This window comes from Biomphalaria glabrata, chromosome 9 (assembly GCF_947242115.1).
Source record: "Biomphalaria glabrata chromosome 9, xgBioGlab47.1, whole genome shotgun sequence".
Classification (NCBI taxonomy): domain Eukaryota; kingdom Metazoa; phylum Mollusca; class Gastropoda; family Planorbidae; genus Biomphalaria; species Biomphalaria glabrata.
In genome coordinates this window covers 23338553-23392361 of record NC_074719.1, presented here as the reverse complement: position 1 = coordinate 23392361, position 53809 = coordinate 23338553, and the positions used below count along the sequence as shown (strand labels likewise).

The window sequence follows — 53809 nt, the reverse complement described above, 5'->3', positions numbered from 1 at the left end:
GGGGAAGAAGGAGGGGGATATTCTACACTTTGTGCAGACGTTTGAGCGGGCCGGTTCTAGCCCGCGGGCCGTATTTTGGGCATCACTGGTATATATTATTAACAAAAGTAATAAATTCGTATACAATATGTGTGAATTCTATAGTAAAATTCGTCCGCCGAGGGTCGGCCGAGTTGTGGTGGGGTGATCCCCTGGATACGCCAGTGTGTGATAAACACATTTATAAAGTTCAATCTTCGTTTCCTACCTAGGATCGCAATAGACCGCTGATATTCATTGTAATCAGAGTGGATTGTTTAGGATAAAAGGGTGAAACGATTATGGGGGCGGGGGAGGAATGTTCACAATAACATTTGTTATACACTCGCACTTCGATGTTGCCAACCCACAGTCAAATAAAGAGGAGATGCAAACGTAAGACCTCTATAATCCTTCCCGTCATGCTCTAAAGTGCACACAAGTTTATCTTATAAGCAAAAATACATACCTTATAAACACTTTATTCACTCTGTACACCGGAGACACCAAAAGTCTAGCTATTTATAGCTTGTCTGCCATATAGGAGCATCTCTTATAAATGTTGAAGGGAAAAAAAGATATAATGAAAAGGAAGGGTCACTACCATTTTCTTTTGAGACTATGAGATAAATATTTCAAGTTACAAGTAGTGCTCGCTATGATAAATGAATGTGAACCAGTGGCGTAACTAAGAAGGGGGGAGGGGGGGCCCTAATGGGAGTCCGAAATTTATTTGTAAATACATAAATTAATATATTTGATTGACAAATAGTGTCAACGGGTGTCTTTTTTTTTCAACATTTATGGATTAAATTTATCACAGACTAAACCTAGATCTAGGTCTATCAGTACGTTGACTTTGTTGACATTTTAAAAATATTTTTTCCCACAGAGATCAAAGTTTTTTTTTTAAGTTAGTTTTACATTTTAAACTTTGTTGCCACGAATAAAACTGCATGATATACAGCGAATTCCAGGTATTATGTTACCTTTACTAATAATAGATCTAAATGGCGAGTATTTTATGGCTACACTAATTAACCTTGAAGCAAAATTTACAGAATCGAGTATAACAGATCCAAAAGTTATTCTTAATAATGCTAGAATAGTCCATTGTTCGGGTTTGACGTCTATAATTTCAGAATTAAACTTCACACTCGAGTTATTACCCCTCTATTAATCTTTCCTCAATCCAATGGAAACTCTATTTTTATTTCCATCTAATCCTTTTGCTTTCGCACAAAACTTAAACAACAAACAATGACGTAATATCATATAATATTAGCACATCCTTCCTTTTGAAGTTATTATCACACCCTTCCTTTTAAAGTTCTTAAGAGTGATATCTACTAGCAGGGCCGGCCCTAGCATTTGCGGGGCCCTATGCGAAACGGATCGCGCTGGGCCTAGTCTGGGTAGGGATGAGCATAATGTCAAAATTATTTTTTTTGAATTAGAAAATAGGCCTACTTTCGTCTTTGCAATACATTTTTATCAAATGAAAGCGCGCAATGCCACTTTTTATTTATAGGCACCCCAAAATGTCAATTTCGTCTATTCTTCAGGAGATTTGAATAAATTCAAAAAAAGTTCAGGACTTTATCGTATATTTTGCCTTTTCATGAGATTTCCTGGAGGCCCTGGAAAATCAGGAGGTCGCGAAAACCCTGTTATTTTATATATGTTATAATGGTTTAATTTAATAATGTACACTTAGAATTAGCGCGGGTCTTATGAAAGCGCGGGGCCCACTGCGACCGCATAGGCTGCAGTGGCCTAAGGCCGGCCGTGTCTACTAGGAACTTTAACAATTCGTCCACTTCTGGTTGTCTTGACTGGCACAACAAGTTCTCTAGAAGTTGGTCTAGAACTGTCTGTTTCGTTTGTTCCAACAATTTGCAGTTCATTGTCTCCATCGGTATCATAGTACCCAGAGATGTCTTCATCGAAACTCTTATTTAAAAAGCGTTGATTTCTTCTGTATGTTTTTCCGTTTGTCTTTATGATGTAAGATCTTGGTGCTGAATATTTTTTTATGACAACTGCTTTCTGCCATGTTTGACCTAGACGAACTCTCCGACAGAATAATCTTTAGGTAGTCTTGCTTTTGCATTGTATTTCACTTTGCTTTTCATCTGTCGTTCGTTGAGTAATGTCTCTGCATTTTCAGTTTGGGATCAGTTGGAATGATTCCCTGAGATGAACTCCTATTGAAAAATCAGAGCAGGAAGGACTAGTCCTCCCGTAGTGCTCTGGCAAGAAACTTAGCCGTCCGGCGTAGTGCCTCATAGCTACCATACAAGTCGAGTGACTGCACAGGCAAGTCCCCCCTTAGCTCGCGGAGCTGGGGACACTCGTACAAGACATGCGACAGTTTCGACGCTCTCTCCACAGTGACGGCATCGGGAGTCAAAGTTAGTGCGGAACCGGGCAAAGTATGCCCCAATAGGACAGTGTTCCGTCCTGCACTGCGCAACTATTGTCTGCTCTGACCTCTTCAGTCGCCACCATGGATCGTCGCGATCTGGGTGACGCATGTGCTGCCAGACACCACGTGCTCTGTCGGATTCCTCCCAGGACTTTAACCACTTCTCATGAATGAGTGCTAGGATTTGTGCCGTTACTTGTAAGTACGTGCTTGGTGCTTCGAGGTGTGTGGCTGCCATTGCACCCTCCCTTGCGAAGGCGTCTGCCGTTTCATTGCCCCTCACGCCGCAATGTGAAGGCGCCCACTGCATGAAAACGACAGCTCCAATAGCTCGGCGGATGTTATCTGCGGCGCCGATTGCCTCTTCTATTACGGGCGACCCTCCCGTAGCTTGGAGACTGGAGCGAGAGTCAGTGACCAGCACCACCGTAGTGGCGCTAGTCTCGGGTTGGAGCATTCGGGCCCTAATGGCCTCGAACGCCCGAGTTATCCCTGTAAGCTTAGCGTCCATGGAGCATGCGGCGTAGAGAGCCGATCTGGTTCAATCCGGTCGGGGTAGTCTATAAGGGCCCCATACCCCGATCTGTCGGGGTCCCTCATTACCGACCCATCGGTATAACAGAAAATGGCATCTGATGGGAAGGTTTTTAATGTTATGGATGCCAAATTTTGTAGTATGGCAGGTGTTAATCGCCTCTTGGTGGCTCCCTCTTGTCCTACCAGGGACAAATTTATGTGTGGGGCCGGCGTTCTCCTCCACGGAGGGCACGTACTAATTCTACGGATAGGTACTCTGTCAGTGGAGAGCCCAGCTGTTTTTGACAAATTGACCGCTATGTGGAGGAATGATTCCCTGAGTCTTCTACTCGTCAGCAGTTGTGATGGTGAATACGGCAGTCCATTTATCGGAGTATTTCTATACTTGAGCATAACGAGATATGGATCTATCCCACTTTTGTATGCTCTGAATCCTTTTGCTTGCGCACAAAACATAAACAACCAACAATGACGTAATACCATATAATATTAGCACAGAATCTTCTTCATACAGCGGAAAATTAAGAATTTTTTGCCTATCTTGAATTCTGGTCAAAGCTCTTGCGCCCAATTAATATAGTTCAGAAGAAACTACAAAAGTCTGGACTGCATATACGGGAAGCTGCTAAAGAAATTAGTACCCTTTCATGCTTTCTGCAAAATGATGAGAAACTGACAAAAACCCAATAGGGTACATCGAAAAAGCAAAAGAAGGTAGTGAATACTATGGATTCCCTGTAATCAAAATAACCAGAAGAAAGAAAAGACTTGATGGGAAGTTGAGTTCTAATGTAGGACTGTCAATAGAACTGCAATTCAAACGTGTTTCGACAGAAGTGCTGGACAGATTTCATATGGAGATGAATAGCAGATTTCAAAGGCTGGAAAGAAAATGTATACCTTTGGGTTTCTTCTTGAACCAAGACACCTGTTAGATGAAGACCCGCTTATGACAAACTGTGCTACTTTTCCTGTTTGTATGATGAAACAAATGGCAAATCGCTTTTTCAATGATGTCACTGATGCACCAGCACTTTTCATCAACAAACCAGTAATACAATCACAAATAGAGATATATAATCGTTATTTAATTAGAGCCATTTATTTGGGGGGGGGGGGGGGAGGAGCTTAAGGGAAATCTAGAAAAAAAAATCTTAAAACTAACCTCTCCAAAAAAAATAAGAAAAAAAATAGAAATAACCCAAATTATTTATAAAATTATGTTTAAACATTATCCTTTTTTTTTTCGCCACTCAGCTTTAAAGATTCAAATAACCGACAAATGCGAGTTAGATAGCAAGGGAGGCAATGTTATAATAGAGAGGCAAAGTACAAGTAAAAGTGAGTTATTCTCCTTTGATATTGGTATCACTATCTTTAGTATTTGATCAATCAATATCAATCAACCAATCTATCTACCTAAATAACTTCTTACATGCATTTCTGCCTGCCAGACTGTTTGTCTGCCTGTCTGCCTGCCTGCTTTCTATCTATCTATCTATCCATCTATCTATCTATCTATCTATCTATCTATCTATCTATCTATCTATCTATCTATCTATCTATCTATCTATTTCAGCGGTTCTCAACCTTTTTAGCTCCGCGACCCCCTCCCTAATAAAATTTCCACTAAGTGGCGACCCCAAACCATTAAAAGAAATTCGTTTCTTTTGGTAAGGTAAATGTTATTTAGCTACTATTAAAAATATTGTTTCTCAAAGATATGTTGTTGGAAATGGAAGAGGAAATCGTGAAAAAAAAATCTCAAATAGAACAGAATGACTGCAAACATTTGGTCCAGAATTGTGTAACTGACATTGAAGAGAAATCAAATAAGAGCACGATCTGTGCAGACATCACAAACTTATTTCCAAGAGGTTTTTTACTTGTCCGAAAATTAATCAACTTTGTCAATTTCAGGATGAATACGAAAGTTCTTTAAGAGGTTAGCACATAGAATGGTTTTTATCTTTAAACTCGCCATTATGTAATGTAACTCAAGTAGACCAGTAATTGCGAACAAATTACTACGTCTGTGGACTCATCAAGGTGGATGCTAAATATTGGATAAGGAGCAGACATCATTTCCTGAATTACCTCCTGTAAACAGTGTCATTAGATACGAAAATCGCAATAAATTTATAAGCAAAATCAGCTCCAATCATAACTTGTGCAATGTACTTAACTGCTGACAGTGACAGAAGCTCTTGGGCTGCTATGTTTTGGTTTAGTCCAATTTCTTGACTCCATCAGCCTTCAAAACTAAAATACTGAATGTTCTTATCGGCAAAGCTCTGACAATTTTTCGGCCTCATACATTCGGCAGAGAGCAATGCTTTATAAGTGAAAATAAAGAGTTTATATTAGAAAATACATTCGTCTTTGCTTTTTATTATTCATTCTTTACTACGTACAGAATTACTTTACGAGCCTTGCGTGTAGCGAAGTCATACAGTATATCATAAAAATTCCATTTCCTACATAGATCACGATCAATAGCAAGAATTACCAAATGCTTCAATCTATCTACGAGAATTGTTGACCTCAAGTAATTCTTCATTAGTTTGAGGCGCGAGAAGCTTCTTTCACCAGATTCCAAAATTAGGGGATAATGCGTTTTTTTTTTATCGCGCATAGGATTGTCGATTTCCATATTGAATGACACCCCAAAATGACAATTTGTGTCTATATATATATATATATATATATATATATATATATTTATGCATTTTCAAAAGATTTTAATAATTTCCGGATATTTCCAGGATTTTTTCGTATATTTTGCAATTTCAGGAGATTTCCTGGAGCTCCTGGTAAATCGACAAGAGGCCGCGGGAAATCTGTTTAATTTAATAATGTAGACACCTAGAATTAGCGCGGGTCCTATGAAAGTGCGGGGCCCTCTGCTGTGGCATAGCTTGCAGTGGCCTAAGGCGTCCCTGCAAAATAGCGGTGTATGCTACGTCGCCGATCCACTAGTAATAATTTAATCTAAATAGTTTATCTGTCTTGCAGAACTATTAATATTAATGTATTTCGACTATAGTAGAAATTTAATATGCTTTTTACAGCACGTTAGAAAAAAAAATTCCGATGGAAAATAGAAAAAAAAATTCCGATAGTCTTAGGCGACCCCTGGCAAATGGTCATTCAACCCCAAAAGTCGCGATCCGTAGGTTGAGAGCCCCTGATATATAACTATATAATCTTGAAAATCTTCTATTACAAATGTAATTACATGACTGAACCAGACTAATTGATTACACTTCGTATAAGCTTTTTTTTTTTAAAAAAAAAATAAAGCTCAGCTTAAGAATGTCTTAGGGAATTATTCCATCTGACATGCTTGAGACAGTTCTGAGCCAATGTAGGCTAAATATATCTTTGCGTATTGGCCACTTTCAAGACTTCCTGATAGAAAATACAATCTCCGGCAAGCAGCGCATGTGAAACGTTGTTCAAGTCTATATTCTTGATACATGTAGATGTTGACCAACTTCAGTTCCGTTCCATAGCATTGTTGCTGCCGTGGTCAATTGTACATTTATATCAGACTCGCTTAGAAAGTTTTAATTCCAAGGCTGCAAAATTCTTTCTTATCTTATCGTATATAATACAGACGTTACTTAAAAAAAAAAAAGAAGATTACGTCCTACGCGTCATGCATTTAGTCATGCATATTAACCAATGACCTAAATTCTGCCAAGTCACTGGTTTTCCTGGCTAGCTCAGGCAACCCATTCCATGCTCTAATAGCACTAGGGAAGAAGGAGCATTTCTACAAATGTGTCCTAGCATATGGAACGAGGAATAGCCTTTATCTTTGTGTCTTTCTTACTCTTTTTGTCACCTCAATTTATAAATAGCTCTAGGCTATTGTTTGTCGACGATAGTCGATCCCAGGTAAGTAAATACTCAAACCACCGTAAGGCTGTGATTTCCGATTTTTATGTCGGGTATTTCTGTGACACATTGTGCCAGATTGTCAGTCTGTCTGAGACTATTGTAAGACTGAGGACGAACACTTGACATGCAGCTCCCAATTCATTCACCTGTCTCTGCTTGTGAGTGGATTACACTGGCGGATCCAGGGGGGGGGGGGCGGTAGGGGCGATCGCCCACCCCTCGGCCCAATCCCCCCCCTCTCCGAAGGGGGTGTGAGAGCAAATTTTAGTAAAGAAATCACACAATTTGTATACGAATTTATTAGTTATAGTTATGTTAATAATATATACTAATTATTTATATTTCAACCTATTTTTAGATTATTTCGCCCCCCCCCCTCTAGTAGGCTATGTTGGCCGATTTGGTGAGATAAGGAGGTGGCGATAGCATATATCCCGCCCCCCCCCCCCCCCCCACCATAAACTATTGAGTGGGGGGGGGGGTCGGTCCAATTTATTTGTAGAAATCACAGCTTGTTAAACAGAATCAATTAAATATCGATATAATTAAAACTTGTTATTAATATTTTAACCGATCTTTATGTTATGTCGTTTCCCTGTTAGCTGAATGGGTGGGGTGGAGCGGGGGGCGAATACATCTACTGGCTTTCCCACCTAAACCCTTTGAGTGGGGGGGCGGTCTTACTTTTATTTTTTTCCTTTTACTGCTCTCCCCATTCTAGCCCTCTGAGTTGGGGGGTGGTCCTATTTTTATGAAGAAATCATAGTTTGTATAACAAATTTTATTGAATATCTATATAAGGTACATATTGATGTATTGACCCATTGGCATATTATGTCGCACTCAGACTCTGATCTCAAATTTTGTCATTAGTAAATATAAATGAAAAATGGTTGTACCGGGTGGGAGGGGCGATACATGCAATTGCCTTCGGCCCATCGGACAAACCAATACTTTTTTCTTTTTTCTTTATTTTAAGAAATTACATTTTTTTTTAAATGTGTCATTAATATAATGTATATAGGCTATAAATTAAATTCTTATATCGAGTCGCCTCATCCCCTATTCTTTAATGCCAAATGCAATCATTGGCAAAATTATAACAAAGGATGAGGATTAATGTTTTCACTCTACCGCCCTCTCCCCTTCCCAGACGAAAACATGACGTTTTAAATCAGAATAGTCAAATATGGCGACCATAGACATAAATACATATAGACTGGAAGTAGGAAGTTATTTTTATTTGGGGGAAGTCAAATATGTTTTATGTACTCTATCTATGTGAAAAAAAAATGGCGGCAATTGAGCTATAAATTCTAGGACTAACATTTCAGCCAATATATAATTATGATCTTTAGTTTTGAAAAGTACAAAACTGCCATATTCCCAATATTTTGCCTTTGTTTCATAATCATAGACATAGGCAAATATATATAGGTTTGTGATGTGGATCTATGTTTTGTATGGCGGTCGTCTTATCGATTCAAATTGTTAGAATTAGTTTTTAGTCAAAAAAGTCAAAGAAAATGAGCAGAACGTGCTCTAATGTTCGTAGTACGATAGGCCAAGGATAAATTCTAAAGGTTGAAAAAAAAATTGAATATTATACACATTAACTTTTAGTTTCAGTAAGTCAGAATAATTCAGTATCACTGTGACTGTGACTAATTTAATATTGATAGATCTAAATCTAATAAATATGACTAATATTTGTAATAACTAGGTCTAATACTTTTCATACTTTTTACTACTAACTATTAAACTATAATAGTCAGTCTATATATATCATCTATGCATATAATAATACAGAAGGGGTTCTATCAATTATATAGGTTATGACTGAAAAAAAAACAAACTATAAATACTTTTAATTTTACACTGTTCATAACTGCTGTATAACTCATACAAACTTATCTTTTCCCAAATGTTTCCCATAATAATTTTTACTTTATCGTCCAGTCTATATATATATGTCTATGATGGCGACAGAGTTTATGTAATTGCACACCAATTTATCTTAGTTATTTTAAGAAAGACTTTGGTTTGGAAAATTTAGAATTCATACGGAATTGTTCATTATAAGAGTAACAATTGAGATGAGTTCTGAACCCAAATATTGTTTTCCTAGTCACCTTTTTCCATCCTTTACTCAAACTCTCATACTGATATTATTCTATTGCATAAAAAAATTTAGAGACTATATATGCTAGATTCCTAAAAATGCAAAAAAAAATTAGAGTAGAATATCTAATTTGTCCACTTAATTTTTCCTCCCTCTTCCGAAATTTTTAGTTTAGAGCTTTGAATTATAGTTGTGTAACAAAACAAAGTTACAAACATGCCTTTTGAACAAAATCTATCACTTAAAAATGAGCTTTTTTTTTTTTATTATTTTTCGAATATTTTTTTTTTCGGCGGCGATCCGCAAAGTCTTAATCTTTTCAAGGAACAAATTGGCTGTATTTACAATGTAGTAAGGGACTCTAAATTTAAATTAGAATATTTTTCAAGTAAAACATTTTCAAAGGGTCCTCTTTGAATAGGATAAATAATGAGCTGCAAATGTCAAGATAAAGCGTTTCTGCTGTGAAGAAAACGCTTTTGGCGTCGGGGCTTCACCTTTTTAAAAAAAAAAAAAAATCTAATATATATATATATATATATATATATATATATATATATATATATATATATATATATATTGTTGTAAACCTGGTGGTGGCACAGATTGGGGTAGTGGTATCATGGGCGTAGCCAGGATTTATTTCGGGGGGGGGGGTGTTGGGGGGGATTTTTTTTCTCTCCGCGAAAAAAAAATATTTATATGTATTTGTGTGTGTGTACATAATCTTCATTACATTCTGACCCTTCATTCTTTCGGAAGACGTATATTGTGCCCTAGAATTGGTTCTTCCTGGAGTTAGTGGAAAAATTGTAGATTCCCCGCTTTTGCCAGCAAGGCGGTCTGGGGGAGCACTAGGAGCTCCCCCAGCACGGGGCTAAGCCCCGCCGCCAAGCACTATTTCTGGTATTGAAAGCCAACAAAATGCATATTTTGAGGTATCTACAATGCATTTTCCTGCTATTAAAAAGTTTTATTTCAAAAACCTAATTTGCTATTCTTACTGATTTAGACCCTGCCGCGCCGTTTGCCGTCAAGCTGTGTCCACAAAAATTTGTCACAGGTAATGTATGAAGCCTCTTCCCACCTGCTCTTAGGACCTCCATGAATGTGTGGCGCCAAGTTGTACTAGGATGTCATCGCAACTCTTCTTTTGCGTAATTCATTTTGTCGGAGAACATGTCCCGCAAACCTCATGCGACGCTCTGTCACAATCTTACTAAGGGGTCGACTCCAAGTTCGGCATAGGATTTTCTTGATTTAGACCCGATCTCTATAACTGACTCCTAAAATCTGTCTTAGCCATCTTTGTTGAGCCACATTTAGTGTTTTTCAATTTCGGCAGATGACTATTCACTGCAGTTTATTAAGGGAGCCCTGCCACTGGTAAAAATGTGTAACCACTCTTGAATACGCTCTTGGAATTAAGTGACTGTAGTTTGCTTTAGATTTTATATCGAAAAGAGAAGTTTTATCGTCAAAATCATCTGTTGGGGGTTTTCCACCTCAAAATGCTCTTTAGGGGGATCTTAAACTCAAAACCATCTGGAGGGGTTTTAAACTTTAAAAAAAAGCCATCTGTAGGAGAGGGGTTTAAACTCAAAACCCCCAATCGGATTGGCTAAGCTCAAATAATTTTAGTGTAAAATTGGCTTTTTTTTAGCAACGCTCATAGCATTTTGAGTGTATAATTTGCTTTTTTTCTTACACTGAAGATGTATTTTTTAGCTTTAAACCCCGCTGGCGGGGGGTTTAAACTCAAATCCCATTTGGCTACGCTCATAAATTTTAGAGTGAGTAATTTGCTTTTTTTTTATATTGAAGAGGTATTTTTTAGCTTCAAACTCCACTGGAGGGGAGTTTAAACTCAAAACCTTTTTGACTACACTCATAACATTTTGAGTGTATAATTTGCTTTGCTTTTATTATTAAAGAGATATTTTTTACCTTTAAACCCCGCTGAAGGGAAGTTTAAACTCAAAACTGAGTCAAAACCCATTTAGCTACGCTCATAACATTTTGAGTACGTAATTTGCTTTTTTTTTATATTGAGGAGGTATTTTTTTAGCTTCAAACCCTACTGAAGAGGGGGGGGGGTTAACTCAAAACCCCTTTGGCTACGCTCATAGAATTTTGAGTGTATAATTTGCCTTTTTTTATATTGAAGAGGGGGTTTATCGTAAATTTTGGAGGGGGGTTTTAAAATCAAAATCTTCCTTAACTGTGCTCTTGGAATTTGGGGATTGTCGTTTGCATTTTTTTTGTTTTATTTTATAGAAGAGTTGGATTTAACTTCAAAAACCCCTGGTAAGGGGTTATAAACTCACCCCCCCCCCCAGTAAGGGGTTTTAAATTCGAACCCCCCTGGTAGGGAGTCTTAAACTCAAACCCCCTGGTAGGGGTTTTTAAAATCGAACCCCCCTTGGTTGTGCTGGGGCAAGTGATGGTTCAGTATTAAAATCTCACCTAAAATAAACAAAACCAAAGCAAAAAATCAGTCACTAAATTCCGATTCCCCCCCCCCCCGCAGGGGTTGGGATTTCATTTCGGGAAGGGTTGAACCCCAACCCCCCCCCCCTGGCTACGCCCATGAGTGGTATATCATATATGTGTAGACAGCCGACGCAAAATCGCCCCAGGCCAGCGCTAGACGAGCGGTCAACCGTGACGAGTTACGACGGTCAGCCAAGACAGATCAGGAAGGATCTGTTGTGAGTAGAGCTCAGAAGCGTCACGAGGGATGTAGTCATTTGACAACTAAGATGGTCGACTGATCTTCCGTCCGGTTCTAGAAGGCCAGCAGGGACCCTATATAAAGAGCGAAGGTATCAGAGTCGAGTGAGTGATAACTTCCCGATCTACTTCGTTACGGCGGCTCAGTACAAGTCCGAGACGAGACGGAGAGACCAGTGCAAGAGCTTGATACGGCGGTACGGCTATTTACGGAGAGATATTTGTACAATCTTGTGTTACGTGCTACCAATTGTACAGCATTGGTTGTTATTTATTGACATTAAACTATTACGTTACTTGTAGCCCTGAGTTGTCAATTTCTTTCAGTTGGTGGAGTCGTGTGGTGCAGTTTACAGAGAGCCTGGATAGTGAGATTCGTTACAATATATATATATATATATATATATATATATATATATATATATATATATATATATATATGCTGTACGCGCGTTCATGCTTAGGGTTAGGGTTTAATTATGGGCGTTAGGGTTAGGGTTTGGAAAAAAATCGCCCCCCCCCCCCCTCCAAAGTTCTGGATCCGCTAGTGGAAGTAGGTGAGTGCAGATCGAGTCAACGGCAAACAGCAGATTCAGATCCATTTATTAGTCACACCGTCTCTTCGTTTTAGCTTTAATTAAGACAACTCAGGTTTTAAAGCTTTCCATCGGATCTTCTGTGGATATTGACCTACTCTAGTGATATAAAGAACATACAATATAATTCTATAGGTCTGTGTATGAAAATATTTAAAACTGCTAATAGTTGGCCTACAACTATGAAGGTCGTCGTGCAGCATTTAGAATCGAACCAGGTATGCTTATAGATCTAATTTCGGTTTAACCATGGGTTAACAATAATACATGTTGAAATTTACGAATCACTTTATTTAATATTTGAAACCACGTTCGACTTGTATGGTCTAAAGAATAAAGTGTATCCAATGGAGTGTCCGAATTTATTTTTAAAAGTCTATTTTTTTTAATATCTCGAATAACTCATTTATTAAGTAATTTATTAGGCGACACTAGATCTGTTACATAAAAATCTGGCTTTTGTGTACATACAATATGGCCGACATAAACTAAAACCATGATCATGGAAAAATACTTTGATAAAAAGTAGACTTAAATGAACAAAGGTATAAAACCTGCTATCTAAAATATGAAATAATTTTAGTGCAAATCAAATTTTGATTAATATTATTCAAGTGACAATCATAAGATTATAATATAATGAAAATACTTTTGATAGCAAGTGAAGTTTGAAGTTCAAGTTGCAGCTTGCTGAGGGCCCGAGGAGCAGCATTTAAATTAATAGATGATTACAGATTTAATTTAGATCTAATCATCATTCATCCGATGTCAATGTGAACATTAAAAAAATTTAAACTGAGAATTGAAAAACAATCAAATTAGTAGTGGTTGCAGATATAGATTAGACTAGATCTATACTCTATTACTCTATACTAGAAGACGGCTATAGTTCACTCACTCGGGCTATACTAATACTAATTACTAGATCTATAGTAGATTCTTATACCTGAACACCGACTTACGGGAACTAGGTCAAATTTTTATTTTATTTTTTTATTTGGTGACGGTTTAACTTACAAAAAAACTGAAAGCAGATTCTTATTCTGCAACTAAAGGACTATAAAAATAGCTGTATTCCTTTGTATTACCACTCATAGTCAAGATTTTATTTTAAAATAAAGTGGGTCACTTCATGCTCCTATATTGAACGCAGTTTTTGGGCTTTCTCCTCAATTGGACAGTGAGCACCGTCATTGTACACCACTATGTAATTGCTAATAAATTATATCTGTGTTACTTAATTTTTTTTAGATTGTATTAAAAGAAGTAGATTCACTTTTGCAATATGTATTTATAGTCTATTTCCTCATATACTCTCTCTCTGTCTCTCTCTCTCTAACTCTATAATATTATAGAATATAGATCTATATAGAATATATATATATATATATATATATATATATATATATATATATATATATATCGTTTATAGTTTATTATTTATATACCTATGTAATCTATGTGTAGAAACAGACAGAAATAAATCTATATAGATTATATATCGATAAATTAATTATTATTATTTAATAAATAAGATATTTTCAACTAGGCTACATTGGCTACATGTATTTCCTCTGTCTTTCTTTTAATTGCCATCCAAGGACCCTCTTCTTGTTTTCATAAGTTGGATGTTCGTTTTGTGACACATTAACACCCCCCTCCCTCCCATAGATGCTTATAATTCTTTTCATGACTCTCTCCCCCTTCCCTCCACTGCCTGTTGGATAGTTTGTGACACTACAAGCTGAGTGTATACTTCTCCTCACTGCCAGCTCATCTGGAGTGATCACCTGCAGTGGGCATGGTCTCTGGCTTCAAATTAGCAGCCCGCACTTTTTCTTTCATTCATAAATTATATATTATAGACATCTCGATCTAGGTCAAGCTTATTCATTGAAAAAATCATAGATTTATTAATCCCAATAATATTTCTTATTACGATTTTGCTGTGTCCAATGAAGGAGAATGAGCTGAATTCATTATTATTCGTTGTACACCCCCTTATTAAATTTTATTTAACAGCTAACGGTATAAATGTGATTGGAATGTCTTTCTAAAGATGTTTGGAAGCTTATTTTGATATGCCCATCAGCCTACAATCAAACAGGCTCATAATATAGCCTTCATCCCTTATATGGGTATGAATTGCCGGGGGAGGTTAAAACAACAGCTTTACATACATGGTTACCGAGAATCTAAAAAACTGCCATCTGCTTTGGAAAAACGGAACAAAATTACCGGAACTTATCTAAAATTGGACATGCGCAGTCCCGAAACGTTGATTTTTGCTCCAAACATAAAAACAAATGAATTACAAACAAAAAAAGCGACCCGTTCATTGAAGGAGAATTTGATGGGGTGTCCAAAATATAAGAAGCTACTATACTATAGACAGTCTAAATGATAAATGTCGGTATAACTAGTATTAGTTTACGTGACTAGAAACGCTAAATCAGGTTTCTCTTATATTTTAAGAATAGAATATGCAGAAAAAAAATGCAGATTACAAATATGTAATTTGATTTCCTTGGAGATAAATAGTTTTTAAAATATATATTTTTAAGTTTTATTTCTTATTACCATTATATATTGTCATTGGAAATACACCATTTTGGTTTTAAGGCTTAATACTAGACTATCTCCCTTGAATTACTTGCCAACTTTTTTTCTTACTATTTTGTCTTTCTTTCTAGCAGCTATTAGATCTAATATTAAAATTCATTTAAAATGATAGCATAAGAATAAAAAACTCTCTTTTAAAAAGTAATTGAAAAAAAGAAGAAACAACTTCCTCAATTTATTATTAACATTTTTTTAGACCTTCATTTCAGTAAATACACTTAAAAATTCATAAGTTGACAGCATAAGAACAAAAATCTCTTTTTAAAAAGTTATTTAAAGTTTAATATAGATTAGGGAGATAAATATGCTTAAAAACAACATGGTGGTCAGTAAACTGAGTAAAGGTATCTGGGCATCTAAACTATTACCATTGCATGTTGTGTTATTTTTTTCCCTTACCCTTAAGTTTAAGCCTTAGGCCTTAAATTTAAATTCTAGATCTAGATATGAATTAGAATTGAAATAATTTGTTCATGAAAAGTGATTTCAGTACAATAAGAACAAAAATAATGTAGAATTATCCGTTGTAGGCCCTTTTAAACTAAAAAAAAAAAAATAAATATTTGTATACGAAGTGTAATTCACTAATTGTATCAATTAGTTTTGATCAGTCATGACAGTCATGTAATTAAATTATTTAATAGAAGGTTATATAGTTATAAATTGTTTGTTTCAATTTAGTGTGGTCATCTATAAAGGGAACTAATTGAGATTATATCATCACTTCAATTTTAAAAAAAAATTTTTTTTAAGTTTGTTCATGTTTTTCTTGTTTTGTATATACCCAGTTTTTTTTATAGGTCAAACCGTTATGAAAATGGCTGCCAGTGGGCTTAATTTGCTAGAACTTAACACTTTACTCTATGTTTGCTTGACATTCATTTTCCCACAGAATTCCTAATGAAATATATATATATATATATATATATATATATATAAAGTGATGGATTGCCTAACTTTCAAATTAAAAAAAGTCATTATTTTTTCCACACATTGAAAAAGGTGCCGGTACAACGTACTGGTGCGTACAATTACAAAAAAACACTGTATATCTAGATGTCTGGATGTAGTTTTTAAAATTACTTTTGTATCTAATAGTGTAACTTTCATGCTATAAGCAGTCTCTTTTTGATCTGGTCCAATCCCAACTACTTTTGGGGCATTGATTCTTAATAGCTTTCATGATGATGTAGGCCATTGTAATAATATCATATAAAAACTTACATTTATTATATTTATATATAAATAAATATATATATATATTGTTGTAACTCTAAGGTAGGCACTCAATGAAAGGCAGGAGATAACAATAAACTAGATATTTATTTACAGTACAAACAGGCATGGACTCCAGCCATCAAGTCCCAAAATGTCCTATCTCAAGTAACACCAGTCCTTTCCTACCTAAATACCAATACAGACCACTGACACACTTCCCAGCACCGCCCCAGGTCCTCAACACAGTTGATAGATAGCATAAAGGATGTTCTCTCGAGCCAAGACAGCTTAGAATTCCATCACAACAGTCCTTCTTCCTGTCTAAACATGTCTTCCACTACTTGTGTTGAATGGCGCTTTGATGCGCACCATCAGTGTGGCTCTGGAGCGGAGTTACAACATTGCCCCCTTCTCAGCTCTGTTCGTCCTGAACAGATTCAGGTACCCTACAGAGTAGTGGAAGTTAGTCAATGCAGGTGGCGGTCAGTCTGTGGGAGCCACAAAGGGCTAGGAGCGTGTTCCCCACAACGTCATCCATACTGCTATCTGCGGGTGCCGCTTTCTCCTTTGCCCATTGACCAAGTTTCTCTCAAGATGATGTCGCAATCGCTGTCTCTCCATCCTGACAGTTGTTGCTGGCGTTAGTCACCTGACACGTAGAGCAAAGGTGGCATCTCTTGTTGTTAATGCAGTTGATCCAGAACGTTGCTTCAGCAGTATCTCAGTGCGGGAATAGAGTTACAACAAAATATATATATATATATATATTTTATTATTTAAAGCTCTTTTTACTTAATGTAATCAAATTCTCTTTTTTTTTCTTTTTTTTTTTTTGGAGTATATTTTAATTGAAAATAATGAATTTTTCAAATTTAGAAGTAGAAGATTTTCATTTAACCAGTCCCAATTTTGTATTCACTAGCCTAGATAGTAATACAATTTTGCTAGAAAAAAGTATAAATTTTCATTGCTCTTTCTTTGAATTCATCAAGTGTACTATGAAAAAAACAACATATTTTTCCATTATAGGAGAAGTCTCTAAAATGACTAAAGAAAAGGGACTTCATCCAACTTCACCTATCCATGTTCATGCAGATGATACCCATGTACATGTTAAAAAAGGAAAAAAGAAGGTACTCACCACTAACATTGCCTTGTCTTTTAATATCTTTTAATGCTCATGACTTTTCCCTTGTATCTATTTCAACTTATTCTTATGAGAGGAAGAAAGGGGGGGGGCAGTTTTAAATGTATCCTAAGCTTCTTCAATGTACTTACCATGTAGCTGGCAGTACATACATAAGGGATTAACTTTTGAAGTGAATAGACTACAATTGGTACTCATTTACTGCATTAACTTAATTTGTGAAATTGTAAACAGAGTTGCCTACAAGTACGCATCTTGCGTATTTTATACGCAAATGGACGTGAAAATACATGAGTATGGTTTATCATCTGAAAATATGCATTTCCCCCTCTATCCCTCTAAAGAAAAAAAAATTTTTTTAAATTAAATAAAAAAAAAAAATAGTAGTTCCTGCTAATCATATGTAGATTCTATAGATCAGGGAGTCAATGGGCAAAATTGGCCGTTCTAACCTTCTATAGGTCTAGATCTAGATTCTAGTATTTCACATTCACAAAAAAGCCTACCATTATTCCGTTGTATTGTTAAAATATCTTTCAATAGCACTATGCACATTAAAAACTAATCAACTGTTAATGAAGCTGCCTACAGGGTTAGGATTTTTTGTAAACCACCAATTTCAGAAGATATTTCTGTTTAGATGAAAGTAAGAAGGACAGAGGTTTTTAATAGAAGAAATGTTGGTTGAGCTTAATCTCTCTCTTAGCATGATAAAGGAAATCAAACTGATGTGCCCTGACTTGCAGAATGTATCTTCTGTGGCATATTGAAAACTACTGTTATAATCACTAGCGACTAGCTAGGTTCCATTATGAAGGCCTACATTCAAAGAATGAAATCAGGGGCATTCAAGGCTGAATGTGTTTGCAAAAGAAAAGCTTTAATTATGATGATAAAAATTATAAAATTCTGGATTCCTTGCGCCCTCCTTCAACACATCTGTTTGTTTTATAAAACTTCAAGCATCAGAAACCAGAATAAATAGCTTTATCTTTCAGCAGCCCAGATTGAATTTTAGAAACAAGTTCAATGAGAAATTAGGATTATCTGCCTGAAACAAAAAATAAGTTTATTTTAAGGATTCTAAAGCTTTCATTGCTAACTCTGCAAAGAATGGTCTGAAAGAAAAAAATCTATAATAAATTCTTTCAAAATGTGATAAAATATTTCCAGTGTCTGGATACCTTGTAAAGAAATTACATATAAACAAAACTACTTTTATAGAATTAGATGTCACTGATCCAGCTAAGGGAACCATTACATCTGGTTTAAGTCTAATTTCACTTGTAACAAAAATTCCCATACTTTTGAATGAATTTTCTGTTTCCGCTATTATGGAATGTGAAATAGACTAGAGGCATTATGATAATAAAATCATTGCCAAGTGATAAGAACGGCATCATTCTAACATTTTCTAGAAAAGTTTATGACAAAGACTAAAAGTGTAAATATTTTGACAAATGCACAAAATGTCTTTATGCTGTGTTAACTTTTAATTGCTGCATTTCGTGTATGTTACATGCTTGAATGATTTTTAGTCTTTCCTGAGTAATTTCTTTATATTGAGGAAAATACACATTTGCCCCTTAAAATACACATTCCAGGTCTGGGAATAAACATTTCCATTTTTTTAAATTTTCTGAAAATAGGTTAACAGTATGAAAGCTGAAATAAAAAACATCCAATAGTCATCTCAGTGATGAATGGAAGAAAGAACTCTTGCATATGTGTTAATTCATATGATACAGCTCAGTAGGCTAACTTTTCTTCTTAGCAGTTTTAGTCCCTAGTGTAGTGAAGAATATCTTTCGGTATTGTTTCTTGTTTTGATGTTTCTCCAAGAAAACAAAATGAAAGCTTGAGAAACATAAGACATCATTATATAATGCTTTAAATATGTTTATGTTGTTAGACTACATTAGCTAAGTCATCCAGTAATTCAAGGCTCCAGAAAGCAACAGCTTCCTCTCGAGCAAGAGCCCGCAGTGTGAGCCCACCTTCTAAATCAGGTCCTTGGGTGCCTGCACCTGGTAAAGCAACAAGGGGAGGTCGAATCAGCTGGCAGGTAGAGGAATTTAATTTAATTTATTATCTATTATTATCTTGCATTGCTCATAATAAGATAAATTTTATTAGACTATATTTTATAATTGAACAAAATGCCAAAATATATTGCACATTATTTATCAAGTCTATTCTATAAATGAACCCCTTTCATTGAAGCCATTTTTTTTTTACTTTTACTGTATTGTAGAAGCAAAATGTCTACTAATTTGATATTATTCTAAATATCTTTGTATCAACAAATAATTAACTAATTCTAATAATTTTATAGGGTGCAAATCAAAAACTTGAGGTTGGTCATTTGCGAAGTAGTGACTTGTCAACAGATGAAGAAGAGCGAGTTGGTGGAGAGGTCAGATGTTATGAAAAGAAGATCAACACCTTATTAAATGAAGTAGGCTCTTTGAAGAATGAGGTAGATCAGATTTTTAAAATTCATTTCACTTTTCTTGTAATTCAACATATTTACTGTTACAGTTACATTGCACTTGGTTATTCTTACATTTCAATTTTCATTTTAAAATTACTCTGTTTGTAATGCACTCTATTACATTCACCTTCAGGTATCCCTATTTAATGCCACTATAACATTACTAGTGTGATAACTCTAATACACTTATTACATTACATATTGTGATACTTGCTTTAAATGATGTCCTTCTTAGGGTAAGACATTGAACACTTGCAGGTTACACTGTGTTGCCCATGAACTCAAACTTGTGAGAAACAAATTGTTATGGCATTACTTTTACAGCTCTATTTCATTGATTCAGTTATAATTGGTGTTCTGTATAGTTCCTGTTTTCTGTTGTTTTATTGAAATCATTTAATAAATTGGTGCTATCAGATATTTTAGAGAATACAAACATATCACGTTTTGCTTCATTAGAGTTTGATAGATGATATTATATTTATTATAAAGGAAGTAGCATTTAAAAAGACTTGTATTCTTTTCATTATATCTACTAATATTGCATGTAGAAAAAAATAAAAATCTTTTTCATTAATTAATTACAGAGGCCAACAAAACAAAAGATGCTAACATTAATAACATGCTACAGTGAAGATGCATTGTAATGAAATTAACCCAATAATTTGTACAAATACTGATTTTAAAGGTTGTTTTGCAAAAAGCCCTGAAAGAAATTGAGCATAAAGATGATCTGCTCAACTCCTCCACACGCATGCTGGAAAGACAGGAGGCAGAGCTAGAGAATGTGGAGGAGGAATTGGCCGTCACAGAAACAGAGAACAAAATACTCAGGCAAAACATGCAGTTGATAGCAGAGGAGGCAGAAATAACAAAGTGAGTATAATTCTAGCTATACCTATGTAGTATATGAAATATTCTATCAATGGTTTATACTAATAATGCCTGATGTTTCAGAAATATGAACTGTCCTTCTCCAGGTGGAAGTGTGACAGTTTATCAATCAAACACTTTATGTACAACCCTACAAGATTTTTTTTTTCTCTTTCTGTTTGAAAACTGCTCAATTATAATTGTTTAGCAAAGGATTTTGGTAAGGTGCTTCCGCGATGTGTCTTATAAGTGTCAGATAAGTCAAACAGAGTTAACACTCAAATTATGAACAAAAATGTAAGTTAATTAACGCTGATAGTGAATGTCAAATATGAAGTTTAATAATAATGAAGGGAACTTTCAAATGTCCTCAAGCTAAATCTCTACTTTAGTTACTACCAAAAGTCTTCTGTGTTTACTTCCTAAATCCTAGTCCTGGTTTTTAATTCGTCATGTCATTGTCCCTAAGTCAAAAGTTTCCCTTTTTATGAAGCAAGTAATTTTTCCCGCAAAATTCCTAATCCTGCCATAACATTTTCCATTAAGAAGGTAACTTTTTAGAGTGTGAAAATCCTATTCGATGTTTCTAGTTATGAATAGGCTAGAGACCAAAATATTGTAAATATAAATACATTTCAAAGCCCGGTATGTTCTTACAATATCTTATTCCCACTAGTAGCATTTAAATAGTTTTAAAAAAAAATGTTTCTTGAATTCAGCAATAAAAATTTTTTGAAAAATTATGACCATAGATGTATATGTTTTCTAAACAGTAAAGAACTGTGTACCAATAAGAAACAAAATGATCATGAGACCAGCTCATGGAGTTCCAGGTTTGACAAATGTCTGAACAGTTTTATGTCTTAATTGTATGGTTGAAGTAAATTCTTTATACATATTTTTCTGCAACACTTATTTTTATTTAATGTAAAATTTGTAGAGAATTTTAAATATATAATTTTTTGAAACATAGTAAATTCCTGCAAAATAGTTTCTCTACAATTTGTATATTATCAAGCCAGTAAAAAAACTTTGACCAATATAGAAACATCTTATCTGTTTTTAACATAAAAAAAGTATTACATTGTTTGGAATATTTATCATAAATGTCTCTGAGATACAATGACCTAATAGAAATCACTGATTTTCAGTTGCTCCCATCATACAAGTAAATGTAGCTCACTAAATCTGTATAACACTGGCTCCAGGTGAGGGATGACTAACAAAACTCTTGAGTTTGATTAAATAAACACTTAGTTTTGCATGTGCTTCAGTATTCTACAAAGATATTTGAAGCTATAACTCTTGCACATATTTCTTATAGTTCTGATGTGAAGAGCTCAGTCCATCTGTCTGATCAAAGGTGCATCGTTGACATTTTGTGTATGCATTTGCTGTATATTTTGTTCAGCTTCTGTTGAGTTATATGAAATCATGTTTACTCTGTATGTGAATTATTTTTCATTCACAATTCCTTATTAAGTTTTATTGTTTTATTTCTCAATTCTTGAAGTTGTGTTAATGTTTTTATAACAGCTATATACTGGCCTTGTTATCATAACTTAAGTTACTCTCTGTCTAATTATGAGAAATATTTTAATAGTCTTCATTAATTTAATCTGAGTTCATGTACAAAGAAAAATCAGTGTGTGCTTAGTTACCATTATTTTTTTTTGAGGCTACAAGCCTTGTCCATGCACTAGGGTAGGTGGATTGTAGGCACATTAACTTAAGTTCTACTAGATTAAGCTCTACTAGATTTAATCTCCTGAAAATAGAGACTTGATCTTAGCTAGGAAATGTAAATACAGACTTAAGGGAAAGGCTTTGGGGGTTAACCCTGAAGAACAATCAGTAGCCCTCAACCCTTTGACAGTTTGAAGCTTACAGTGCTACAACCTGCCATGCAGCTATTTCCAAATTGTATTGGCATCTGCTGTTCTATTGGATAGATCAGCTATGTGGAGACTTTACAGGTTAAGCACAGGTATTTATCTGGTTTGAGATGACCCATAGTCAATTCATAACTGAAGGAGGCCATACATACTCATTGCACCCTATAGCATCCTAATTACTATTTACAAATTTGTCTCAGAATCAGGTACATTTGACATCATTTGCCCTATGAACCACTGAGTCTTTAATTTGAATTTTTATTTTTTGTTTTGAACATTGGAGTACTGCAGTATTAAGGAATGTAACACTATTTAGACCAAATTAGATTATTGATTCTTTAATTTTAATGTAAAAAGGTGTTGACTTATGTGGAAGTTTGTATTTTGTTGAAATCAAATCAACTCTGTGAACCCTATGTTGAACATGTGTATTTCTTGGCTTTGGATTCAAAGGCCTGAAGGATATTCTTTTTTTTATGTGATTGTAAAAAATATTTATAAATACTTTACTTTTTTTTATAGAAGTGAAAAAGATCTTCTTAATTATGAGAGAGAAAAACTGATGAAGAAATTGATTGAGGCTGAAATGGACAGTCAGGCTGCAGCTCACCAGGTCATCTATGCTCCCTATTTAACTACTTATTTATCTGATAGAAATGTTTTAATACTAAAATACATTTATACGTTTTATCACAATATATTCTAGTGAAAATAGTTCATTTGTTACAGTTTGCATTTTATTCTGATAGCCATTTCCAGTATTACATTGCCAGTACAAATAGCACTTTACCAATTTTTTGGGGGAATCTTGCAGATCTGAAAATAACTACCCATATTTTCTTACTAGCACACTCTTTCTTAGTAGACCAATGTCAGTATCATCAGCACTAATAGCAAAATATAAAAATTCCCCTTTCAGACCTTGCAATCTATAGGGCAGATTATGTAAAGGTCATCTGTTTCTGTAGCCCATGGCCAAAACAACCACCAACTGCCTTTACTTTTCCTCAACTAATGTCAGGTACCCATAAGAGACTCAGAGCCTTCCAAAGATCCCGAAATTAAAAATTCCTAGTCTTCACCATGATTTGAACTCAGGATCCCTGGTTCAGAAGTGAAGCACTTTACCACTCAGTCACCGCTCCTCCCAATAGAAAACTTGAATATATAAAGTCTGTATGAGGGGAAAACTTATAAACTTTACCTTTCATTTATTCTAATTGTAGGCAGTAATAGTGCTCAAAATTAACTAAAAAAGAAAAGAATTGTTTAACTTTGAGATAACAACCTTGGAATATTAAATATTGTTATACATAGAATAATTTTTGTTGTACAAAAACATTGGAAAGAAAATTTTGCTCTACTTTTTAAATACATCTGAAACATAGTCTAATATTTTTACGTTTTGTGTTTTTAGGTCCGAGATCTGAAAGAGTTAATCAAACGCCTCAGAGATAACTACCACATGTCTACAGCTGACCAAGCACGGTTTGCTAAGCAGAAAGAATTGTTTTTAGAGGCCATGGCAGAGTTTGAGGCTTCCAACAGGACATTAAGGAGGCTTCTCCGTGACCAGCACAGAATTGAGGCATCGAGTTTACGTTTAAGTGAACAGAGAGATGTGCTGATGAGAAAACTTGCTGATGCTGATATGGTCAATGAGGTTAGTCTTCTTATTTGTTTAAGTACAACAAATGCAGTTAAAGCTGTCACACAGATCATTACTAAATCTTTTCATTGAAAAAAAAAATCACATCAAATAAATACATAATTATGTAAAGAAATGATGGATTTGATCACCAAAAGTAGGAACTAATACATTTCATTGAATAAATCATTTTTCTACATTCTAATCATATGGCTGATGATGATGTGAAAATTGTCTTCTTTAGAAATTATTAGATTTTTAAAATAATTTTTTTTTAAATTATAAATTTTTTAATACATTTTTCTTTTCAGAGAATGAAAAATCAACTTTTAGATTGTGAAAGTTTAATATCTGAACTTAGAAATCAGCTCCATGTTGAAAAAGTTAGTAAGGTTTTTATAGTCAAATGTATATTTTAGGTTGTTTAAAAGATGATAGAAACATAAATAAATAGTTATATTCTGAGCTAAATACATTTCTTCAATAGACAATACAATTAGCTCTTGCATTTGATACAATTGTAACAGGAAGAAAGAGTGGCACTGGGTAACTTACAGGGCTCACTGGAGAGTACACGGGCCCACTTACAGAAACAGCTGCGGCTCAAAGAAGCAGATTGTAACAGAATGGCAGTACAGATTAGGGTAATTAATTCTGGCTTTTTTATGTATTTTTTTATTTTCTGAGAAGTAAATTTTCTAAGAGCTAGACATCAAGTTTTCATAAAGTGTTTCACGACTGAAGTTGTTAGATGTTCTAGGATATGTTAGATATCAACACATTTTTATATGATTGCATATGAAAACATTAAAAAGGGATTTTAAAGAACACAGTTGATACTGTTTTATCTTCATTATCTATCTTTCTGATTATCTTTATTATCTGATTTATGAATGTTTAAAACTCAGAAACCTTTTTTTTTTTTTTTTTTTTTTTTTTTTTTTTTTTGTAATTGTTAAATGCATGTTTGCTTTCTTTTTCTTAAATAGAGTCTTGAAGGCCAGTTGACAAAGGAACGGGTAGAGAAGGAACATTTTCAAGAGTTGTCGGGCTCATCTAAGAACAGAATAGATAAAGATAAAGAAACACTGAAGAAAGCTGCTAGGTAAATTTTCTATCAAAAGCATTACAATACCTTTTTCTTCTGAATAACTGAAGACTTTGAAGCAGAGACATACGAGTCACATTATGATTCACATTTCTTCATAAACCACGAGCTGCATATACTCTATAGACTTTAAGCTCTTCCCTGCCACTGTTTATTATTCAGGAAGCTTATGCAGTCTGTTTTTCAATCAGCTCTCACAAAAAGGGACGCTGTGTAATTTACATTAGACTGAATATAGCTTATCAACTTGATTATTCCTAGAAGTGTCTTGACTGCTTGAGGGTCTTCAGTTATTAGTCTTAGTGTGTATTACTACTGCCGCTTGAGCTTGTGTGGGAGCACTGCCATCTCTTTTTATCTATTTAGTAGTAACCTTTGCTTATATCTAATGTATCCACATAGATGTTACTTTATACCTTGTGCTTCATATTGTGCTTAACAGTACTTGTGAATCTCTCAAACAAATTAGTCATTAGTTCTTTGTAGTCTGTTAAGGCTTTATTTATTTTGCACATTTTTAAAAATTGAATCACTCTTACTAAGTATAAATGAACATAAAAAAAAAAGGAAAAATAGTTTTTATCTAGCTATTCAAATGTCCAATTATTGTTATTGTATTAATGTTTCCTTTATAATTTGAAAAAGAAAAAAAATTAGCTTTCGTTGTACTTGGTCTACCTTAATGAAAATTGGACATTTGACTTTACATTTATATTTTGTAAGTAGCCATTTTAGTTACAATGTAATGTTGTTTTTTTTTCTTTGTTTTTTTTCATTCAAAATGGTAAATGTTTTTTTTTCATTCAAAATGGTAAATTTACATTTGAGTTGATATTATTTATTTTGTTTCACTGACATATATTCTTTACAGGAAATAATTTATGCTACACAAACTAGAACTAACTTAAATTTTTTTTTTTTAAATTTAAATTAGCTATGCTAATACTACCCTTAAAAAAAAAGTTTTCTTGTCATTTATAAACAGCCCAAACTTAACTTATATACATTTTTAATCCTTTTTAAAAATTGTATAACAATATAAGATATTCATAATGTGTTAAGATGTTAATGAATTTATTTAAAAACTAAGGATATTGAGATTGTGATGATGATTCATTAAATTGTTTTTATTATTTTAAAAAATATTTGTAAGGAATGTCAGATTAACAAAAAAAAATTGGTTTGACATTACAAAAATTTGTTAAATTATTTAAGTTATTTCTGTGCAGTAAAATTAAGTTTTAAGAAGTTATTTCTAATAAACAATTTTATTTTGAAAATCTGAGAGAAGTAAGATATTTTACATTCACATCCACAGAAACCACATCAACATTTTACATTTTATTGTAAGAATAATCATAATTCATGTTAAACATGTAAATATATTTCTATATATTGTAATTGTATCTCTGTGTGCTTTCACTTGATTACATAACATTCAGGGCACAAAAGGTCCGAGCAGAGAGGTTGGAGGAGGAGGTCAGTCACCTGACCAAACGATTGACTGAACTGCAATGTCAGGGCTCAGAGCAAACTGCCAAACTGACCACAACTAACTCTAGGTTTGAAAACTTAGCAAGAGAGAGGGAACTGTTGACAAAAGACTGTAGCCTCTATAGGGCGTGAGTGAGATCATATCATCTTTCCTCATCTACACTTCCTGTAGCTTTTCAAAATATCTTTAAATTAAAAAAAAAGTTTTAGCAATGATAGTTATTCATAGCAACATATCATCTAGTTTATCTATCTTTATTTGCAATATCATTAACCAAAAAACAGCTTTATTTAAAGTAGCTTTCCTCAGTACCCAACATTTTCAAACAATATCTTTGGTGTGCTTATTTATATTTTTTGAATATAATGTTTTTCTTTATGCTATGTGCTGCATGTTATATTCTGCTGTTTCATCATACTGTGTGTTTATAGCTCATTGTATTTTAACAGATTATTAATACTCTATCAATTATAAGCTTTTTTTAATAGTAAAACTACATTAAATAATGTTGAATTATTTATTTATTCAATATTCTGACTACATTAATTTTTTTTTAAATTCAATAATCTTTTTTTCTTTTTATTTAATTAAAAGAAAATTGCAAATTGTTTTAAATTTTGTTCAAAGATAACATTTATTATTTTTAAATGGTGTAATCAGGGGCGGCCTTAGCAGTGCGCAGGGCCCTGGGGGAGCATCAAATTTCCTATCGCGGGGACCCCACAGGCCTGGGGCAGTTGCCCCACTTGCCACCCCCTTGGGTCGCTACTGGCTGTAATGATTTGTTTAGTTTACTTTTTAAATACAATTTTCCTAGGAAAATAGCTGAACTGGAAGCTCTTGTAGACAGACTGGAATCTAATGCCAAGGCTCAGAATGAAACACTGACGAGTAAGATTCATGAGAGAGTGACAGAAAGTACAAGCATGAGACTGGAGAATGAGAGACTTAAGGTAACATTGGATCAGAGACACACTTGTGTGTCAGACTCATCTTTAGGAAATGGCATTCCACACCCTTATAAACTTCTATTTACTATCAACAAGCATGATCTGAATCTAAATAGTCTCCTTTTATACCTGTAATGTGACAAGGTTTTTGTTGACTAGATGAATCAGGTGAAACAAACAGTTGCCTAGAAAATAATATTCATTAATGACCACGAACTACTGTCAGCCATCATGTTTGATTCTCCAATTAACAAGTTTGCATTACATTTCAAATTAGCATTCATTCAAACTTGTGAATATTATTTTAAAGGCTCTCATATTTGTTTCTAAAGTTTACATGTTTCTACCTTTGCCCCTTTTTTTAATCTGACATCAGAGTTTACTCTTTTTTAATGCTTTACTATATCCTGTGTTTTATTACTAGTGAATGGGCACCACATGGCCTAAATTGTGCTGATATGCCAAAAACCCAAAATATCACAAATTAGTAGTGAAATTTGCAATGAAAGTCAAGACAATCAATAACTATTCCCTTCACAAAACTATCATTAAATTATTTTTTTTTTTTATATTGACTCTTTAGAGATGATGTAAAGGTCATCTGTTTCTGTGGCCCATGGTTAACAAGGGTGTCATGTGGCCAGCACAATGACCAACTGCTTTTACTTTTACCCAACTAATGTCAGGTACCCATTAAAGATGGGTGGACTGAGAGGCAGACAAATATCCTGAAACTCCCTTTTAGAGAAGAGTAGAATACAAATACTTAAGTCACAACCTTGTCTAAACAGTTATCTGAAATCCTTCAATAGGTCTTACGAGTTGAATTTTTTTTTCATCTTGCATTACTTAGTTTGAGTCATTGTATTTATTAATGAATAATTTATTCCATGATTTTTGTGTGTTTCAATGTTAGAGTACAGTCACTATTTTAGAAGGCAAAGTCAGGCAGTCTGAGGAAGATGTTCAACAACTAAGGGGGACAATCAAACAGTATGAGAAGTTAGTGGATGAATACAAGGAACAGGTTGGTTTCATTTCTTTTTCAACATCAGTTGTCTCCCTTCATTTCAACACTCATTTAACTTTTTATGCTCCAAAGTAATTATCATTCCATATTTATTATTATCTCTAGTTATAAATTACAAATGTTTCTTCAAAAGAGCAGATAATTATGTTCTATGTGTCAACATAATCATGCATATTAGTTAAAGACTCTGCTAAGTTATTGGTTTTCCTGACTGATCCAGGCAACCCTTTCCTTGCTCGACAGACTGGAAGATAATTCTAAGGCTCAGAATAAAACACTGGCCTGTCAAATTCATTAGAGAGTGTGACAGAAATTCACTTTGTTATTTAATCTTTAATTTTGATTTTTACTGAACTTAATTGCAGTTTTCTTCTAAAATAAAACAAGACTATTAAGTGGATTTCTTCTCTTGTAGGTTCTAAATGATTGTATTAGATGGAAACCAGCTTTAGCTCAAATACTCGTAAATAAAACTATTTCAATATTCTTCAGTTTTGTTAATAAGAATTAATTTATTTTGAAAAAGTTATTTTCACTTTTTTTTTGGTCTATCAACCAATTCTGATTTGAATTCTTGAATTTAGACTAAATGACTTGGTAGCTAATATGTGCCATATTTCAAATTTCTTAAAGTTTATAGACAATTAATGGTTATTTTGTGTCCGCAAAGACATAATTAACTGATGATAATTCTACTTTGAGACTAATGATCTTTGTATAACATAGTTTAATAACACAACTAAGAAACTTTCACTTATTTTGTCTCTTCTGTCATTTCAAAACATTCACCGGCCTATAGATTCATCAGTTTATGAAGAGAACCAATGTCATTGTCATTTCAACTAGAAGAAAAAATGGTTTCTTTGTAAAGGTGATGGTGACACACACATGATTTCACTGGCTTGCAATCACTTATTCTAGTTCCTATACTATATTCAACTTCTCATATTTGTGTTTTTTATTCTTAATGTCCAACTTCACAGTAGACAGAGCTCAATGGTCTGAAAGTTTTCTCCCACTTGTCACGTCTGCTACACAGACATGCCCAACAAAAAGTTAGCCAACACATTGGTAGATTATGTCACTTCACTTATTTTGTCTCTTCTGTCATTTCAAAACATTCACCGGCCTATAGATTCATCAGTTTATGAAGAGAACCAATGTCATTGTCATTTCAACTAGAAGAAAAAATGGTTTCTTTGTAAAGGTGATGGTGACACACACATGATTTCACTGGCTTGCAATCACTTATTCTAGTTCCTATACTATATTCAATTTCTCATATTTGTGTTTTTTATTCTTAATGTCCAACTTCACAGTAGACAGAGCTCAATGGTCTGAAAGTTTTCTCCCACTTGTCACGTCTGCTACACAGACATGCCCAACAAAAAGTTAGCCAACACATTGGTAGATTATGTCACTTCACTAGAGCTATTTCATTTGAACAACAAATTGTCAGTTTTTATTTAGACTGTCATTTGATATTTTACGGCTGGTTTTGTTCTGTTTCTTTAAGGCAATAAATTCTTTTTTTTTTATACAATTTTTAACATTCTAATTTATTAATGGTTCCCAATTATGTAGAATATTTATTTTTTTTCAGAAATTTGTTTCTTCTTTAATGTCACTGTATTTTAATTTTAGTTCATGGCATATTACATGATGCAACCTTTTTTTTTTTAAAATAACTGGCTTATTTGATTGCACAAACTATTTTAGAAGACAAAAATACTGTACCCAAAAGTTCTATATTAAAATATTTATGTATTAATTTTGTTGTTGTTAGACACATTCAAATAAAAAATAGATACAAAAATACATACTGAAACATATTGAGCTTGTTTATTCTATAAATAAACAAATTCTAGAAAATGATCTACATGATATTCATCATACACAATGCAATGGAATGTGGATAGAAAGTTGCAAACATGTTTATCAAAGAATTGAATGGCTTTTTATGGTGCTTATCATGTGTATGCAATGGACTTTGTTTCACTTATGTAGGACTTTTTCAATATAAGCAGCTGGTCATATTTACCAGAGACCTAATTAGCATTTGCAACAATTTTATTGTTTTTCCATTTTTGTATGTAAAAAAGCTTATAAGTTTCTTTTAAAAATGAATGTAGTTGTAACATGTTTTTTTTAGAAGTGATTTTTTTGTTAATTTTTTTTTTCTATTTGATTAAATATGCAGAATTGAATTAAAAATTGAATCCAGTAATACTTTTAAGAATTAATAATCTTTAATTTAAAATATTGAATGATTTATTTTAATTTTAATTCTCTTATATTAAAAAAAAAAATTCAGGCTGGTAGGACAAGGCACGAGGCAGATGAATCATTTGTCAAACTGGAGGAACAGTCAAGGGAGAAGGAGAGAATTCAAAGAGAAGGGGAGCTAGAACTGGAAAAGGTCAAGATAAGGCTCCATCAACGTCTGCAGGAGCTAGAACCCCTACCTGAGATGTTGAGAGCCACTGAGTTGAAACTGCATGAAGCCAATGAAAAACTTTCTAGCTTTGAGTCCCGGCATGCAGACAGTATGAGAATTATTGCTGATCTTACTGCTAAGGTGAGGAACAACCAATTTTGTTTGTTTATAGCTGTTGTAAATAACCATTTTAGGAAGTTATTAGTTAACCAAAAGGGTTCGAAGCATATACCAGGTACTATATTCTGAAAGGGATGTATGACAAATAAAAGTAAGCCAAGTTTGTTACCCTATCACCTATCCTAGGCATCAGATAATCTACCGAGAACTAATGAGTTCATCTATTCTACAGCTTGAGTTTCACTCTGAGACAGTGGAGCATTTCAAACATAAATGCAATGATTCACAAGACTCCAACAGATCTCTGCAATCCAAGTATGATCAATTGGAAAGGTAAGATGGTGACCCTAAATATCAGCATTGAGAAAAAAAAGTATATTTTTTTATGTGCAATGTCATAATACCCTTTTGTAAAGTCATATTATCATATCAATGGATGACTTTGGGGATTTGTTCGTCCTCCACGTGGCAGTTATGATCGAGCTAAAACAGGTAGTGTTACCTGAGGGTGGTGAATATACTGGGTAGAACTGTGCTGCTTATTCTCTCTTGCCATGTATTTCTTTATTTGTTCTCTTCAGTCTTTTCATTATTTTTTGGAAGGAATAAGAGGAACTACAGTAGTTTCCAAATCAGCCAGTTCTCCATTCATTTGTCTTTACCAGAGTTATCCTGCAGTGCAGTATTTGGAACAGGCCTCTTCATAAAATATGCAGCTTTGAAGAATATTTTAATGATTCCAATAGTCATCTTGAGTTTTAAATCAATTCTGCAGTTGAATGTGGTACCTGAAAGCTTGCTGACCTTTTGTTACAGTTATCAAAGTACTTACTGAAACTTAAAGATTTCACTGGAAGTAAAAATTAAAAAAAATATTGTATTTCTTTCCAAATATAACCTTTTCTTGTATGAAACAATTTTTTATTTGTTTAAGATTGATATTAAATCATTCTTTTTGTGTCCAATGTTAGTTTCAGAATTGCTAGATGTAATCAAAAGGCATACAAATAAGAATCTTTTAATATCACAATTAGATTTGGCGATCTTCATTTCAGAGTTCTCTATCCCTAGCTGTACAGCTGTGTTGCAGTTTTTAGTTTTGATTTTGTTTGGACAATGCATTGCTGTAACTCCAAGTAATATATGTTTATGTGTTGGCCTCCTTCAGTGGTAGAACGATTACGGTTCATCTTGTGCACCTCATGTGGCTGTGGAGCCCTATTTTGGAGAGACACTCCCGTCCACAAATATCACAGGTTAAGGTGGCTTTTGCTTCAGTGGTAGAGGAGCTGGCCAATTTTCGTATTGTATGTTTTTCTTCCTGAGCTGAGACCCATGTTCTTTCACTGTCCATAGTTTTCTTGTTCACACTGTCTCTCTCCATCTGGTGCGGTCTAGAGCTATGTCTTCCCAATGGTCAGTATTGATGTTCACTTATTTAAGGTCCCGTTTTAGATGTAATAAAACGGGATCTATTTGTTTATAGAATAACTAGAAATGACTGATATGTGGTAGCCTGATCTTGTGGTATGCACTTTGGACTGTTATCTTGATGGTCCAGGTTTCAACCCTACCTGTCGCATCCCCTGCAATCTGAAAGGTTTGGGCTAATAATTCTAAAGGAACGTTTGAAACATGTGAAACAAAGCAACAAGTATTTTCTAATTTCGCAAGAGAAAAATCTGAAATAGAGATTGACATCTAGAGAATATGAGTTTTACAATAACCTTGTTTTGTGTTATTTTGTTTAACAAGATCCTTATTTTGTGTTACTTTTTAATTGTTACTGTAATGGTGTATATATTTCATATTGATAAATGTTATATATTTACTATGTCATGAAGGAGGCTGAAGGAATTAGAAGACCAAAACACAGAATTGCATACCAGTCAGGTTAAGATGCAGGAAGTCTTGCACCAAGAGTCAGTGAGTACACTTTTAAGTCTCTTGGTGTTCAGTGACAGTCATCTTTTTATTTATTGAATTTTAGTGTTGCCTTTCAGTCATTGGGTTGTAGCTCCAAACACCTAGTACAACTAAACTGTTGTATGCATATCATATTCTTAGGGCCAAACTTGAATAAAACTTGAAAAGCTTCCTATCATCAAAAAAAAACAAAAAACTTTCATATACAGCTTTTAACTTCAATGTACCGGTATTTAGAAACACAAGTGAAATGATAATGTCTTCAACAACTTACAACTTGCATTGAACTACACCTCTTTCTGCTACTGCTTGTCTCTTCAACTTGCACTGCCTTATTTAAAACTTCAACTATGACAAACTTCCTTGTGGCTACATTAGAATCTTTTCAAGCCTATGCAACCAAAGTATCTGGCTATTTAGTGCTTATGATTACATCAGAAACAGGCAAACACACTCCATAATTAGACATCTGCATCTATTTATATGTTAGTTCAATAACTTAATATAAATAAAATAAAATCTATTAACAATTAGTAGTGGTTCAAAATATCCCCTAATTGAACACATGCATGTATTGTCAGCTCCGCCTTGAAGAGAAAGCTAGAGAGAATGTGAGTTTGACAAGACAGCTAGAAAATGCTCTATCAGACAACAGACAGATACAGGAGCACAGCAGAGAACGCTTTGCTTCAAAGGTAGTGTCACTTCAGAAACTGTCTGGCCATTTGATTCTTTTCACAAAAGACATTTAGCTCATTAACATCTTTCCTAGAGAGAATATTGCATGGAAAAGTTCAACAAATATTAAGTCATACCTTTATATAGTGTCATATTTATCATTTGTGTGGTCCATAAAATACCACCACAAAACAAAAGTAAAATAATATTTTCTTCCTACTTGAAGACATCAGAATTGATGGTGGGACTTTAGATGTTGACTTATTACAACATGATGCTATTTATTCAGCATTTAAATATTTAATCTTTTAAGCACTTTAAACTACTTGCTTTTCAAATTGTATATCATATTAAGAAAAATATATACTGCCAATTATAACATATAATGTTCTATTGATCGTTAACATGAATATATATAACATGTTTCCTGTACCAATACATGTGGATATTGTGTTTCTATTCTAGGAAAGAACCTACCAGTCTCGTATAGCTGATCTAGAGACACAACTCAGCCAGCTCAGAGCAGATTTGGCCAAAATTATGAGAGAGAAAGAAGAGGTAAGTCTTATTGTTTCAGAAAGTTTTGATTTCTGGTTTATTGATTAGAAAAATGGTATTCCATTATTCCAGACAAAAAATTATATTACTTGTTTAATATCATATGGCTCTATTTCTCTTTGATAAAATGATAAATGACTTACAAAATGATCACATCAATATTTTACATTTTTGAGCTTAATTTTTTGGTTCATGTATCCAAAAGTTATTTTAAGTCATTTTGGGGAGGAGGACCTTTCTATATTGAAACTTAAGATTTTCATTAGTTTGCTTAACAACCACTGAGTAACACTAAAGATACAATACTCTTCATGCTGGATAGGCTGTACTTGACTTTAATTGTTAAAGTTTTAATGCTAATTTATCTTGATCTACTTTAGTTTCCCTTTTCTCCAAAGATTAAAAAACTATTTCCTGAGACATTGGCAACTTATACCTGTGTGCTGTGATTTCTGATTGCTACCAAACAAAATATAATTTGTTTAGTTTTAGACATTCCAAAAAATATTGAGCAAGTCTGAGAATATTTTGAGATTTTATAAATTACTAGTTGACCGGTGGCTAGGATAGGCCCCTATTTTGCAGGGCCAGCTTTAGGCCACTGCAATCTATGCAACCACAGTGGTCCCCACACCTTCATAGGCCCCTCGCTAATCCTAGGTGTAAATTATTAAATTAAACTATTTTATAACATATGACAGATTTTCCGCGGCCTCCTGATTTACCAGGAGCTCCTGGAAATTTCCTAAAATTACAAAATATATGAAAAAGTCCTGGAAATATCCGGAAATTATTAAAATCTTTTGAAAACATTCTAATCTCCTTAAATATATAGACAAAAATTTTCATTTTGGGCTGACATTCAATATGGAAAACGCCAATCCTATGCAAGATAAAAAAAAACAGCATTATCATGTAATTGTGGAATCTGGTGAAAAAAGCTTCTTGCACCTCAAACTAATGAAGAATTACTTGAGGTTAACAATTCTCAGATAGATTGAAACATTTGGTAATTCTTGCTATTGAGCGAGATCTATGTAGGAAACAGACTTTGTATGATTTACTGTATGACTTTGCTACACATAAGGCTCGTGTAGTAATTCTGTGCCATAGTAAAGCTATGACTAAATAAATGTTTATCTTTATTTATAAAGCTATGACTAAATAAATGTTTTTCTTTATTTATAAAACAATGACTAAATAAATGTTTATCTTGTTCAGAATGAAAGGAAGTTTAATTCAAGGCTATATGACCTGAAAGACAGATTGGAACAGTGCCATTCCACCAACCGTTCCATGCAGAATTATGTCCAGTTCCTCAAGAACTCATACTCCAATGTATTTGGTGAAACATCCTCCTCTTTTCCAGCTCCACCATCTCCTGTCAAGCAGTTCCCTTAACCTTGTAGCACATACCTATCTATCTAGCTTCCAATTGTCTGATTCGTTGTGATTAAAGTGTCTCTTTTGAAACGAATTCATGTATATATGGCAGTGAAGTTTGTAACTATGTTACAACAAAAAATATTTTTCTAGTTTTCTAATATTTATTTATTCTTGAATACTATCAAATATATTCCACGGGACTTACAGATCTTTTTGTCCACATACTCATTGTATACATTAATTTATATATCTCTTTAATTATTCTGCATTAGTATATATCACTCAGATAATACAAATAGTTGTGACTTAGGAATATTTCATTTGTACTTTTCTTTGACTTTGTTTCTGTGACATTAAGATGAAAATAATCATTATGAAAATGAAATCACAAGTTTTTATCATTTTGTCTCTGTTGAGTTGAGGATAAAAACTATATTTATGACATATTTTTGAAGATCACCAAACTGTTCTAATAATTTGATGCATAAATATATTTCACTTGAAAAAATGTAGAACCTTTGTATGTATTTCTTTTCTTTGTTTAGTCATTTCATTATCCATGTAACTGATATTTATTTTTTTTTAAATACATCAGCATTATGAAATCAGGGTTGAATCAGTTATTAGGCCTAATGTGCTTTTCTTTCTTTAAACACAATGCGTAACTTTCACATTTCAACAAACATTAATTTAAATATTATTTTGTTTATAAATATGGTGATTGTCAAGAAAATGTTAGAAGGTTGCAATGTGGGTGGCTAGATTACACTAATTACTATTACAAAATTTATAAATTAAAAAGTGGTAATGCGAATTTAAATAAGGTAACATCTAGATAACTAGAAGATAATGGTTTCAATTTTTTATCAGCTGGAAAAAAATGTATTTGGCCATTGTCTCTTTTTAAATCCATTATAAAGCACTTTATATCAAATATATATGTAATACATTAGTATGATCCCTTTCATTTTTAAATTAGACTTTTACCTAGCTATCTGTTCCACCAATTTGCATACAGTTTCTTTTTAGCCATCATCATAAATTCAGGATTTCATTTGTTGTTGTGTTTTTTTTGGCCAAAATATTTTATTGTAATTAGTCTCTTTGTTTATTTACATTTGAAAATCTGTTTTGTCTCCGTCCACGATGTTTGTGAACATAAAATTAATTAGTGATTATCCGTGTTTAAGGGGAAAAGTTTTGGTCTATTTTTCTTGATAAACCAAAAGATTGCTAAATTGTTTCAAACTTTCGTTTGTTTGTAAAACTTTACACACACTTTTCTAATTTGTAAACTAGATGACTGCTGTCTTTATGCACTAACATAAGGATTAAAGGATGTTTACATTTTAAAGTTCTGTAAAGGTAACTTTTGTTTGATAAAAAAATTTGAGTGTTATTTGTTTTGAGGACTCCTTAACAATTTAGAACTTTTAAACTTATTGTTTTGTATACATTGAGAAGTTGCCAGTGCTTGATTTCGAGCATTTCTTCAAGCAGTGGATAACTCAATTATATAGTTGTTTATTTAGCTTAATTCCCTTGGTATTTGAGCAGCTGTCTCAAACTGACTTGCCTGTAAGAAAACTTCTAGTTAATGTTTTACCCTCATAAAGTCAGATAGTCTTGAGCTCATCATTTTTAAAGTTGTTTTTTTTTACTGAGGAAACATTATTAGTTTGATAGAGCAAGATTCTTTGTTGATAGCGCTAATGAAAGTGTTAGAGTGTTGTTATAACATGAGAAAAATGTTTATATTTTTTGCTTTTGGAATTTAAAATTTAACAGACAATCTCAGTTGTATCTTTGTGTTAGTGAAGAGAAATGTTTTACTAACAGTTTTCTGAATAACTTTAAAAGATTATTGAAGATGTGTATAATATTGTTCCTATACAAAAATTGTGTTTCTAGAAAACGTAACACTTAAGAACATGTACACTTTTTCCAGTAAAGGTTTTGTATTGAGAATACAATGGGCTCTTGCAGGCTTGATTGATATTTTTTAGTAGCCTATTTGTGATTTTTAAAAATATTGTAGAAATCACTTCTATTGTTTTCTAAGGTCATTTTCTTATCTTGTTATTATCTTGACTCACTTTCTGTAGTCTAATTTAAGTATAATTTTTATTATTATTGCTTATGACTTTTAAGTATTGAATCATTAGATTCAAATCATAGTGATTCAGAGTTAATAAAATATTACCAATTTTAACTTTCCACAAAATTAAGACTTTTTACTTCTGTTTTCAATTAACAACACCACACTTTTTTTTGTTCTCTACCTACTTTTCAGATTTTTGTTGTTATTATGAGTGATTCACATAAACATATTTATAGATCAAGTAAATCATGTTAACTTTATGATACAGATTTTTTTGTACACACAGTTGTACTATATTTTTAATACCTCAGATGTGTGACTCTTAATACTTGACCTAGATACGGGGAGTAACCCTTGTGGGATTTTGGGCATGACATGGTTTGAATTGTGCCAAAAATCCTAAACTAAACTATATTTGACTGAACACATTATATCTCTGTAGTTAAGTATATTGTACATTGATGACTAGATGGTTTGATTGTGTGTGTGCTTTGTTTATCAACCTATTTGATAGTGACTGATCTGTGATACATAGAAACTTGGATTGCTAGAATTTATTAAATTTTTCATTTTATTTTATTCATACATTGTAATAAATATTATTGTCTACATTAAAATGATTCTAGATAAATTTAGCTGTGTAGAAATTTTTGGTGTAAATATGTTTAAATGCCAAACACAATTACAACCTAAGCTTCTTTAATATTGACAAACTGATGTCAAGTTTACTAGTAGATCTGTCAATAATGATCACATAATAATCACAATGGTGGACAAATCTTCTGAATTGCCAATCACCACCAGTGATTATTTTTTTTAACAGATATCTGTCACCCAAATATCAAATAGTCCTTCAATGAAAATCAAAACCAGCTGAAATTGGAACTTTAGACTGTTGGTTTGGTGAGTCATTCTACAGATGTACATCTCACTTTAGACTGTTGGTTTGGTGAGTCATTCTACAGATGTACATCTCACTTTAGACTGTTGGTTTGGTGAGTCATTCTACAGATGTACATCTCACTTTAGACTGTTGGTTTGGTGAGTCATTCTACAGATGTACATCTCACTTTAGACTGTTGGTTTGGTGAGTCATTCTACAGATGTACATCTCACTTTAGACTGTTGGTTTGGTGAGTCATTCTACAGATGTACATCTCACTTTAGACTGTTGGTTTGGTGAGTCATTCTACAGATGTACATCTCACTTTAGACTGTTGGTTTGGTGAGTCATGATGTACATCTCACTTTAGACTGTTGGTTTGGTGAGTCATGATGTACATCTCACTTTAGACTGTTGGTTTGGTGAGTCATGATGTACATCTCACTTTAGACTGTTGGTTTGGTGAGTCATTCTACAGATGTACATCTCACTTTAGACTGTTGGTTTGGTGAGTCATGATGTACATCTCACTTTAGACTGTTGGTTTGGTGAGTCATGATGTACATCTCACTTTAGACTGTTGGTTTGGTGAGTCATGATGTACATCTCACTTTAGACTGTTGGTTTGGTGAGTCATGATGTACATCTCACTTTAGACTGTTGGTTTGGTGAGTCATGATGTACATCTCACTTTAGACTGTTGGTTTGGTGAGTCATGATGTACATCTCACTTTAGACTGTTGGTTTGGTGAGTCATTCTACAGATGTACATCTCACTTTAGACTGTTGGTTTGGTGAGTCATGATGTACATCTCTTTCAGCTCCCTTAATGTCCAACTATAACATTCAACAAGTAAACAAGAATTGAAAAGTGAATATTGATTATAGAAATATAATGAAACCAAAGTATCTGATAATAAAAATTCTTTTGAATCTTTTTTGCCTAAAGCAATATTTGTTTATAATTTAATGACAAAGTAGGAGTACACAAATAATTATATAATCTTAAGGGCAAGAATATTTCTGTTTAGAAACAGTCTGCACTAAGCAACAAGAAAAACAATATAAGAATAGTCTAATCCATAAAAGAAAGTGTCCACAGACTTGAGTCAGGGGAGGACAGACACTTTGGTATTAGAAATTTGGAAAAATAATAGACGCTTCAAGTGCATCAATGTTTATAATCCACCAAAACAAGAACTGGCTTTAGATGTCAGAGAGACAATAACTGTAGACACTATCATAGCTGGAGATCTAAATGCCCATTCACCTTCCTGAGGCTATGATGACACTGATCAGTCTGGTAAAAAAGTTCATGACCTGTGCAATTCTACTAACCTTTTTCTTTTGCAAAATAAGCCACTCTCCTCCTACTCTTCTGCATGCTAGCTATGGCTCACTATCACGACCAGATCTTTCTTTAGTCTCTGCTAACTTGGAATCTGTCATAACTTATCAAGTACTAGGCGATATTGGTAGTGACAACCTTCCAATATTACTGACAGCCACTCTTTCTAAAATGAACACCAAGACCACTAAAGAACCACGAAAGTGGTGCTATAGTAAGGCTAATTGGAAAGGAGATGAGACAGCTGTCGACAATGCCCTTGAAAAAATCCATGTAGAGTCTAGCTCTGTCGACCTTGTGTACCGTCATATAACAACAGCTATCCTGGGCATGGCTAAAAAGTTTATTCCTCGAACTTACCCTTGTAAAAAATTCAAAAACTTTTGGACGGCTGAAATCAACAAACTTGTTATGGCTCGGAGAAGGGCATACAAAAAGGTCCAAAAGAACCCAAACAATCCAACACTCAGGCAGAAATACAACAGACTCAGCCTACTAGTCAAAACGTCTGTTAACAGGGAAAAACGAGAACGTTGGACCAACACCTATGCAAGGTTAAACCTAAGGGATAGCTCTAAGGCTTGGAGTCTTCTGAGAAATCTCGAAAATGCTGGGCGTACGAAAACAGCAACCCCATTATCTTCACCCAGTGGGGTAACCATTTCATCAAAGAAGAAAATTGCCACCTTGTTGAACAAATATTTTGCTAAGATCAACAAGGCTGCCAAGAAGTCCCCAATGTCCAAAGCCATTGATAAAGCTCGCAAAGCTGATGAAAAAAAAAAAGACCGAAAGGAACCACAGACCGAAAGTGCTGAGGGAACGATGAACTCCCCCTTCCCGATAGGCGAGCTTAATGCTGCCATAAGGAAATGCCAGCTTAAAAAGGCTCCCGGGCCGGATGGTATCACCCCCGAAATGCTTAGGCATGTAGGGGGGAAAGGAAGGGCCGTGCTCTTGGCATTCCTAAAAAAAACCTGGGCAGATGGTCATCTGCCCAGGGCCTGGAAACGTGCCACCATTATTCCTATACCAAAAAAGGGAAAAGATGCTTCCACTGCTGAGGGCTACAGGCCCATCTCACTCACATCTTATGTGGGAAAGATGGCTGAAAAAATGGTAAATGAGCGTCTGGTTTGGTACCTTGAGAGTGCCCGTCTTATAGCTCCAGAACAGGCTGGTTTCAGGGCTGCAATGTCCGCTATAGACCTAGTCAACATCTTTGTGCAGAGCGTAGCAGATGGATTCCAAAGGACCGAAAGCACATACGCAGTCTTCATTGACTTAAAACAAGCATATGATAAAGTATGGCGGCCTGGTTTGCTTCTTAAGATAAGAGCCGTGGGGGTGCGGGGACGGATATATTACTGGATTAGAGACTTCCTACAAGAGCGTACAATAAGAACAAGGATGTACGAGAAGTCTCAGGGGAAATGACCCTCGAGCACGGCCTCCCCCAGGGCTCCGTCCTGTCATGCGCCCTTTTCACGGCCTTCATAAATGACCTACCGACTCAGCTAAAATGCCAAAAGCTGCTATATGCTGATGATATTGTCTTTTGGAAATCCGGAAGTAGCGCAACCTTCATACAAAAAGTGCTACAAGAAGACCTCCATACGCTCTGCTCATACACACAAAAATGGAGGCTAGAAATAAACACCTCCAAGACGGTCTATTCTCTGTTCACGCTCGGGACTGGCATTCTCGGGCAACCTTTCCAGCTCTCCCTCAACGGAGTGGCTCTCAGCATGGAAAAGCTACCCAAGTACTTTGGTGTAACTTTAGATCGCAAACTAAAAATGTGTGAGCACATCCAGGATGTTGTAAGAAAGGCCCCAGGGAAACTTTGCATTGTACGGAAGCTGGCATCCACGAAGTGGGGAGCCCGAGCAGACATGCTCCGATCCCTGTATTTAGGAGCAGTCCGATCACAGATAGACTACAGCCTACCTGTGCAAATTTATGGCTCTAGGACTGCTCTTGAACAACTTGATAAAATACAGTCCCAAGCACTAAGATTTGTCTGTGGAACCTTTAGGACAAGTCCAGTAAATGCGGCTGAAATAATGGCTAATATAGGTCCACTAAACCTTAGGAGGGAAAGGTCAGTACTGACCTGCTATGAGCGGTATAAAAGGCTGGATGAATACCTCCCAGCTAGAAAACTAAAAAAAGTGGATGGTTGGAGATGCAGAAGACGTATCCAGATGCAGTCTTTTATGCATCATGCCACTAGACTATCTGATGAAGCTGGCCTCCCCACCAACCGACAAAACATTCAACGCTTTCATCCCCTTCCCCCTTGGTGTCGCCCAACGACCCCAGACATACGCTTGAAATTAGTAGACCCTAATGCCACTAAGCAAAGCATTTCATCTAACGACCTTCAAATCCTAGCTCTGGAGACCATTAATACCTTCAAGCCCAGTGCTATTTTTGCATACACTGATGGGTCGGCATCAATAGATTCTGGAAGAGCAGGCTATGGAGCCTACATCGACTTTCTTGGCTCTTACACAGTCAAAATCTTTAGACCATGTGGTAGTGTTTGCAGTTTTGATGCGGAGACCATGGCAGTCTGTGAAGCCTTAAAAGTCATTGACTCTCAACTCGGCGAGGGACATTTGAGGGCAACATAGATTGTTGTGGTCACTGACTCAAAATCTGTACTACAGGCTTTGCAAAGCCCCGGACCATGGCCCCCTAATATCAACACTGTCATCATGGCTTCACATAACATTAAACAACGCTATGGCACCCCTGTAATAATGCAGTGGGTACCGAGTCAGATAGGTGTGACTGGCAACACAATTGCAGACTCTTTGGCCCACCAGGGAGGGCAAATTCCACCCACTGATCAGGCTGTAAGCTTTCATCAAGCCCTGGCTATAATACAAAAACAGAAATGGAAAAGTGGTTTGAGTGCTGGGACAAGTCCCAAAAAGCCCGTGGAGTCTGGGAGCGCATAAGGCGCCCTGACCGCGGGGAAGAAGAGGAAACCGTGCCTCATATTCTGTTTGACTGTCCCAGACTTGCTGATCTCCGTCTCGACAGGTCTGGGAAACCCAAAATTCTCGACCTGTATGGCGACATTTATGCACTACGCAAGACAGCAGGGTTTCTGTCCAGGGATTTTGCAAGAGAGGATTTGAGCCTCTCAAGCCCTCACTCTAATGGAGTTTAATGATGATGATGATGATACAACTGATTATCTTGTTAGTCTACATAGAGAGTTAAATTGTGGACTTGAGCCGAATAAACTCTAAAGCTCATTGCAAAAGGAACAAACAGGCTCAAGATGAAATAAAAATTGACCATTACATGTATTTAAGAACTTTCATCACTATGTAACACTAAGCTATGTGTGATTTCCTGTCCTGCTAGTTGGAGTCCAAGTAAGAACTAATGTTTAATTAGCTTTATCTAGTTGAATCAACTCATATCCCACATCATAATGTTTAACAACCCTTGACACTGATCCCAGTAGGCAGCCACCAGCTTAATGTATTTAAATATTCTTTTTTTTTAAATATTTCAAACATTTTTGCCATATTTAAAAAGTAAGAAATGTAGTAGTTACAATTCAAAAGTGTGTTTGATGATTGGAAAAGTGTTTGATGATTGGAAAAGTGTTTGATGATTGGAAAAGTGTTTGATGATTGGAAAAGTGTGTTTGATTATTGGAAAAGAGTGTTTGATGATTGGAAAAGTGTGTTTGATTATTGAAAAGTATGTTTGATTATTGGAAAAGTGTGTTTGATGATTGGAAAAGTATGTTTGATTATTGGAAAAGAGTGTTTGATTATTGGAAAGTATGTTTGATTATTGGAAAGTATGTTTGATTATTGGAAAAGTATGTTTGATTATTGGAAAAGTGTTTGATGATTGGAAAGTATGTTTGATTATTGGAAAGTATGTTTGATTATTGGAAAAGTATATTTGATTATTGGAAAAGTGTTTGATGATTGGAAAGTATGTTTGATTATTGGAAAGTATGTTTGATTATTTGAAAAGTATGTTTGATTATTGGAAAAGTGTTTGATGATTGGAAAGTATGTTTGATAATTGGAAAGTATGTTTGATTATTGGAAAGTATGTTTGATTATTGGAAAAGTATGTTTGATTATTGGAAAAGTGTTTGATGATTGGAAAAGTGTTTGATGATTGGAAAGTATGTTTGATTATTGGAAAAGTATGTTTAATTATTGGAAAAGTGTTTGATGATTGGAAAGTATGTTTGATTATTGGAAAAGTGTTTGATGATTGGAAAGTATGTTTGATTATTGGAAAAGTGTGTTTGATGATTGGAAAAGTATGTTTGATTATTGGAAAGTATGTTAGATTATTAGAAAGTATGTTTGATTATTGGAAAAGTGTTTGATGATTGGAAAGTATGTTTGATTATTGGAAAAGTGTTTGATGATTGGAAAGTATGTTTGATTATTGGAAAAGTGTGTTTGATGATTGGAAAGTATGTTTGATTATTGGAAAAGTGTTTGATGATTGGAAAGTATGTTTGATTATTGGAAAAGGGTGTTTGATGATTGGAAAGTATGTTTGATGATTGGAAAAGTGTGTTTGATGATTGGAAAGTATGTTTGATTATTGGAAAAGTGTTTGATGATTGGAAAAGTGTGTTTGATTATTGGAAAAGTGTGTTTGATGATTGGAAAGTATGTTTGATTATTGGAAAAGTGTGTTTGATGATTGGAAAAGTGTGTTTGATGATTGGAAAAGTGTGTTTGATGTGTTGTGCTAAACATCTTGCATCAAAATACAAGAAGATTACTCTTATGACATTGAATTTGCACTCACATCTGTGAGTTTTAACAAAACAAAACAATTGTTTTTTTAAGTTGTAGTGAAGCCAGCAGTATTTCTGATTTCTTGCTTTGTCTATCTAGTTGTGTATTCCTGATTAGGATTTCATGGTGATAAAAGTTTACCAAGATCTTCTGTACAAGTTTGCTCTTCCCTTAAAATAATCATATAATAATAACTAGCTTACAACTTTATAGATGTAGATCTGTTTTCACTTATATGTCACTCATGTCCATGTCATAGTAAAATGTTTCAGCTATAGCTGGTCACAATCCATATACCTGACAGTCATGATTTTTAAATGGAGATCTGTTTGAAAGAAGGTGTTCTCATGGGCAACACAAAAGATATAAAGATATTCTTTAGCTTCAGCAGAAATCTCTTTGGTGCTAATGTGTGAGTGCTATTTGATCTGTCTTGTTTCATTCTCAGATTGCTCAACATTCAGGCAGGACCAGACATTGTACTTACTTTTTGTATGTTAAGACATAAAAAATAAATTTAATATAAAAATCTGAGAAAAATTGTGCTTTAAAATTAAAAAAGATTTTGCTAATATTCACGTGATTGTGAGTTTTCATCATCAGCAAGTCTGGGGCAGTCAAACAGAATATGAGGCACGGTTTCCTCTTCTTCCCCGCAGCGGGGGCACCGTGAATCAAAATTTGGCCATAGCCGCGAGAAATATGCGCCAACAGGACAGTGGCCTGTCCTGCACTGTGCTATAATAGCTTGCTCAGGCCTGGACAGCCTCCACCACGGGGAAGTGCGGTCAGGGCGCCTCATGCGCTCCCAGACTCCACGGGCTTTTTGTGAGTTTTCAGAAGCTACTGTCTTTAAAACAAAATACCAGCTCATATATTATGAAATTTATTGTTGTTTTGATAAATTATTATCCTACAAACTACAATACATATCAATACAATACAATAAAAAGAAAAGTAATGAACGTTAAATGGATGCTAGATCTAGTTCTATACAATATCAATATTTGGAAGAGCATATAACAATGGCATTTTTTTTAATGGCTGTATAGTACTGCATTTGTAAAAATTTATTTCGCACGTTATTACTTAATATTTAAATAACTTTTTATTCATAATTATTCCGTCAAGTAGAACATTTTAAAAACATATTAACATTAATGAAGTAGGTGTATTTTCTAATTTGAGTTTCTTTTTAACCACTCATTTCTGTCCAGTGCTTTTTCAAGAGAGGATTTGAGCCTCTCAAGTCCTCACTCTAATGGAGTTTAATGAGGATGATGATGATACAACTGATTATCTTGTTAGTCTACATAGAGAGTTAAATTGTGGACTTGAGCCGAATAAACTTTAAAGTTCATTGCAAAAGGAACAAACAGGTTCAAGATAAAATAAAAATTGACCATTACATGTATTTAAGAACTTTCATCACTATGTAACACTAAGCTATGTGTGATTTCCTGTCCTGCTAGTTGAAGTCCAAGTAAGAACTAAAGTCAAATTAGCTTTATCTAGTTGAATCAACTTCTATCCCACATCATAATGCTTAACTTGCCCTTGACACTGATCCCAATAGGCAGCCACCAGCTTAAGTCTATTTAATATTTCAAACATTTTGCCATATTTAAAAAATAAAAAAAAAAGAAAAAAAAGAAATGTAGTTACGATTGGAAAAGTGTGTTTAATGTGTTGTGCTAAAGATCCAAACACAAGAAGATGACTTCATTATGACATTGAATTTGCACTCACATCTGTGAGTTTTAACAAAACAAAACAATTGTTTTTTTTTAAGTTGTAGTGAAGCCAGTAGTATTTCTGATTTCATTTCTTGCTTTTGATGTTCTCTATCCAGTTGTATATTCCTGACTAGGATTTCATATTGATAGTTTACCACGATCTTGTGTACAAGTTTGCTCTTCCCTTAAAACAATCAGCCGATAACTAGCTTACAACTTTATAGATGTAGATCTGTTTACACTTACATGTCACACATGTCCATGTCATAATAAAAAGGTTCCAGCTATAGCTGGTCACAATCCATATACCTGACAGTCAAGATTTTTAAATGGAGATCTGTTTGAAAGAAGGTGTTCTCATGGGCAACACAAAAAGATATAAAGATATTCTTTAGCTTCACCAGAAATCTCTTTGATGCTAATCTGTGAGTGTTTCTGTTCAGGAAGGACCAGACATTGTACTTACTTTTGGGATGTTAAGACATGCAAAAAAAATAAATAAATTAATTTAATATAAAAATCTGAGAAAAATTGTACTTTAAAATTAAAAAAGAATTTGCTAATATTCACATGATTGTGAGTTTCCAGAAGCTACTGTCTTTAAAACAAAATACCAGCTCATGTTTTATGAAATTTATTGTTTGACATTGTAACACCACTAACAGTAGAATTTAACAATAGTTTAAATTGTCTTATTCTGATCCTGATGAGAGATTAAGTAACAATGAATTTTTTATTTTTTTTTACATTTGACTTTCTAAATATTATGATGAAACATGTTAACCCCACAGGCTTAATAAGTTCATTATTGTATTAAAAAAATGAATGTCAAAAAGTGATGATATGATCAGGTACTTTTTGAACTGGTGCTTTGACTTATAAGAGTAGTTGGTGAAATTCATGAGTGACCATAAAAAATTATTACATGTATTCAATTAAATAATTTTGATACATTATTATCCTACAAACTACAACACATATCAATACAATGCCATAAATAAATTAATGAACGATATATGGATTCTAGATCTATTCGGTAACATCAATATTTTGAAGAACATAGGACTATACTACTATAGTATATCAATGACGTTCTTGCTAATGATTGTATAGTACAGCATTTATAAAAAAATATTTCGCACGTTATTACTTTAATATTTAAATAACTTTTTATTCATAGTTGAGCATTTTAAAAACTTATTAACATTAATGAAGTAGGTGTATTTTCTAATTTTAGCTGCTTTTTAACCACTCATTTCCCCTCGAATAGATTTTCTCATTTCTTGTCTTTGTAGGTCAACTTTGCCGGGGAACTTATTCAGCAGGTAGCACATTTTCATAAAGGCTGTGTCTGGGGTCATGTCAGAGCCCGAGACAACATTCCCATGCACCAGACCTGTTACGTAGGCCTCTTCTACTCTTGTGTGCAGACACTGTGATACAACCACAACCAGTTTCTGGTTCGCCAGATCTCTCAAACTCTCTGCAACTTTAATTGGTCCATTTCCGCTTCCGTAAGCATGGACGACAACTCCTTGAATAGTGGCATCAAACAATGGCTTGATGCTGTCTACATCAGAAGCACCTTGAAGCACCAAACTGACAATATTTTTCTTTTCCATTTGAAAAACTTGAAAAGTCCCCTCACGTTTTAATGAAGACTCACGCATTTTGTATTCAATGTCAACACCCAAAATAGCAAGTGGTTCAAAGTTAGGAGACTCGTAAGCTTCAAAGTTCCTGCTGTCAACTTTGACACACCTGTTTCCTCGGTAAAGTTTATTATGAAAACAAATCATGACCTCGTGGAGATTTGATGTACCAGCTACAATGACAGACGAGATCAGATTATTCCAGCTGTCATTCCTAGCCTCGAAGATTGGAATCTGTGCTCCAGTAAGAACGATAGATCTATCGAGGTTCTCGCACATGAAAGAAAGAGCGCTGGCGGCCTGGGTCATGGTATCAGTGCCGTAAATAATGACAAAACCGTTATACTTGTCATGATTCGATTCCAATATTTCACATATAAGGTTCCAGTCTTTAAAGCTCATTTCAGACGAATCTTTTAACTCCATTTCAGTTATTTCCACTTGTATCCATTTTGGGGTACAGTTCTCCATAAACTCTAAAGTATAACTTGGTTTGGCGGTTTCCTTTTTAAAATATTGAAGTGAGGTCATTTGATCTAAAACAAGAGAAATTTTCTTCTCACTTGGTTTGAAGAGATTATCTTTGTCTCTTTCCATAAATAAAGTTCCTCCAGTCATAATTACTAAGACTTTGATGCCTGCATTGTTGTTGGAAGACATTGTATTTTGTTTGCCTTAGATAGGCCTATAGGACAACCAACGGTGTGTATTAATCTTCCTGAGAGTATGTCTATTGGATAAAAAAAAAGCATTTCTACATATATATATATATATATATATATATATATATATATATATATATATATATATATTATATTATATTATGTATAAATATATATAAATAAATGAATAAATATATATATATATATATATAGGATATATATATATATATATATATATATATATATATATATATATAGAGAGAGAGAGAGAGAGAGAGAGAGAAAGAGAGAGAGAGAGAGGGCCGCCGCTAAGGTTGTGTCCCCTGCGTGCAAAATTAAAAAATGCCGCTCCCCCTCTTTTTTTTTCTAGAAAACAAAATACTATTGAGCTGGACTATGTACCAAAAGCGCCCGTTGATTCAAATCCATCTCTTTGTAGATCATTCCTTTTTTTTCCTTTCATATCCGCGTCGTTGTCGTACTCCTCATGCCCTCTTAGATGTTTTATTTTTCAATTTTGTCTTCGTTTTTTTTTTCTATTGCAAAGTCACAAAGTCCTTGTTCGGTTTGTATCAGTAATAGGGCGAATCCCCAGAAAATTGATTAGATTTTAGATCTAGATTGTAGATATAATGAAAATATAATTTATACAATCAAGGATTTTATTTTCTATTTCACTCAAATTTTACAATTGCATGTATTAATTGAACCAAATAACCTTTTTGTGTGGGTGTCAAATAAACTATTTGTGAATCTTTTAAAAGCGAGACATTGCCGATAATAATTCGTACTATAATGGATTGCTAAGGCTGCTTTTCAAAATCATGCATTCTTTATTGGGTTCCATCTATTATCATTTTCTTTTTAAGAGCAATTTTTTGTTTAATTTTCTTTCTGCACTATATTCGTGTCTTTTCAGAAATAATGAGACCCTTATCTTTTGTACCTGTAATGTCGTCTTTTTTTTAAATCTTAAAACAACCGACATGGACCATTAAATGCAAATTAAAGTGACTCGAAACACAAAAGCCATAGACGGTGAACCTTTTTCAACGTTCCGTAAACTTTGATAATGATGATCACGATTGTGTTTTGGAGAGATGTGCGTTGTGTCCACAATCATCTTGGTCGATCGTTGGCTTGTTGCTCTTAACAGCTAGTTGCCTACAACTTAATGTAGATCTATATCGATAACAGCTAGTTGCCTACAACTTAATGTAGATCTATATCGATAACAGCTAGTTGCCTACAACTTAATGTAGATCTATATCGATAACAGCTAGTTGCCTACAACTTAATGTAGATCTATATCGATAACAGCTAGTTGCCTACAACTTAATGTAGATCTATATCGATAACAGCTAGTTGCCTACAACTTAATGTAGATCTATATCGATAACAGCTAGTTGCCTACAACTTAATGTAGATCTATATCGATAATGACCCAATATAGTCTACACTTAACTTGCAACCATTTAGGCCTAACATAAAAGGGAAAAATGTTTTTAACATTGAGTGTTTAATTACTAGATCTACTTGCAGGGCGGGGTATTCGACTAAAGAATAATATTTATATGCATTAAGTAGATACTAAGAAGAAAACAATGATTTGACTGATCTGCTTCTGTAAGCGTCATTCGAAACAAATATGACAGTGCCAGTTCCTCTCAAGGGGAGGGGGGGGGCGTAACGTCCTGACAAAAAGGTGTGTGTGTGTTTCCTAGGCGGCGGTAAGAAGAGGTTATTAAGCGATTGATTGGTGTATATGCAGTGACGATGATGGAATTAGCGTACCTAGTGCAAATGTGAGACGATCTTAAGACATAAACAAGTAATAAGACTTGTGAGCTAGATTTGGTTTAAATATCAGTTTATTTTATTACTATTAGATCTATATTTGATCTCAAGTTAAAACGTGAATAATAACAATTATATTGAGTTTTTGTTTGCAAAGAAGTTTTTTCAAGTTATTCAAAATTTAGTTATAAGAAAAAAATATAAAACACCTACATCGGTTCAGTTGTACTAGCTGTCTTGAGCTACAAGCCAACAACCGACCAACAACAGGGAAAGGGGGGGGGGGGGGCGAAAAAATGTTCCGACCCCTTGCCGACTTGAGCGGAAACCTGCCGTATCTTCAATTCTACTTCCAGGAAGAACTTTTAACAATGCATAACAATTATGTAGACAACAACAACAAAGTTTTAGTGAAATTTCGTGAAAAATAAAAACTACAAATTGTGACTGTTTCTTTTCATTTTTTATTACATTCTAAAAAAAAAAAAATTCACGGCCCTCACACTTCACAGAGTAAGCCTCCATCGCTCATCTGGGCTCCAACTTGTAAAATGGGGCTCGAACGAATATGCAATCTAGTGAGTCGCCACCCGGGAATGTGAGAAACACTGCCTTACTCTGTTTTATTTCAGGTTATTGTTTAAATGACTTGTACTTTGGATTTTAAACTCAAGACAAATATTCAGCGCTGAGCTGCTTCATTCGTTGGATACATTTGTAGGCACCTCTGAATGCACATCTCTCCAAAATACAAAATCGTGATCATTATTATGAAAGTTAACGAATGTTTCAAAAGTTCCATTCTCTATAGTTTTTGTATTTCGAGCTTTTATTTTTTTTTCTATTATGCTTTAACTTACATTCAACAAACAAGTGAACATATCCACGTCAAAACCATGTAACGCTGTTGAACAGTCGAAGTTATCAAGAAGTTGTATAGAGATCATGCTCATTTACACTGTACATTGTAATAAACCCGCCGCAGCTCATGAATCATAATCGTCGCAAATACAGGAGCATAAGCGGGTATTCATATAGAGATTCGTTTTTAATGGTTATCACTAAGAACCAAGATGTCAGATTTCTGTAGACACGTATACCCGAAATTGTTTCAGTGCATGGTTCATGGTTGTACTTGAGGGATACAACAACGGTGCGAATATGACAGGAAAAAATGGAATGGTCTACAAAAATGGATTTAAATCAAAGGGCACTTTTAGAACAGTGTCTAGCTCAGTCTTAATGGACATTTTTTTTCTAGAGGGAAATAAATAGAGGGGGGGGGGGGCGGCATTTTTTATTTCGCACGCAGGCGGCCACAACACTCGCGGTGGCCCTGCTTGAAATAATAATTTACCGCCCCTACATTTGGCCGCCTGCGTGCAATGAACACATTGCACAATAGGTAGCGGCGGCCCTGGATATATATAGAGAGATATAGATAGATAGATAGATAGATAGATAGATAGATAGATAGATAGATAGAAAATTAATATTATTTATTTACTTAATTGAACACAATAAAGATAAACAATAAATGACCGCCGAGACAAAACGGCTGAACCAAAATGTGCTACTTCATCTTCATCTTTTCCCGGCCTTTTTACCTTTAATTTTGTCAAGCGTCTCAAGGGCCATCGCCTCGATTCTTTTCTTTTGACTTTTAAAAAGGAAGCGAAGTTGGACTTGCCGTTTAGTTTTAGTCTAGATTAAATCCGTTTAGTTTTAGTCTAGATTAAATGTAGGCTATGTGGTTTAATGGGAGGCGCGGTGGCTGAGCAGTAAAGCGCTTGGCTTCCAAACCGGGTTCTAATCCTGGAGACTACTGGGATTTTTAATTTCGGGATCTTTGGGCGCCTCTGGATTCAACCAACTTTAATGGGTACCTGACTTTAGTTGGGAAAAGTAAAGGCGGTTGGTTGTTGTGCTGGCCACATGACACCCTCGTTAACCGCAGAAACATGACATTTACATCCTCTGCCCTACAGACCACAAGGTCTGAAAGGGGAGCTTTACTTTTACTATGGTTTAATATTCACATTATGAAAAGAGAAAACACCTACCTACCTACCTACCTGCCTACCTACCTACCTACCGACAGCTTAACAACCAAGACGACAGAGGCAGGCCTAAACTCTCACCGATGTTAATATAGCCTGTCAACAAGTCCTTCACATTGATGTACCAATGTTTGCCAATAAAAAAACACCACGATAAATGAATTAAGAGTTTTAAATAAACATTCGTTTTTCAGTTTTCCGAAAAAAGAATGAATCGTAATATTATGCCTTGAGTAAGCATTAAGAATACAAAGTATTATGCTGACTGCAACGTCCTTTCCAAGGGCAAATCCAGAGCTATGAAGAGGGGTGGGATTTAGGAAATAAATCTCTACCCATATATTACATAGGTGTGTATGTGTGAATTTCATGGGAGAATCAGTCGAGTTGGGTAGGGTGCAATGATCATCATAATCGTCCCCCTCAGGTCCCCAGCGTTTCCTAGATCCACCTTATTATATATCTTTCTGACTTATCCCCATGCTCTGTCACTTTCTCACTCTCTTTTAATCTTGCACTCTTTCTTACTCAATCTTTCTTAATCAATCTTTCTTACTCAATCTTTCTTACTCAATCTTTCTTACTCAATCTTTCTTAATCTTTCTTACTCAATCTTTCTTACTCACTCGTTCTCCTACTCTTTAGGTTACATCTAGATTCTAAATCAGAACTTCGGATCTGATTGTTAGATGTAGGTGTCCATATAATGAACAAACCAAACCAAACTTTTTTGAAGTAACGTCTCTATTATATAAGATAAGATAATCCAACAAGTATGCCTTCCTCGCTGGCGTAAGTTCTAGCACCGGACGGTGTCATGGGTTCGATACCTGAAATGAA

The 53809-nt window shown here is 34.4% G+C and overlaps 2 protein-coding genes across 16 annotated transcripts; one reads left to right on the top strand and one right to left on the bottom strand.

The window, feature by feature from the left end:
* The first annotated feature begins 12576 nt into the window (after positions 1 to 12576).
* Positions 12577 to 38657, top strand: LOC106067763 (outer dense fiber protein 2-like). Of its 9 annotated transcripts, XM_056041070.1 has the most exons (24): positions 12577 to 12885; positions 17210 to 17313; positions 19240 to 19392; positions 19663 to 19806; positions 20057 to 20110; positions 20510 to 20697; positions 21468 to 21527; positions 21846 to 21902; positions 22019 to 22057; positions 23112 to 23202; positions 24007 to 24252; positions 24549 to 24620; positions 24765 to 24881; positions 25227 to 25342; positions 26788 to 26967; positions 27658 to 27793; positions 28707 to 28817; positions 29236 to 29283; positions 31135 to 31398; positions 31610 to 31710; positions 33222 to 33303; positions 33885 to 33998; positions 34447 to 34539; positions 35761 to 38657. In XM_056041070.1, the coding sequence occupies exons 1-24, from the start codon at positions 12876 to 12878 to the stop codon at positions 35938 to 35940; spliced, it is 2760 nt and encodes a 919-aa protein (XP_055897045.1). In that variant the 5' UTR covers positions 12577 to 12875; the 3' UTR covers positions 35941 to 38657. The 9 variants fall into 9 exon arrangements, with proteins under 9 accessions (XP_055897045.1, XP_055897046.1, XP_055897051.1 ...); XM_056041071.1 differs by lacking the exon at positions 22019 to 22057; XM_056041076.1 differs by lacking the exon at positions 26788 to 26967.
* Positions 38658 to 45932: 7275 nt separating this feature from the next.
* LOC106067765 (L-asparaginase-like) lies at positions 45933 to 53147 on the bottom strand. 7 transcript variants are annotated; one of them, XM_013227030.2, is made up of 2 exons: positions 53001 to 53147; positions 45933 to 49180 (listed from the first exon to the last, which is right to left on the bottom strand). In XM_013227030.2, exon 2 carries the CDS (start codon positions 49108 to 49110, stop codon positions 48043 to 48045), a length of 1068 nt encoding a protein of 355 aa, XP_013082484.1. In that variant the 5' UTR covers positions 49111 to 49180; positions 53001 to 53147; the 3' UTR covers positions 45933 to 48042. The 7 variants fall into 7 exon arrangements, with proteins under 7 accessions (XP_013082484.1, XP_013082482.1, XP_013082479.1 ...); XM_013227028.2 differs by having other exon boundaries at positions 52997 to 53145; XM_013227025.2 differs by having other exon boundaries at positions 52985 to 53131.
* Positions 53148 to 53809: the final 662 nt, after the last annotated feature.

Bases quoted from the DNA above. Each gene is read 5' to 3' on its own strand.
- LOC106067763 (XM_056041070.1), top strand. The intron at 19,393-19,662 runs GTAGAGGAATTT...ATAATTTTATAG, and splicing joins GAGGTCGAATCAGCTGGCAG to GGTGCAAATCAAAAACTTGA. The intron at 24,253-24,548 runs GTTAGTCTTCTT...TTTTCTTTTCAG, and splicing joins ATGCTGATATGGTCAATGAG to AGAATGAAAAATCAACTTTT.
- LOC106067765 (XM_013227030.2), bottom strand. From the start codon at position 49,110: ATGTCTTCCAACAACAATGCAGGCATCAAAGTCTTAGTAATTATGACT.